This window comes from Paramisgurnus dabryanus, chromosome 13 (assembly GCF_030506205.2).
Source record: "Paramisgurnus dabryanus chromosome 13, PD_genome_1.1, whole genome shotgun sequence".
In the NCBI taxonomy this organism is placed as follows: Eukaryota; Metazoa; Chordata; class Actinopteri; order Cypriniformes; family Cobitidae; genus Paramisgurnus; species Paramisgurnus dabryanus.
The window spans coordinates 27,056,106-27,117,053 of record NC_133349.1 but is presented as its reverse complement, the minus strand read 5'-3'; the positions used below and the strand labels follow the sequence as shown (position 1 = coordinate 27,117,053).

General features: G+C 37.8%; 3 protein-coding genes and 1 pseudogene across 4 annotated transcripts; all 4 read right to left on the bottom strand.

The window, feature by feature from the left end:
- Positions 1–201: 201 nt before the first annotated feature.
- Positions 202–27,187, bottom strand: taf2 (TAF2 RNA polymerase II, TATA box binding protein (TBP)-associated factor). Of its 2 annotated transcripts, XM_073811678.1 has the most exons (27): positions 26,858–27,187; positions 26,705–26,759; positions 26,241–26,401; positions 25,696–25,814; positions 23,791–23,932; positions 23,298–23,529; positions 22,837–23,021; positions 22,575–22,688; positions 18,881–18,980; positions 18,684–18,769; positions 17,399–17,534; positions 17,039–17,193; positions 15,466–15,580; positions 15,240–15,349; positions 14,287–14,352; positions 13,927–13,941; positions 13,586–13,838; positions 11,269–11,409; positions 11,037–11,147; positions 10,711–10,904; positions 9,742–9,881; positions 6,215–6,284; positions 4,981–5,090; positions 3,108–3,316; positions 2,053–2,214; positions 1,512–1,617; positions 202–1,391 (listed from the first exon to the last, which is right to left on the bottom strand). In XM_073811678.1, the coding sequence occupies exons 1-27, from the start codon at positions 26,905–26,907 to the stop codon at positions 1,123–1,125; spliced, it is 3,606 nt and encodes a 1,201-aa protein (XP_073667779.1). In that variant the 5' UTR covers positions 26,908–27,187; the 3' UTR covers positions 202–1,122. The 2 variants fall into 2 exon arrangements, with proteins under 2 accessions (XP_073667779.1, XP_065102346.1); XM_065246274.2 differs by lacking the exon at positions 13,927–13,941.
- A 1,026-nt stretch (positions 27,188–28,213) lies between these two features.
- Positions 28,214–32,606, bottom strand: LOC135728154 (C-C chemokine receptor type 5-like; annotated as a pseudogene).
- A 6,236-nt stretch (positions 32,607–38,842) lies between these two features.
- Positions 38,843–40,699, bottom strand: LOC135728314 (C-C chemokine receptor type 5-like). Its single transcript, XM_065246495.2, has 2 exons — positions 40,559–40,699; positions 38,843–40,450 (listed from the first exon to the last, which is right to left on the bottom strand). Exons 1-2 carry the CDS (start codon positions 40,603–40,605, stop codon positions 39,373–39,375), a joined length of 1,125 nt encoding a protein of 374 aa, XP_065102567.2. The 5' UTR covers positions 40,606–40,699; the 3' UTR covers positions 38,843–39,372.
- Positions 40,700–47,587: 6,888 nt separating this feature from the next.
- LOC135728313 (C-C chemokine receptor type 5-like) lies at positions 47,588–49,606 on the bottom strand. The gene is made up of 2 exons (XM_065246494.2): positions 49,084–49,606; positions 47,588–49,000 (listed from the first exon to the last, which is right to left on the bottom strand). The coding sequence occupies exons 1-2, from the start codon at positions 49,164–49,166 to the stop codon at positions 47,923–47,925; spliced, it is 1,161 nt and encodes a 386-aa protein (XP_065102566.2). The 5' UTR covers positions 49,167–49,606; the 3' UTR covers positions 47,588–47,922.
- Positions 49,607–60,948: the final 11,342 nt, after the last annotated feature.

Here is a 60,948-nt window from a genome sequence, read left to right as displayed (position 1 = left end):
ACGCTTTTTTAAAAAATCACACCATATCTACACACTACACAAGGGTCTTAAGAGGCATAGGAGTGAGATGTTATTTTCACTGACTGGTATCTAAGGTCAATGTTCATATTCATCTAAATTGTGTCTTATTCTTGAGTTCCCTTTAACGGTAAACATCTGCATCCTCGGCAAAAAAACACAATGATACAAATAAGTTTTTTCAAGTCTCTTTATGGGTTTATATAAAAACATGCTAATGAACAAGAAAACTTAGTTTCAACATCTGCATTACTGAATTATAAAATTGCTACAACAACACATAAAAATAGATGATGGGGTAGAGAAGTGAAACTGACAAAAATGAGTTATGGCCCAAAATACAGTATAAATCCAAAGCAACAGTTTAGTGACCAAAAAACTAACTAGATTCACTGTCCCTTCACAGTTTTCAGTGGCTAATGAAGCACCATTGGAAAGGGTAAAAGGGGTTAACAGACCACAGAGCTTACGAAAATGTTCCCTTATAAAAAAGTACTTGCAGAATGTTGACATTTACTTTAAGAGACAGTGGTGGGATTAACCCTGGTGGTGAAAGTGTGTAAATCTTTTTTCACGTGGCTCAGCGGCCACAAAACGGGCAACTTCACATGTGGTCAGATGACCACAAACCGGGTCATTACAGAGATGGGGTACATAGTGGCTCCCAAAAGCTGCAATAAAGAACAGATGAACTGAAAAGCAAGTAATGAAAAAAGCTAACAGCATTTAATAGAATAGTACCTTATAATGAAACTTTGGATGTTTACCCCTGTGTTGTTTTAAGCATGCATGCTTTTTAATTGAATACAAAAGTATAATTTTTTAGAGGAAATTTTAATGCAGCTTTTGCCTAACAATGACACTTCATAGTGACAAAGAGTTGCCAAGCTCCCAAAAAGCAGCGCCACCATTTTTTAGTCTTCTGAAGCACAACAATAGCAGTCAGGGTCCAAACAACTTAAACAGGAGTAAGTCAACACAGGACTGTCATTTTAAGGTAAACCATTTCTTCAACTGCAGTGCATTCTGGGTATCTGGTGTTTATTGGGTAAAACATAATAAACTAAATAAAACTATTAAAAAAACTCCTTAAAATTTGTATTTTTAGTCAGACATTGATGGTGAACGAATGGAGCGACCACTGGCAGGGCTATTACTGAAGGCGTGAGAATCTCGGTCTTTACTTTCGTGCTTGTGTTTGTGTTTATGCTTGTGTTTGTGTTTCTTCTTCTTCTTCTTGTGCTCGTGGTGGTGATGATGATGGTGGTGGTGGTGATCTCCATGTTTGGAGGACAGGCTCTCTTTACTCAGTAGGGGCATGGGTGTTCCTGGCATGGACAATATGGCCTGCTCCACTGACGATGGCTCTTTACCTGTGAAGAGGTAACAGAAGTTGAAGCAGAACATGTTTTTAAAGTGCCTTTCAATCTTTAAGCGAACTCAAGGATTCACTGATGCAACCTAACAAATTTTCAAGTGTTTGTGTGTCTCACCTGGAGTTGAAGGTCTCTCCAGCATGTTCAGATGGTGATAGATGAACGCCTGGCTGTCATGAACTGTGTCCATATCAATATCTTCCTCTTCCTGCGTTCCTGGGAACTGACAGAAGGGAGGAAAACTTCACATTAACACAAAAATACAAAGCATGTCGTATATTAACTAAATCAAAAGAGCAGATAACTTGTTTTATTGAGCTGTCTTGAAACATGTGGCACTAAATGCTGAAATCTCATTGGTTCTTACACATCTTGTGATGAAACTAGAACGAATAAGCTTTGAAGTGATCAACATACAACAATATTTGAATTTAAAGTCAGAGATATTTTATTAAGCTTCAAAAAACTTAATCTCTGATTTTATTCTCTCTCACAAATATATAATTTTGGGTCAAAAGATTATTTGTGTTGAACTGAAGAAAATTATGAGAGAATTTTCATGGTGGGTGAACTATTGGCCTTTAATGGGTTGTTTTGTTATTTTGACAGTATTTTGAATTTATTCATATCAGCAGTATATTCAGGGTTAATTACTTACTCTGCCCTTGACAGATAGTTTAACAATAGGCTCCTCCTGCATAATCTGTCCCGGTTCAGGTGATGAACCTAACGGAGTCTCCGCCTTTCTCTTTAAACCCTGCGGGGCCATGGCAACACCACTTAAGGCTGGCTCAATGACAACATGCTGCTCCTCCTCCAGCTGAAGATGATATAATGACAATAATACATTGTATTTCAGCATTTCCAATTTTGCATCCTAATTCAATTGCTTAAACATTCTGGTTAATGTCTAATGCTATCATTCAGCCTGAACAGCTGCATGTAAAGATCCCATTTACACTTTGTCATTTTATCCCTAAGGGGCTGTTCACATTTCATGTCTTTTGCGCACACAAGTTTGCTATTTAAAATGTAAACATGCGGCAAGGGAAGCAAGCTTTAATAGGTAGTGACACGTTTGTGACACGGAGCGGTGCCGAAAAAATTGGTCGCACCGTATACGAGTTAAAATTATTTCTACTTTTTAGAATGTCACATCTGCACCGCACACTGTAAAATAATTCCTTGTTGCACTTATGAGCCGTGTAAAAATATGCATTAAAAATGAACAATTTCAACTGCATGCATTGTAATTAATAAAAAATCTTTGTATCTAAAGACGACGCAGCACTCAGTTTAAAAAAATTGCAATGCTGCATGTAAAAATTGAATTTTTTTTTTGATTGGCACGGCATCTTAAATGCAGCGCTCATGTACGAGACACTGCAAAAAATGTGAGCGTATTAGTCATTCATGTCTGTCTAGCACATTTACGTAAAAAAACAATGGAAAAGTAGTGCAGTGTGGGGGAAAAACATGTTCTCTGTGAACTTAACATTAACCAAGAATAAAAAAATGCTGTAAAAATGTATTGCCCATATTTAGTTTATGTTAGTTATCGCATTAAGTTTTTTCTTTTACAATTACATTTGTCAAAATGTACTATTGTTAGATAGATATTATGTAATCAACAACTAATGTAACCTTAAATTGTAAGCCCCAGAAGTACTACTGTTTATAAAAATGTCAAGAGAAGCTGAACTGTCAGTTTACAGTGCTGGTGAAGGTCATGTTAGCGGTCACCTCTGGACCTCCAGAACCCGGCTCAGGTTTGATGGTGGGGTTGAGAACAGCTTTCTTCTCCTTCAGGTTCAAGACGAGACCCAGCTCAGGCAGCGGCAGACAGGAGGGACGAGTCAGACCAAACAGAGCGTAATACAGATTCACCGCATCACAGCGCAGACGCCAGTCATGAGAAGTACCTGAGACAGATGCCAGGATATGCCAGATATCAGATTATTGACCATAGCCGTGCAGTTTGAAAATAACATTAAAAAATATGTCAAACAATCACAATCAAGTATTAAACATCATATAGGGACAGTTTCCTGGACAGGGCTTATCCTAGTCCCAGACTAAAATGCATGTTTGAACTGCCATAATTTAAAAACATCTTGCCATGACTTATCTTAGCATATATCAGTGTTATTGTCATGTTTTGCCATATGCACACCATATTGTTTTTTGTAAAGTATGTTAGTAAAAACTGCTTAAATGACTAATATAACTAACGCTTATTCCTGGATTCATCTAAACCCTGTCTGGGAAACCACCCCATAATATAAAAAACTTGGAAAGTTTAGTCAAATCAAACAATCAGACAGGAACAGGAATGTGATGAAATTGGTTAATTTGATTCTGGAAAAAAAGTAAAGTATAACGCTATATAGTATGAGAAAAGCAGTAGGCGAGGAGAGTAGTATGTCGAATTTATAATAGGCCTATTAAAAAAAAAGTAGGCGAAAAGTACCCAGATGACATACTACTTCCGGCAAGATTTTGGAGTATGCATTCGATGGACACTTTACTATCCCGTGTGTGAGTCCCCAGGAGAGGAGTCACCCATAAAGAAGCAACGGCGTTGTCATATTTAAAAAGTACTTCATCTAATTTATTGCGTAATCTGTTTTGACATTAAAATCTATGAGGTGCTAACATATTGAATGATGCTTCTTACAAACGAAAAGGCCAGATAATTTAAGAAAGAAGAGAAAGACCCTCATATCAACATGGAGTCCAGTCATTTATTCCAAAACAATTTTCATGTTCTCTATTTGAAACTACAGAAGAAACCAAAGAGCTGAGGCCATGCACTTTAGTGGAAAATCTGCCCATTTGGACTTGAATGGTGCTACTTAAAAAAAAATCAGAGAAACAAAGACCACAGGGCACAATATTAAAGTCCTTGAACACTGTCTATAACCTCTTATACTAAATGTACGAGAAATGACTTTCATCACAGCTGGCAATGGCTCAGCACTTGTTCTGCCAAGAGTGGCTGCAAACCCCAACACACAGAAGTGTGTTTTGACACAATAAATCCTTCCACAATGAGAGTGAAACAGGACCTCCCTGTCAGAAAACAAACCAGGAAAACGTTAACTACAATGGTGAGCCTCTTTTAAACACTGCCAGCATTGTAAAAAAACAGATTTACTCCAGTTCCTATGAAGAACCGCAGTAATGGAAAGCAGGTTATAAAGTTCTGCGGCTTCAGTCGTAGTGAATGGCTGCATTCAAAACTTTCTTTTGTGTTTCAGTTCATATGGGGGCCGACTGGTAGAGAACCAGAAGTTAAATGGGTCATGTGCACATAAAGAGTCCTGGGGTTCTGAAGATGAATATATGTTGGCATTCTGGACCACCTTTGTAAAATAAACCATCTTTAGGATTGAATAACAGATTAGTATGTTCAATGCATGTTGGCACGGAGGTTCACAATATGGCAGAACATATTGATGAAAAGTAGCTTGCAAACATGAAGAGAGTTCAGTATTTTGCCATGGGGAAATGGTGAAAATGGCAGATTAAATCCAGATGTGCTCCACAAGAACGTATAAGGATAAGAAATCAATGTGTGTCCTACCTGAGTTCATCAACTTCCACAGTTGGTCCACTAAAGCTTCATTGCACAACGAAGACTCTGCAGCTTTAGTGAAGGGTGGATTTTTGGCCAGCATGCTTAGGATCTTATGCCTAAAGGACACAAATTCAAAATGTATAAACATATAGAAAAGTAATTTCAAGATAATACAAAAAATATCTGTTAATTGGAACAATTACAACATGGTCCAAATAAATAGTTAACTTTTTTATAGTTTTTTTTAAACTATTTTCACATGCATTAGAGTTGTAAGACTCAACAAACAAAAAAGACAGAACCAAAAAGCTAACATACAGTGTTTGTCACTAGGACTACCTAATGATTAGTCATGACTATTAATTTGCAGAATAAAAGTTTTTGTTTACATAATTGTAATACACAATACATCAACAAATATTATAAAACGGCTCGTTCTGGTTCTTCATTCTGATTGGTTGAAACGCGTTCTAAGCCGTGATAAAATACCGCGGTAAACCCACGGTTCAGTCCGCATTACATAATTATCTCTGCGGCACTGTTGCTGCGTACTGAATTATGAAAATAAACACCACAGTCTTTAATCATATTTTTATTTTTCTACATTTGCACAATTATGGCGATATCCAGATAAATGTCATAGATGTTGTTCAGTCATTTCGTCAATAAAGAGAAAACGTTCTCTGAGTTGTTTTTGTCTTCAATTGATATTTCCGCTATTATGTACATTTTTTGTATTATATTCCATTTTGTGATACCAAACAATATAAAATACAATGGATAACAGTTTAAATGTTTATCAACAAGCAAATTGCACAAAATTGTACGGCATATACCGATCAGTGTATGACATCAAGAGCAATCTAAAAGCAGTACTGTTGCGTAACTCTTGTAATACTTTCATGTAATTATTGCCTTTATCGACAATGTGGGATTACATTATAATCTAAAGGTTATAAAAATTTATTTCATTATGTTATCCATGAACATGATTTGTGAGTCGTGTTGTATCGATTCCCATCGAAGGTGAAGACTACAACTCCCATCATTCAATGCTCTTTAAAAGCATCATCAAGCTACGCCATTGTTTAGTTGTTGTTTGGCAACCTCTAGCAGCAAAAAATGACCTATAGTGCCTTTAATCCAGTCACTCTCAAGTTATCAAAATGACCAGTACTAATAACAATCATTATTAGAAGTAATATTGATTTATCAAACATAGAAAGTGATAAACACTGACCTTATGTAATGCACTGGGTCATTCTGCACAAGATCCAGAAGCCACTGCAGTTCATCTGAGCATCTCTCAACTGCCAATATACAGAACATAAAACACACATTTTACAAGATGGCCCACAAAGCTCTCTTTCACCTGCCCTCCAATCGAGCTCAGAGCATGCTGCCATAGCTACAATCATGAGGTTTATGTTCTACAGAGGGACATCCAGAATCAACTTTTGCAGAAGAATGTTGGGCTGGTGTAGTCTTATGATTTGCGCATAACATTTTAACAAACAAAAACTTAGGATGACCATGGCACGGTTAAATTAAAAAGTCTTTATTATCAGATGGCTACATAAAAAAAATTACGAAAAGCTTTCCAATGTGTTTGAAAGAATGCCATCCTAAGTTTTTGTTTGATGAACTATTATAAACACTAGACCATGGATAGTAAACTGGCAGCCTGCGGGCTAAATGCAGCCCTCCAAATCTTTATATGGCCCGCCGGACATTTTTGGCTGATTTAATATCAGCATTGTTCCTTTTAGCTTTCCACTGTACATGACTGCCGATTAACCCGGAAAGAGCCAGAAAGGGGCTGCGTGGGGTGTCAACCATCTGCGGGTGCTTAATTTTCGGAAACAAATTTAAGCTTTGGGTGCATAAAAAATAAACTTGTGCAACTACACAGCAGGTGACACACTGACCGGATTAATTCAAATTAATCATGCACATTAAAAATACCCCATAGCATTATGTTAGACTTAGCTTTAGAAAATAATAATATGTCTTGATAAACATTCACCTTATTACACACCATATAATGTAATGTGTAAACATAATCAACAAATGTATTTTTTGCATATAGCCTAATACAAGTGGTGCAGCGTTTTAGAATGAAAAAGAAAAGATTTTAGGATGTTATTTAATAATTATGACAAGACCATCATGAAATATATTAGACACCAAAAACCAAAGTGGAGAAGATGATCATGAATTATTTGTTGTGTCTGATATGAACGTAATACATTGAAACAGGGCTGGACTGGGACAAAAATTCGGCCCTGGCATTTTGGCCCAAACCGGCCCACACTATATACATTGCAAAAAATTATTTTCAAGAAAAAATGTTTTAAGTATTTTTGTCTTGTTTTCAGTAAAAAATTCTAAAAATTCTTAAATTAAGATGCTTTTTCTTGATGAACAAAATGACTTTTTTTCTTGAGTCATTTTGCTCATCAACAAAAAGCATCTTAATTTAAGAATGTTTAGATATTTTTACTGAAAACAAGACAAAAATACTAAGAATTTTTTTCTTGAAAATCATTTTTTGCAGTGTATAATTAAAAATACCTCCCATCTTTGCACGCCTTTAAATATGTATAGCAATTTAGGAATTCCAATTCCATAAAAGCACTAAACCCAATTAATATCAGGTAGAAAAGAGTGAGAGTTGACACAACAAACACTTCTAGAAAGTGTTATTTATTAATGCAATTAAACTGTATAATCCACACTTATGAATCCTAAAACAAGCTTCATGCAATTGGCAACATTTGCCATTGAATTGTTGACTTTTTACAAAATACACAAGTGCTGCTTACAGTAATATTGAAAACTGATTATTACTTGCAGTACTTACAGAAAAGTATTCACTACATTCACTGAACTAAACTAGTGTGATTACAGTAATAGAGATTTTTAACATTATCTGTCTAGTGTGTTGTTACAATAAATATATATCTTTATCTGTAAGCAGATCTCCTGGATTGTTTGACTTTGCTTGAAGAGAAATGATACGTTTTGAAACAGACAATCAACGAAAAATCTACGAATCAGATACACTCTCGTAGTCACAGAGCAAAGAGTGCAATTATATTATTGCAGCTTTATCACCATAATGTTGTGTTTTTGACTCAGTTTTATCAAGGGGTATCTATCTAAACTTGTGTTTTGAAATGGTCCCAGAGATCAGTTGAATGGATTCCAAAACGGTAAAAATCAATTGTTTAACTCTAGGGGAGCTGGAAAATGAACATATTTTCAAAAAAAGTGTAAAGTCCCTTTAACAGGCAGATATTCGTCTTGCTAAATAAAAATCAAACTTGGTCCCACACAACATGTGGTGCTATTCCATAGAAGTAATTAGTATACAGTAACTGCCTTAAATTATTTTTAAACATGGTAAAATTGCTCTGAAAGCACTTCTTTGATAGCGATGAACTCCTCACAAAGGCACGCAGCTGACAGTCAGCCAGAAAAACCTCACTGCCAATGAAAAACTATTCAATGTCACAAACAGAATACTCAGCTGACTGAAAAATGAAACACTGGCTGCATTAACTGCTAATCATAAACCTTATTCAGATATTTCCCAATCTCCAGAGATCAATATTTTTCTCTGGTAATCTCAAATTGACCTTAACACATAAACTTTGGAGAATAAGGAACAAAGAGGAAGTCTGTGGATAAACCTCATCTTGATTTCCAGAGTCATGACTAGCAATATATTTAACAGGGATCTTTACTGGAAAGCCTTATAGCAGACTTCAGTTCAACAATCACAGTTGCCTTTTCAACAACATTTTCCACATAAAACTTTAACTGGCAATTTGTCACTAACCATAGAAAGTGAGAGATATAAACACGCTCTCAAGGTTTATGGGAAACCTTAATAGTAGCTTCTTGTGTTTGAATTTGAGGCCTGAAATTATGCTCAGTCTATGATATTTACTGCTGTATTGATGAAAATACAGTTCTGCTCATTAATGAGAGCTGTTGTGCAGGAAGGGCATGTCATAAGGCCCATAAATAAATAATAATAAAGAATTATTCAAGGATTTTAAAGCTGAATAAACTATAAAGTAAATGGTCTAACTAAGGGGTCTCCAATCTTTTTGTAAGCAAGGGAAACCACAACGGATAAAACAATCTGGAAAGCAACTTTTTAAAAAAGTCTACTCAAAACTAAATTTATAAAATTAATTTATAACTTAATTTATAAAATGTTAAAGGTCACCTTTTTCATTGCTAAAAAACAACATGATTTTGTGTACTTGGTATAATACAATGTGTTTGCGTTATTTATGGTACACATTATTTTCCACATAGCGTACATTTTTGTAGATCTCTTTGTGAACGCATTGATTTTGTACAAAACTCATCAATTTGAAAAGCGCAGTGTCCCTGATTGGCCAGCTAATCTGTACATTGTGACTGGTCTGAATACCTTTGACATCAGCCGAAAATGTGACGCTCTTTACAATGTTTGAAAGATTGAATCACAATGCAATTCGGTCACAGCCTGTTAACTTACAGGCTATGAGTCAGAAGTGGGAGGAGTTATGATAATGTCGGTCTTGTCTACATAACCAATCCCATGAAGTTAACCGTTGCCTACAATCCATGTGTTTGTTGTAGTCCAAAAAAAGAAGTTTACGTTGGTGACGATAACTTGCGTCATTGTTTACTTTGGGGTTTGTACCTTTGTAACTCTTTTTAACAAAGCAAAAGAGAAAAAGAAAGAGCAGGCCAACAAGTATGTACCTCTGGTGTAGTCCACTACAGCCTCCAGTGCTGCAATCCTTACATCCACGAAGTGGCCGTACTGGGCGTAGGACTTAAACAGACTGGGGTCACTGGGAATATGGCCGTTCCTCTGTAGCATTCGAATGGCCCGTAAGCAGCTGCAGTACAAAAACAATACAAAACTTTATAAGACCATCAAAGCAAATATAAGATAGTTTACCTTTTTGAAGCAATAAAAATCATTCCGTTATTACCAAACATTGCAATATGCATGCTAAAGATAAGCACATTTGAAATGTTTTGATCATTGCAATATATCACGTGATCCTTTTAAAATGGAATTGGGTAGAAGGGAAAGACTAGAGTCAGGCAGTACCCTTACTTTTAAAGTGGACAAAATACTGTAAAACTGCTATTGTCAAAAAACACACATGTTTGACAGCTGTACTTGCCCATGAATACTTCAACCTTTACTGTTTCTGATCTGCGTACATTTGCATTGTATATTTAATTTGCTTATAAGCTGACAAGCAAGCTGGAAAAGTCCCAGCGCTACGTATAATCTGCCTATCCCTGTTAGCGAAAGAGACACAAGCGAGTTGCATGGGGTGATGCAAGATTAACTACAGGTTGTTTTACTGACTAAATTTCTGTGTTTGCTGGAAAATTTCACAATCTAAAGATGTTGACAGGATAGGAGCCCAGAACAGGAAAAAACAAGCTATTGCAGAACGTGAATCAAATTTTCCATGACCACCACTACAGGACAAAGCGCTTTATTTTAACAACCGTCCAGTGTAATGAAGCTTAAACCCTTTAAAAGTTAAACAGTTGATATCACTGTATTTGGAGAAAGTTTCTAAACAAAAGCTGGAAAACGTCTACGCCTTAGCGATTTTGTCATTGATGTTTCCAACACGAAACACACAAAGAAAGAAAGTTAGACACTGTGGGCTCATGTATGGGGGAATACACACACACACACACCTGACAGTAATGGTGTTCCGATAGCTCGGAAGCAGTTTTTCCATGTTTAGGAAGCGTGTGATTTCCTCCAAAATCAGACGAACATCTGCGTTCAAGTTGTCCACTGTGCGCACCTCATTATTAATGCTGATGGCAGGTGTCAGCGAGTTTGTCAAGGCATCAATCAGCTCAGCACGATAATAGTTATCAGAAAACTGCGAGGGAAAAATGCACGGTTAAAACCACCACCCAAACTTATTTGTCTCTGAAAGCCTGTGTTGCTTCATCAAAAAAGCTGAAGTGAATTTAACCTTACACCTCGTTTTTAAGTTTACATACTGCATTACCTTGTTTTTTCGGTTGTCATTGTATTTAATGAGGTCCAATATGAAGTTCAGGACATCTTTGGGACAAAGGTTTTGGACATCTCTGAGCAGGGCCATGGCCACTGGCATGGTCTATATAATGAGAATAGAAAAGGTCAACATAGCATACAGAAAATTACCATGCTAAAATGTTACTATATTTTAGCATCCTATGTGCCCAACCAATCATGATGAAGGTGAAATAGGATGGTACCTTTTGCAGAAAGTAGCTTTGAAAGTTGATGAAGTTGTTGGTCTTGACAATATTCGGGCAGCTTTTGCAGCAGAACATGCGCGTGAAGAGAGATTTCATGGCTGGTGGACCCATCCAAGTGCTCGCCATAGAATTAGCAATCTAACAAGCAGACCAACACACAGGTTTATCTTAACCCTTTCAACAAAGGCTGTGCTAAAACTAACAGACGTGCACTTGGTATTTATAATGTGAAATTTATATAACAAAAGCTCTTTTAGTTTCTCTAAAATGTATTAAAGCCACAATATGTAGGATTTTCACCACTAGAGATCACAATAACACAATATCAATAACAAAGTTGAAGCTTGATGACGTTACCTTCCAGAGAATTTCAGGAATCATGTTCACGGATGAGGTAAATAATAAATAAAAAATGTTTTACCTGTACGTTTGATCGCATTATTTTATATCATCTTATGTGTTATAAGATGATATAAAATAATGTGATCAAACAAACAGATAAAAAACATTTAATTCATTACCCCTAAAATGCTTGATTCTGGCCATCTGCATTTGTTAAAAATGATAATCAAATCAAAATGACGAGCACATAAAATATTTTAAATCTACATTTAATGCTCCTTACCTTTACTAGTAATGTAAATAGCCTTGTAATAAGTGGGCCGGGATAATGTACAGGCAGCAGGTTGCTATCACAAAATAAGCAAGATCTCACTGATAACACTGTCGGGGCTTATATCTGCAAAACAACCTGCTGCATGTAAATTATTCCTTACATAAAGGGGACATATCATGAAAATCTGACTTTTCCCATGTTTAAGTGCTATAACTGGGTCCCCAGTGCTTCTACCAACCTAGAAAATGTGAAAAAGATCAACCCAGGAACTTAGTTTTGGTAAACCATTCTCTGCAAGCATGTGAAAAAATAGGTCATTGACATTTGGCTCCCCTTGTGATGTCAGAAGGGGATAATAATTAGGGCTGTGTTTCGATTAGGATGTTCCAGATCGATTCGAATTTCGATTCACAAGCTATCAAATATCAAATCGATTCCGGTTCTCGGGTCACTTTTTATACTCGATTCTCGATTCAACTCATTGAACATAGGTTTTAATACAAATACTATATTAATAAAAAAGAACAGTGAACAGCTGTTTACAAGTGGGTTATTAATAAAAAAATTAAAAGCCACAACAATATCGTCGTCGTCTTGTTTGAAAAATCTAAAATGCTTTCATACCACTGACTTTTTATGTGAAGGTGGCATCAACGTCGATGAAGCACCTAAAACCACCATTTTAAGCACTGAATGAATGAATGACAGGCTCACCCTTCGCTCCTTGGTAACATCGTGCAAGGCAAAAAAAAGGGTGACATCTAGTGAAGAAGACTAGTAGCTTGATTAACGTTTATCTTACGTTTAATGTTTGCAGAAATAAATATGAAAGAAAAAATCCATTCGGCTCTTTAAGAATCGATTTTGAATCGACCACGTTTTAAAAAACGATTAATCGAAAAGTCTATTTTTTTGCCCAGCCCTAATAATAATACCACCCTTTAATCTGCACTATCCAACCACAGTACTGCAATTTAGTGCAGAGATCAGCTCATTTGCATTTAAAAGGACACACCCAAAATGGCACATTTTTGCTCACACCTAAAAAGTGGCAATTTTTACATGTTATAATACATTAACTATATTGAGCTAAAACTTCACATGCGTACTCTGGGGACACCAAGGATTTATTTGAAATCTTAAAAAAAGACTTGTGAAATGTCCCCTTTAAAGGTGACATAGAATGATTGAACGGGGTATTTATCCTTGTTCTATGATGTGACATGTAGACAAAACATTTTTTGTTTGGGTCTGTAATGCCTTAGAAGCTTCCTTAAAACCTCTCTCAGATAGCTCTTTTAGGGTGGGGGATTTTAAACAAGTGGTTTTGCAACTATTTGGCTCCCCCTACTGGCTTAACTTGCAATCTCATTACTGATTGGCTCACTTTGCTGCCACTAAAAAAATGTAGCCAATTATTTTAAAGTGGAGGGGCAGTTAGATGCCTGTGATGTCATGCATCAGTTTTTCAGATTGGGCCGTTTTCTGGCTAACATTTCTAAAAGAGGAATTTCTATGAGACTGAGATGTTAATCATGTCTAGCACTTTTTGTATGTTCGTGAATGTGGGTAGACTACCATTATTCAACAAAGACAAGGTAAAAATGGTTTTTCATTCTCTGTCCCCTTTAAAGAAATCTCACTGTATTTTGGTTAACAAAGCACTGCTTTCATTCTGACACATAAAACATGTTTTACCTTGGCCAGACAGAAGCACCCCTGCATGCGGACTTTATAGAAGCACTGGTCCTGCTCCAGTATGTCAGTGAGAGCGCGTCGTGAATCAGGTGTGGGAAACTTCTCCAGTGCTAAAATAGACTCTTCCTGGGCCACCACGTCCCTCTCATAGCGCAGCTGATACTGCCACATGAAATCCGCCTGCTCGAACTCCACCTTCCGCAGGATCGACATGTCCGGATCGATCCGTATCCACAGCAGAGGAGAGTCAGCACTGTGATTTCACAACAGCAGAGAAGAGCTCATTGAAGATGTGCTGCTTTAATTCAATGTAGATTCTCATTTCATTGTTATGAACTTACTTTGTAAGAGTTGGCCTATTTGGATGTAAGAAAATTACATTACTATAGTAGTTTGAATGTAACATCACACGCTGAATAATTAAAAATGGATCTGTCCATTATAGTGAACACCTCAAAAGAATAAATTAAATACAGATTAGATAAGACTTTGCAAAATTCATGAATGTAATCAAACAAAACTATGTGGTTATTACCAACAAGCAATGCAGAAGGTTACTATACAACAAAATGTTCAGAAATTAGCTTATAATTTTACTTATGTAACTACAATTTCCAAGTGTTGTACATGTAAATTCTGGAATATATATTGATCTGCATGTTGTACATAAGGAGATGGATGAAACTTTTTGAACAGCTTACTCCATGGCTGATAAGTCCATATCTACTTCTTCTCCATTCATCAGAGGGATTTTCTTCTTCTTGTTCCTGAAAGAGACAGGGAATGTACAAGAGGTGCAAAACTCAAAATTATATTCACAGAGATATCAAATCAAAATATGCTTGGAAATGAATCAAGTATAATACTGAAAGTTTAGATGCAAAGGGGGCACCAAAGATTTTAAACATGGCTGAAAACGCCATGCGGATGCAGACTGCCAGCTTTTTTTCAGCCGACTGTAGGCCTTCTTCAACCAAACCTTCAGGGGGGCATGCACACCAGTGTTTTCGCTATATACATTCATTCGTGGCGGCCCGCCACGCCTAAAACATTCCCGCCACGCTTTCAGTTGTGTATAGAAGGGATACAGCAAACAAAATCTTGCCGGATGAGTACTGTTTTTATCCTAATCCTTCATCCAAACCCAACTCTAAACACAGCATTTCACAGGATTTAGGATGTATTTGTATCTCATTTAGCCAGAGCCGCTGTTTTCATCCTAACCCTACCTCCACAACCCTGAAAGCCGACGCTCTGCGTTTTCTCCGCTCTCAGCTCAGGACTCTTTTATTGGTCCTAGAAACTTTTTATCCTATGTCATTGCTCCATAAAGCAATAAATGCTTCGTCTTTGTTTGTTTGCCGGCTAACTTCCGGGTGACATGCTTACATTTGGGAGGAGTTATGGGCTGACATATTTGACTTCTTCAACCAGATGTGTTTTCACTTGTCCAGTTTTGTCTGAAATGTGTCTCAGACCACCTCGAGAAGTGGTTTGAGCGATCAGATTAAAATCAGTCTTCGTAGGGTATTTACACCTGGTCTTTTTACAATCACATAGCTATCCAATCAGAGAAAACGCATGAAGTGACCAGGTGTAAAAAGCCAATACGATTTTTTAATCCGGCCTGTTCTGGAATGGACGAAGGTCCTACCTTCTGCTTTTGGAGTGACAGGGAATGTCATGTTTCAAACTGTTCTCCTCTATCTGTAGGGTGTGGTTAAATGAACCATCCAGCTCCTGCACGGTCACTTTAATTGGGCCCTGTTAAAAAACAAAGAAAATGCATGGATGTTTTTTTTAAAAAGTCCATCGTCTCCATCTGGTTGGCCCTGAAGACATGTTGACCACCATCATATCATTAATTTCTCATTACCCACCACGTATTTCTGAGTGCCAGAAGATGTGTAGTCCTGACGGATCTCCAGCTCCAGTACGTTTCTTTTCCTATTGAAGGCAAAGCTGCCGAAAAATTTGACCACCCCACTCTGGTCTCTGAAGTTGATGAGTCAAAGATCCTCTATACAAGAACTGCATATGCTAGAAAATTATTAGCACAACTATTGTAATGTTTTAAACGTCTTCCAGAAACAACATCAGCTTTTATTTTGCAATAATGCATTAACTCTTTCACCGCCAGCGTTTTTAAAAAAAGTTGCCAGCCAGCGCCAGCGTTTTTCATGATTTTCACCAAAGTTTAATGCCTTCCAGAAAATGTTCTTCTTTAAATATATAAACATACAATATACCAAATGAAAGAGCAGACCCTCTGCTTTCAAACAAAAAAAACCGTTTCATCCTACCTTTAGTGGTTCTTTTGCAATCAGCTTTTGAATATGGGTAGGTTTTTGCAAAAACACCATATTTTGAGCAAAAAGCAGAAATAACTCAATTTTTATGACGGACTTTTCATAGACATCCATTCAGAGCGATCTTTAAAACAGACACGGACATGCAGCAGCTTGGCATAGGGAAATACTTCCGGTTTTAAAAAGTTGCGGAAGGGCGCCACCTGGTGGATAATAGCGGTATTGCGGAAAGACGGAATCTCGTCATTGGCGGGGAAGCGTTTTCTCTTAATTGACGAGAAATCTCGTCAATGGCGGGGAAAGAGTTAATAGTTACGATCTGCTTGTTTTTATTGTATGAATACAGTCACTCAATTATTACAGCAAAATACACTTCACAAAAAGGGCCACAAAGACTAAGGCTGCGTCCGAAATCGCATACTGTGACAGTAGGTACAAATGAGATGAACTTATCGACCGTTAAAAAAGTAATGTACTGCATTACAATGAATTCAGACGAACTACATCCGCCATGTTGATACATCACGTGGCATATACGTTGTCAGAACAACAAGTTGTTAACTGGAATGACATTAAACAAGCACAATTTAAACACAAGGGACACCTATATGTATTTGCATTTGAATAGAGCCGAGTTACCGCTTTCAGGCATTTTTGTATTAAATAACGCCCCTCTGTCATCGTCTTCGTGGACCACTCTTCTTCTGGGATCACGGGAATGCAAAGTGTCCATCGAATTAACACTTCGGAAGTAGTATGTCATCCAGGTATTTTTCGCCTACTGTTTTTCATATACTATGAATGCAGACATACCACTCGCCTCGCTTACTGCTTTTTGCCTACTATAGAACGGAAGTAGGCGGTTTCGGACACATCCTTAGATTTGTTTATTTTGTTAGAAAGCCCAGATAAATTAACATTATTTCACTCATTACAGGGTTACTTACCAAATATACTAAAATGAAATATGAAATACCGGGTTTGTGACTAAGACCAAAGAGCAATGAAAAAAACTGCATCAGCACAGTGAGCCACGTAGAACATCGGATGTCAGAAAACTCCTGGTAATTTTTGACTGATCAAGAAGCATTTGAAAATCAAAATCCTGAACTTCACAAAGAGGCTCTATACGTTTTAAGGATACACCCACTGCTTGATGAGGGGTCCGATGTCCTTTCCCGACACGTTGGAGATAGACTTAAGGAATCCAGAGGTGGACACCAGCATCTGACTCCACATGTGAGACTGATATTTTTGGGACGATGCCGTGCTGGCCAGACTTAGGAGCTTGTTAAACACCTGATGAGAGATTGGAGGGCCTCACTTAACCACAGGAACAATGAATGCTTAATATAAAAGACTGGTTGCACGTCAATAAATGTGGGTGGTCTGAAACTATACTTTTGGGTTGTGTAACATGTTCAAGCTTCAAGTAACCACCACACAGAGGAACTGCAAAATTCACTTTCTTTGGCTTGAATGATGGAAATTGTGGTTTGTTCACCTGAAGCATGAACTCCATGCTGATTCTGTTCTCAATGAGCCTCATCACCAGGTGAGCTTTGCACTGGAACATCTTATAATATTCCCAGGATAACGTGTGGGGGTGTTTGATAGAAAAGTGAAGGTGGGGTGTCGGACTGAAACAAAAAGATACAGATTACGATAAACAGGCATAATTTATTTTATGTCTTTACATAATCCAAACCCTTGACAGAACCTTAAGTTGGATTCCTCATGCTAAATATAAGCAAAGTGTCAGAAAAGGAGTTGGACATAATTGGATGATTGATTTCTGTGCCGAAAGCACTTTGGCAGGGTTCGTAGTTTCTGAACGTTTTTTTTGAAACATGAAAGATTCATACGTAACAATCTCGCTATATTTCTTTTTTGGGCAATTTCAGTGCAGGATGTACAGTGGAAGTCCTTAAATGGGCAATTGGAATAGCACACGCACACACCAACCAAAAGCTGACACAAAATAAACGTCACCAAAGAAGTGTGGTGTTGTTTGTAAGGGGACATTTAACCTCGTTCCGCTTGCTAAAGAACCCAGAATTATGTAAACAATGGATATAGTTTGTTTATACGGGGAAGTAGCGCAGTTGTGCGTGTATGTTTGTTTAACAATGGATTTTGTTGAAATGGTGCGGTCCTAACCGGGTCATGATTCACAGGCGGTAAGTAAATCTGCATCAAATGTCTGTGTTTTGTTGGCAATCTGCCATGAGTGCAAATAATGTAAACGACATGAAAATGTAGTGAATCATAAGTTATCTAGGGATAGTGGGATGTTTTGTGTGTTGCTTGCTCCACCATGTCTTCAGGAGCATGTTTTTTTCCAGAAAGTAATGGTACAGCTGATCTGTCTTTTATAAATCTGATAAACCTAAAGACTCTTTGGAAATATAAAGGATGTAATACTACTCTATAGGACTCAAGGTCAACATGAGATAAGCAGAAACAGTGGTGTTAAGTGACCTTTAACAAATGACTAAAGAGTAAACAATAACTGGAACTCCATCAACACAGCAAGTAGACGATTTATGGCTATTTTGCTTAAAGGTGTTGACAGTTTATGGGGTAAAAATAATGAAGACATCTGCATCTGTTTATGTAATAAGTCGTCTGTTCAGCCAAAGTATGTAGCCACTTGTACACCGTATAATACACCTACTGTTCCTATAATATACTTTGGCATTGAGTAAAGGGCAGAATACTTAATTTAGGTGTTTTTAAACTAAGCAATGTGATTGTGAATGCTCTGTTGATGTGTATTTTGAAGTTACTTGTCTTTTTCTTTTCCACCAGAGAAAGTGGGATGCAGCAAGACTCCTCCCATCTTCAGCTCATATTCCACAATCCTGTCCAGTTCCTGTTAGTCGAATAACAAAACACAGCTTGTGTTTACACAGCATAAAATAGTTTAAAACTAAATAAAGTACATCATAACGTTTGCTTAATATTTGAGCATTTCTCACTATACCTCCCTGATCCAGTGACGGTATTCATTGACTCCAAAGGTTTTCTTCAGGTAGAGACCATAAATGTATCCTGATATTCCTTTCAAAACCCACTCGTCCGCCCTGCAATTCAAATACAAAGCATTTACAACATCATGCCCCCAAAATGAATCCAATATTCTAAGTAAAATCACTCTAAATTAACATTTTTGGTTTTCAATGCTATACTAGTGCTGAGCATTCCAAATGGCAGCAAAGCCAAACCATTCAGCAAAGACATAACTTAAATTACGACATCACGTAGCAGCACAAATGTAACGTATACACTGAACATTTTTGTAAGGGGGTTTTAATGTTGTCTGAACATACAATCTGGTCTTGGAAAGACACAAAGTCTGTTTGAATGGATTGAACTGGCAGTGCTGGAGACCGCCTGCTCGAACCCACTGTCTTCAATTACAGGCTTGAACTGCATTAAACAACACCATTAATTGCAGGCAGGCGACTGTTCTCCATTTCAAAGCTGGTGCGGTTCTCCAGTTGGGGCCTGTAGAAGCCCAAATAAATAAATAAAGTCTACTATAGACGCCCAAACATCTGATTTGGATTTCAGATGTTTAGCACACAAGGGGGTCTATTGTAAGACGTAATCAAAGCTTTGGACAATGCAATACTGAACTCACACGCGTGCACACACCAAGAGGCAGAAAAATTTTGTTAGAAAGCCACAAAAAAACTGAAGAACCAATCTAATGAGACAGAACAGAAAAAGAGTGACAAAGAAAAACTTTATTAAAAACACATTGATCAGCACCTCTTAGTGAAACCATGGTTATTGCCAATGCCAAAATCACCCCACCCCCATGTGTTTCACTGTGTCACAATGCGTGCCATGTTCCAAAAAAATTTAAATAAAACCTCTGAGATCATACTGTCTTATATGCTTTCACTTGCTTCTATTTTCAATAAGTATGGAGTGTCTTTTTATTTATATGCTGATGACACACAGCTCTATTTCCCATTAAAACATAATGACGAAGTAGCCTACAACCGCTTTTGGCTTGCATTAAGAAACTTAAGCTCTGGCTCGCCAATGATTTAACTTAAAGGGACACTCCACTGGGTGGGAGGGGCTTATAAATGCGCATGCAGACGTGCACATTTTACTTTCACTTTTGAATTACGCAACTGTTTAAATGCAGTGGTTGTGTAAGCTGCGTTAAATCACGTATGAATTTGCGTGCAATGCGAGTGCAACAGCTTGTTTAATTAAGTGCTTGAGTCAATGTGCGCAGGTAATTCTCACAGAACCCGCCAGTCCCAAGCAGAGCAACCGGCTACTCCTCCATAAAGTGCTGCTTGAATGATGGGTTTATTATTTTTCTTGATGAAAAACACAACAACAAAACGATCTTGCTTGTATTAAACATCATATATGTATATTATAACAAAAACGAGCAAGCACGTGGCTTCTGCTATCGTCTGGTCAGTCAGCTTGTCTCGCACACTCTGATAAGAATAAATTAAATCTGACACCTGCTGCTCTGTGACGTGACGCGCGTTCAGCTCCGCTGAATTCAGGCAGCAGACACATTCAGTTGTTACTGTGTTTGCTCTCTCTAACGAAACTAAATGATTAAATTACACGAAAATATCAAAACGAAAGACGGTGTCGCGGTGGGCAAGTGATCTAACCGGTGAGAGGCTGAAGCACCGGTTATCACCGTTTCACCGACTATCGCGGCAAGCCTAGTGTAATGTTGCTATAATACCATAAATAATACCTGTTAGGGTTGTTGCGGTGACAGAATTTTCCCACCGGTTAATCAGTGCGTGACAAACCCGGTTATACCGGTTTCACCGGGTGGGAGGGGCTTATAAATGCACAGAAGTGCGCATTTTACTTTCACTTTTGAATTAGATGCAACTGTTGTTTAAATCCAGCGCTTGCGTACACTGCGTTAAATCGCGTATGAATTTGCGTGCAAATGTGAGTGCAACAGCTGGTTTAAGTGCTTGAGTCAATGTGCGCAGGTACTTCTGACAGAAACCCGCCAGTCCCAAGCAGAGCAACCGGCTATTCCTCCATAAAGCGCTGCTTGAATGATGGGTTTATTATTATTCTTAATGAAAAACACAACAACAAAACAATCTCGCCTATATTAAACATCATATATGTATCTTATAACAAAAACGAGTAAGCACGCGGCTTCTGCCATCGTCTGCTCGCCGCAGTCTGACAGGAATGAAATCTGACACCCGCAGCCGCTGCTCTGTGATGACGCGCGTTCAGCTCCGCTGGATTCAGCCAGCAGACACATACAGTTGTAAGTGTTTGCTCTCTCTAACCAAACTAAATGATTTAATTACAAGAAAATATCAAAACGACGGTGAAAGACGGTGTCGCGGTGGGCAAGTGATCTAACCGGTGAGAGGCTGAAGCACCGGTAATCACCGTTTCACCGACTATCGCAACAAGCCTAATACCCGTAAAATGAAAAAGCTCCAAGTTCACTGTCAGGCGATATATTTTCTTTAACAGAAGTCCCTTGTCTTTCAAAGCCTACAGCGAACGGCCGGTTTGGACTACAGCCCTCTACTTCCTGCTTTAATGACATCACTAGAGCAGTTTTATGACTAAACTCTGCCTACAGGAATACGTCAGTCACCAGCTAAACTAACCGCAAGCTAAGCTGCTATCAAATCACAACACACTAAACAAACTACACAATCAGAACTCATTACGTATTTCTGAAGGAGGGACTTCATAGAACAAGGAAGACATCAGCCTGCTTTTAGGACAGTGAAAACAGTAATATAGAGATAAGTTTGTTTGAAAAATTCTGCGATTTTCTACACACGAAACATGAACACATTTTACATTGCGCACTTTAAACACAACCAAAGCTTCAAAAATACAGGAAGAACAGGACCTTTATAAAAACAAGGTGACCCAAACTATGAAATAGCCTTATCTTTATATATCGGGCTAGCCACATCTATTTCCACATTCAAGTCTTCATTGAAAACTTGTTTCTTTTCCTTGGCCTTTAACACTCCCTGATTTTTAAGAAAGTTGTTGCATGTAGTCTTTTATGTTTTTATGATTTTTTATAGATACTGAACTGTGTGTTTTGTCTTTTTTACTGATGTACAGCACATTGGTCAGCCTCAGCTGTTTTTAACGGACTTTATAAATAAAATTGATTGAATCAGAAGTGGGCGGAATTATGATAATCTGCATCGAGTCCACGTCAACTCAGTGCGGAAGTTGTTTCTAAAAGAATTGGAAAGCGGCCGGCAAGTGCCCTTTCTATCAAACAATCCTAATGTTTAACCACCAGACTGCCTCAAGGTACGATCACATTATAAGCAACTTTGTCGCTGTGTGTCGTTCGTCTCTTTCAAAAGAGGCGTTTCTATATCTGGTTGTCATAAACAAATAAGTAAAATCCACTCCAGTAACTGACGAGAGACGGACGTGAACTTCACTGCTTCGTTCTCATTGGTAGTCGCTCCTGAAAGTTGCGCATAATTTGCATAAAGTAAAAAATTTCTGAACTTTGTTGCACGACTGGACACACCCCATCCAGTCCCCAACGGTTAATTTCGCTCGTGTCGCTGAAAGTCCCCAAGCTTCCATTGAAATCAATGAGATTGCGTTGCTTTACTACTGCTAGCGCTGTTAGTCTGAATGCAGCTTCATCTCTCACTTACCAGGACATTCTAGAGATGAAGCATCCAAAGAACTGCTGGGCCAAAGCCTGGGCCAGGAAACGTCTACTGAGAGGAGTCTGATCTATGATCATACCGCTGTGCAGGAGGTTGGTACTGAGAAGAGAATCGGTATGATTTATGTGACATAACATTATTATTTTATTATTTGTAAAAACTGATATTTAATTTATAATTTTAATTATCATCAGAACATCAAAATAAAATATCCAGAAGGAAATGTAAACATCGATTATAAAATTACCTGAAAATACTCATGGATGCATAAGATGAGAGCTGCACATAGGACTCGTCCACAAAGACGGTCTTGAAGCAAGAGTAGGGGTAGCGGCAGGTGAGGATTTCCTCATAAAACTCAAAGATCTCATGCAGGAAGGACATGGTGTGTTTCAGCAGGGGAAGAAGCTGAGGCAGGCAAAAATGAGTCACCTGTGGAAACATATATTCTTTAAAATAGCATATCTTTATCAAAGTAATGCAATTCATAAAAATGATTAAAAAAAACTAAGAAAGAATCAGAGATTTATGTTTAATCAGATTCCGAGTGTATAAAGGGTAATCTATTTACTTCACAAGAAAACTGCACACCACCATCTGGTGGCTGACTGTGAAAGTGAAATTTGGTCCAGCTAATCTTTCCTTTCAGTGAACTCTCCAAACTGTTTGACTACGATTTCATAAAGTCAGATTTCCTCTCTCACACACCTCATGCATGTAGGGATCAACAAGAATTTCGAAAGGTCCCACAGCCAAAGAGATGTTCGGGGCCGCAGTGGGGATGGGAAGCATGTAGTGATAGGTTTTCTTGCGCATGTCATGGGTGTAGACAGTCTCCACTAGATCCCCACAAGACACAGCAACCATAGAGGCATCTACAGTAAACTCCAGCTTCCACGTGCACAGCTCTGAGTAGGAGTCTACACATGGAAACCAAAACCTAGGAGACAAAATTTAAATATTTTCATGATCAATGAATGCATACATTAATACAAGCATATTGTAATTATTATTATTCTGTTTTTTATTTAAAGTTATTTTACTAAGTATACATAGTGAACCCAACCATAAGTACACTTAAGATTATATTCTCATGGATCAAATTATTTTGGGACCGAGCTGATGATAGTTGTGTTAAAATCTTAAATTTGCAAATAAATCTTTTAAACCTTACAAGTCTTCTGCTTTGCTTACAGCTTACCGTGTGGAATTCTGGTTGCCGAAGGAAAAGACGTGGGCCGCTCTTTCTGCCATACTTCCTTCCACGTCAGGTACTACGAAGTGCAGTCCTCCCTTTGGCTGGTCCAGTGAGAACTCAATGTACACTTTTAAAACTTTCATCTCTGGACAAAAGCACAGCATCGATCACAATGGGAGACTGATGTTTGCTAAGAACACTTGCAAAAATAATGCATTGTTGGATAATGCCTTAATAGCTCCCACAAGTTTGAAATACTACAGACTCCAGTAAACAGGTTATTGCAAGTGATAGTGAATAAAGTTTATATTAAATATAGCTGAGAATAGTAAGTTCTAGAGTAAGGCCGGTGACACACTGGATGCGTGGCGTAAGCGTCTCAGCTGCGTGGCGTGTCCGTTTTTCATTCGGCTTCCATGTTAACAGGTTAGAGCTTGCAGACTGCCTGCATGAGACGCGCGGAAAACGCGTGCTTGCTAGAAATAGAACCGACGCCTATTTTTCACGCCACACGCAAGCGTCTTGGAAGCGTTTCCAGCCAAAATATATGTCACCTATAGCAACAGCAGCGTTTTTCAGCGGTCCACAAGGTTTACATATGGAGGAAACAATTGTGTTGAAGACTCACGATATGTCATTACTAAGGGGTGGCACGGTTCACAAAACCCTCGGTTCGGTTCGTATCATGGTTCTATGGTCACGGTTCACGGTTCAGTACGGTTCTTGTTGTTATTTTTTCTTTACATTTTTTACACTCCAGAAATGTATTATCTTATTAATGTATTAATTATCCATAATTTAGGATACAGTATTGAAAAAAAAAGTTATATCATGTAATCATGCACAAACTGAATTTGACTTTAAGCACATTATTGGGACCATCTCTGAGGAAAGCCAGATGAGATTTTGATAGAGCAAGAGGGAAGACATTGATGATTTCAACATGCTTTTCATTTATTTGGCAAAAAAGAGAATGTGTATTGCCATCTACATGAACTTTATGTGCATTTTTAGCACACAAAGATAACTTGCATTTATTAAAATGCCAACTTCAGTGTAGCTCTTAGGTTTATCACTGAGAGGCTGCTTAAATACTGCAGAGAGAATATGTGGACAAGAGAGAAACACAACCTTTACACCTGTAATATTTAAATCAGTCTCTTTTGTCCACTTTTTACTACTTCTGTCCTGATTACTTTGAGGGGCAATTTCTGAAATAAGATCGCGCAACTTTCACACGCAAGCAAAATGAAGCGGAAATCAGCCGCTTTAATTTTATCAATGAAAGGCTAAAAATAGCGCTAAAGACGTAAAACAGTGTTCAGTACCTCAGATTAGATAAATGGTCGGAGAGAAGGCGATCTCCTGTGGCTGTTCGAGCACATTCAACCCATAGACTGCAGTTCAATCTATTGTTTATTTCCGCTGTCATCATAAGTAACATGAAATAAAAATATGTTTCCACACACCAAACTTATACGACGCTGGCGCATCCTCCAACTGCGGGCAGACTTCCTTTTTCTCTCCCACTTGCCATTTCTATACGTAACATAACCTGCAGTACTTATACTCCAAACCAATCACCTCTTCTTTCGCGCGAAAGGGAAACACGCTATCTGAGGTCACATACAGGGCATGAGACTACATTGCGCATGCCATGAACCGTTGAACCGTGCGGCACACACACGCTCCGAACCGAGACAAGCGAACCGAACGGTTCTGATTTTTTTCATGGACCGTGCCACCCCTAGTCATTACCATGTACGGAACTCTTATTATTCATCTGCCAAGCTAAATACAGTTTTAGATTCTACGGCACCTTTAAACCAAAGGGATATGCAAATCAGTAGGCCATATACTCCACGCAGAACTATAATTTTAACTCCATGCTATGCTGGACCTACTCACCATCTCCCTGCTTCCAGAGCTCTGATGGCACCTTAATGGAAAGCTCGCCATTCCCAGCGTCTGGGTCCACAGCACTAACAGCTGCTGTGTAAGCACTGGAGAAGTAATTTAGGTTCCTCCTGTCAATCACACAGTAAAACAAAACAAAATGTTGAATAGACGAATACAATAAAATAAAAAGAAGTGAACACTCTAACTATGAGAAAATCATGCTACAACTAAAGTGTAATCTTAACTGATATTGATTGAATCTCAAAGAAATAAATTAACAAAATAAATTAGATTTGGCATTTGTTACCAAATTTTCTGCCCGTTTTATCTTGTTTGAAACAGGATAGTTGTGTGATCTACTGAATATGTTACAGGTAATAAATAAATAAAAAAAAATGGGGTAATTTTTTGGTTAACAATCCATTTACATCTAAGATCCTTACAGGCTGATTGTATTCTGCGTGTCACTTTGAGCCAAGACCAATCCCAAAATCATATTGCGCAAGTCTTTGTGCATAAACAAATTATGCTGATAAAAACAAAGTTGATCTTACTGTTTGGACTCATGATGGCAGACCTCCAGCGTAGGGTCATTGTAGATGAAAGGAGCTTCGAGATCATTCACTCTCACCCTGTAGATTCGGCACTGTTTGCTGTTTAATTTGATCCGATTCAGGTTAACCACTGTAGGAAAGATGGTAAGCTCCACATAACCCTATTCAAAGTAAAAAAAAGTGCATTTAATCGAAGCATTTAGGAGTCTTTATTAACCAATGGTACACTTACAAATATTATTACAGTAATATTTATTTAACATTATCTCTAAAAGCTGTTGCACATGTGCATTCATGTATATAGACATATATAGATATGTGTGAGAAAACTTTAACATTTTTGTAATATTACATTAAATAATGATTTGATTATTTCATACTATACATTGTTGACATAGGACAGTATTAAACAATGTGTTTCATACACACATAAAGATCAGAATCAAACAGAAACAATAACTTACAATGACAGACTTCCTCTGAAAGTTAATGTTGTTGATGCAGACAACCTGATGGGTCGTAAAGAAATAAACAAACGGTCATGCATTACAGCGGCAGATGACAATCTTTATCATTCACATACTAAAAGTTTGCATGCAGTCAGATTTGATACTTATAATTTATACGGTCGTGGGCTCTCAAAGCCCTTGTCTTTCTTGCGATTCATCACTCCACGGTTTATTCACTCAAACCCTGTGAAACACAGTTGATAGGCGGTATTTCATATGAGCTTCATGAAATCCTTAATGCACAGTAGTTTAGAGAAAATACAACCTCTTTCTTGCCTGAGCATCAATCTAATCCATTTTCTCATGTTTTAATTTGTGGAATGATTCTGAAATGTTGAAATTTCAGTAACGTCATTTAATGTTTTGCAGAGAAGTAACTCTAAACACCGCTCTTCCTCTCTGTGCGTTCCGCCATGTTGTTTGCGACCTTTGGGCTCCCGCGCTCAGAGTTCCCGGATGTTCGATTCACATTCAGTGTGGCTCAAGAGGGCGCACGAGAGCTTGAAAAGCAAGTACAGAAAATTTTGACTCATCATATAAAAAATCATATTTTTTTATAAATAAATGATCTATTAACGATAAAGACTAGTACATGATATAATTTTTTTCTATGTTTTTTATCGATATTTTTTTGAATAATTTTGCTGTAAACACAAACGACTGTGATTGGTCCATCCTCAGCAGCGCGGAAAAAAGTAGCAAGCCCAAGATGGCTGTGTGATACCTTTTAAAGAGATAGTTCACCCGAATTCTCTCATCATTTACGCATTCTTTTGTTGAAACCTGTATAAATTTCTAATGAACACGAAGGAAGATATTTTGAGGAATGTTTTCATAACCAAACCGTTCATGAGCCCCATTCATGTCCTTTTTTCTACTATGGAAATGAATGGGTCCTCTGATCGGTTTGGTTACAAACATTCCTCAAAACATAGTCGTGTTTATCAGAGCAAAGCAATGTATACAGGTTTGTAACAACATGGGAGTGACAAAATGATGATTTTAATATTTTGGGTAAAACATCCTTTTAAAATATGTTATAAAAAGCCTAAAGCAAAATTGTTTAAACCTTTGGATAATCCATTAATCCCAGTTACTGTGAAAATTAAACGGAGACAATGTTTTTAAATAAATGGGTATTGACATGAACATTCAAAAAATAAAAGCATCTACTTTATTTTCAAGAAAACATTTATTCTAACATTTTAATGTTTATTGGTGTTAATTTTAACATTAATTCTAATTTTAATTGTTTAATAAATCAATATAATATAATATAAAATAATATTTTTGTGTAGTGGAGTGTATTGTATTGGGTTAGGTTGACAAAAATACCAGAGACATATGTTGCAATAGCCATTTTACTGCAAAAAACTTTGACGACAAGATTAGATTAAATGAGATTAAAAACACAAAAGGCAAACAGAATTTAAGCAATGACAAAAACATAATAGAAACACACACAAAAAAAGAAAGATTTATTTTGCTTAAAAGTTAGATCTAAAAACCTTTTAATCAATTGAACTTTTATATGTTTGTAACATCTACTTAGCACTCTGATTGAAGCTTCATTAAGTTTTATCATACCACAGGTCAGTCAGATCATTCCAGTATACACTCATAACAGTTTTTCTATTTATTGTATTTATCAGTCATCTTTACTGATGATCTGACGAATATAAGCATTCACTATTGTCAATTCAATCAAATGTGAAATATATTTTGAATAAATTTACAAGTCAAATTCCCACAAAACTAGCAGACTGGGTGCAGAGTTACTTTAGAACGATAATTGCACTTTTTCACCTTTTTGATGGTATTTTAGGATTTAATCAAACTGATGCAGCAGGTTTCTCATCCACACTGGGAGTCTGTGAATAAACATATCATGTAGCCTGTGTCAGGCAACTTTTCATGAGTCTGAAAAGGTGCCGCCTAAATTTCTGTTCTACAAACACATAGAGAATGGGATTTAAGCAGCTGTGTGAGTAAGCCAGAGCTTCTGTGATCTGAAGACTAAGCGTGATTGCTTTGCTTTTATCACAGGATGGCTCTATGAGTTTATTTAGCTCCAATGCCTTCACAAAAGCTGCAATATTATATGGAGCCCAACAGCAGAAGAAGGCAACCATCACTACAATGACAAGTCTCACGGCCTGTTTCCTGGAAAAGCGAACTGTTAAGAGTCTGTGAAGAATCATTGAGTAACAAAATCCAATTACACACAGTGGAATAATTAATCCTAAAACATTCATCTTAATGATACCAACAGTGTTTGCATAATGGTGAGAGTTGTGATCATCTGTTGGATAAGACTGACAGTATGTTTTATTATTGTGTTCATTGGTTTTCAGGTACATAAGCTCAGGAAACGATGCTGCAACGGCAATGATCCAGATGACCACACTGGCTAAGATCCCATATGTCTTTGTATTGTCTTTCAAAGCAAACACAGAATGAACCACAGTTAAATATTTGTCAATACTCATCAGTACAACAAAGAAAATCCCACTGTAGAATCCAATGTGATAGACGCCTAAAACCATGGTGCACATGGGGCCTCCAAAGACCCACTGATCTCTGGCATAGTGAGCCAGGAACGGGAGAGAGGAGACCAGCAGGAGATCAGCTAAAGCCAGGTTCAGGAGACAGATGTCAGTCATGCTTCTCAGCTTTACACCCATCAACATCACCCATAACACCAGCAGGTTACCCAGCAGACCCATCACGAAGAACAGAGAGTATAACACAGGCAGGATGTTGGACGCATGAACTCCATAATCACAGGATAACACAGATGGATCAAGATCTTTACTGTAGTAGTCACCATAGTCGTATAAGGGAGTGGTGTTTGGTTTATCAAAAACTGGTCCATGCAAACTTGAGCAGAAAAAGAAAAAACATATTATAAGTGAAGCAGAAAAACACTGACAACAGTGAGTAATATAAGATAAGGCCGTAGTAGTCATCAATTGTATAAGGGAGAGGTGTTTAGTTCATCAGTACACCCTTAAACCAGATATGTGTCTTAAACAATGAAGTACACATCACTTAATATTTTGTTTTGAACCTATACATTTTAGTTCATTAAACTTTTAAGCATACAAAATTAATTAAACTAAAACATTCAAGTAAAACAAACTTGGTAACACTTTGGACAATGCATGTCAAAAACAGAGTTTTGTGTGTTTCTGTGGAGAATCAAGTTTATTCAATGATTGACTTATAGCCAGTCATGAATTTTGTGTTATAATAGCCTACCATTTATAACACCATAAGTAATATAATTAAATTAGAAATAGTAAATGTTTGAACTCAATATACTAAGTAGAGAACACTGTAAAAAATCCAATTAATGAAATGTTGGACGGGCAAAAATATATAAGTTAAACCAATTTTTTTGTTTGAGCTAGTTGAGAAGACATATTATTTTAAGTCTAGATAAATCTGTGTTTAAAACATTAAATGAATGGTTATTTTCAAATCCAGTCAACATTCAGAATGGCTAGTGTTGACTGAACTAATTAAGACAAATCAGGTCAATATGTGGACTTATGACAGCTTTGTTTCCTGAGAGCAAAATGCTCAAAATATTACTGTTATTTGGTCACAAAATGTAATTGTAAGAGTTGTTCAGGCGTGAATGTATGTGCTTAAAGTTTAAATATGCGGTCAGTTAATAAAGATAGCGTCTATTTAAAAGTGTGCTCGGACACTTTCGGACGGAGATAAGCTCCATATGAGCTCCAGAAAATCACCGGCGCTTAAGCGCTCACACCCCGCCCAGCGCAGCCTCGCCTCGGCAAGCGCATCAGAAATCGACTGCTGGCTCTGATATCTCTGTGGCGTTTAAACGTGATTTAATTCATTTTAATTTCTCATACTTAACAATGAAAGGGTTATGTTTTAAATCATATTTTAGGATTGCACTTAATTGATATCGCTGTTGAGTGATGTTTCATATCTTTTACATTTGTTATAACCGGACTGCATGCGAATTTGAACTTCAGAGCTGAAGGAGCGGGTGGAGAAATAGTCCCAATATCATTACAATCTTAAATAAAACTTCCAAATATACCCGTGTGTGTACCCGTGTGCGCGCGACCCGCTCGCGCGCGTGTGTGTATGTACAGTATGTGCGTGAGTTTTTAATTTAAATGTCTTAACTTGGAAGGATCTGTATCACAGGTCATTTCATCTGAGATTAATCCTCACCTAACAGCAGGAATCACTCACTGTTTTACACAAGGACACAAGTCATCAGCCGTTTCCTCAAGTTCACGTCAGCTAAGTGTTTGTAAATAAATGTTAATTTTAGACTATATTAAATTGGCAAAGACGCAAATACGCGACGTTTTTGTAAAGATATAAGTTAGATAGAGGTGTGCTATGTTATGTGTCCGAGTTTAAGTGGAGCTATTTTAGTTAAGATTACCGGACAGGGTTTATTACTCCGTCTTAATTATAATTGAGACATTTTTACAAACAAACCTTATAAAATACAATACTGGCGTGCATTTTGAGACAAAACAATAGCACTCATATGTTAAGAGATGTCAGTATTTTAGTCAGTGATAAGCCCTGTCCGAGAAAACCGCCCACTAGTGTTTAATTCAATTACGTGTGATGTCTGAGGGAAATTTGGCAATTTTAGGGTATAAAGTCTTTCACCGTCAAGCTTTATTATATTAAACATCTATGTATGTGTGTGTGTATTTATATTCCTCTGTTTATCAAACCAGAGCGGTGATGATGTGGAGAAAGGCAGACCAGAGGGATGCATGGCGAAAGAGAATTCTCCTAAATGGCCCTACAGATGTTCTGACTGACGTTGGAGTGCTTTTTGGACTGTTTTATGCCTTCTATTTAGAGAAGACTTAATTCTGTATGTATACAGTCTGTATGATAAGTGAATAAAGCTTTTGTTTTTATGTGACTGAAGTTAATTATTTGTTAACAACTCCAGCATAAATTATTTGATAAATAATTTTTAAAAGTTTATTAAAAATTTCCAAATAATAAATATTAATTGAAGTAACACATAAAACATTGAGTAAATACTTAAATTTTAATTGACAGAGTCTTTACTGTAAGTTTTTAAAGATTCAACTGATTAAAACATTTTAGTTGAATGAACTATAAAGCTAGTTGAGCTAACATACTTTTTTATATTTGAGTCAAGTTTGGGCCAACTAAAAAACATCAATCCAGGTAACACTTTGGAGTCAGAAATTGAGTGAACGTAAACTTTCTGTGGAACTAGTTACTAAAAAATAATTCATTGAGCCAACAATTTATTTTTTACAGTGAAGTTGGACAGAGCAATTGATATTACAAATTAAATCAACATAACACTTTTTCAGTTCAGTAAACTTAATTTTAAGTTAAATAAAAAATTTTGTTCATCTCAATAGTTATTTTATAAAACATATCCTCAAAAAAATGTATCATGTGAACTAATGCTTTTTAGTAAAGACTACTACTTATGTCAACCTGATTTGTCTGCTACATCCTCTAGGTTCTATGTAAATACAACTTAACCTGTTTAGTTTCACACTTGTGTAAAAACTAAAATGATTTAGTGCAACGGGTTTCCACACTATTTTTTAGTTAAGTCAGCTAATTCAGGTTAAGAATGTAACTGGTCCTCGCAAACATGAACAGAAAAAAAGTATTATAAGCAAAGCAGAAAAAACACAACAGTGAATAATAAACATCAATAACTGTAACGTTCCAAGTGTATCTAAGATAAGTTCTCACCTGTACAATGCATATTCATACAAATAAAGAGGATTGGTGGTAGCCATATCTGACCATAGAGGTTGTGATGCAGTCTTGTTTACAAACCACTTTGAGTTAGGAACAGAAAGTGCATAAAAGGGAAAAGCTTTTGCAGTAAACACTGAAAATCAAAGCATTTCAGTTTATGAAATTTTCACTGGTCAAAATTAGGAAGAGGCTTTACACTGTTAAACCTTACCAGGCTTTTTAGAAGTAAATTCCTGGCAACACTGTTGCCAGCTAGTTACTGTACAGCATCTGTAACAGTGACTTACTGGCAACAGTGTTGCCAGTATAGTACTGTGTCTATGACAATACAGTGAATAACTGGCAACAGTGTTGCCAGTAATTTACTGTCTCTGTACCATTATGATGTCTTACTGGCAACAGTGTTGCCAGTTTTATACTGTAGGTTAGGAATCACAGTTAATAACTGGCAGCAGTGATTTCAGTTAATTACTGTACAGTACCACATGCTTCAGATATAATACTGTATATACAGTATATAAAATGCCGTACTCATTGTGGTACTCTAAAAGTTTTGAAATATTTTTTTATGTTACTTTATTTAAAAGGAAGAAAGAACCCCAAAATATTTAGACAAAAACACATTATAAATGGGGCAATAGATGTCAGGATCAGAGGACAGATGAACCCAATCGCAGACGAAGTCCGGGAAAACAGAAAACACTTTATTTACTAAAATATAACAAAACCCACGAGGGGGTACACGACATGAAACACCGTAAGCAGATAGATAATACTAAACTTGACGAGATGACTCGGCTAGAGAACCACTTGAACACGAGAACAAAACAAAACGAACCTGCACAGAACTAAGGACATAAGGACATTATATAGAAAAAACAAACAAGATAACGAGGGGGAACAGGTGACGGGAGAAAACCAATGATTACTAATAAGCAGGAGAACGAGGGGGCGGGGACAAGAGACAAGACACCAAAGGCACATGACCCAATAAACAATGAACCTCCACATAGAGCATGGGACTGCCAGAACTCTGCCATCATAACTAGATATAAATACAAAACAAGACTCCTTGGCAGGATCCTGACAATAGATAAATACATATACAAATAGACAAATTCTTTTAAGACACTTAACAAAATCATGTCAAAACCCACCCTCAAAAAAAAAAAAAAAGATTTCAGTCACCGTTGACCCTCAGGTTATTTCAAACTTGCAGTAATTCGACATAATTTAAATGACCTTCTTATACCCTTACAATTCAAGCATTAACAAATATGCTCCATATAACTCAAACCGGAAATTAAGCTCTGTTTTTTGCACAGGCCTACTAAAGGGTTAATGGTGCCACATGGTGATCAACAGTAAAAATTAAAATTTTTACCTCTTTGCAAAAGGAAAAACTACCAATAATCAAAAATGCATGATAACAAGGTATCATGGCTTTGCGATCAAAAAATGTTGCTATAATGCAGTGGTTCTCAATGTTATTCCTGGAGCCCCACTGCTCTGCACATTTTGTATGTCTCCCTTATTAACACACCTGATTCAAATCATCAGCTCAGTAGTAGAGATCTCCATGAACTGAATTGAGTCTGTCAGATGAGAGAGACATAAAACAATGTGCAGATCAGTGGGCCTCCAGGAACGGAGTTGAGAACCACTGCTATAATGGAAGTCAATGGGGCAAAAACAGCCAATAAAATCTGATGCTGCATAAAAACTAAAAATTAATCAAAGCCAATGTTTTTTCTTATCTTTGAAATGCCCAAGACTGTGAAAAGGGTTTTAAAAAATCCAAAATCACTTTTTATATTGAAAATAAGTCATTTTGTGTTTTTTCCCAAATAAGTAACATCACTTATGAACTTGGCAATTAAAGCGTTACAATCATGGAATTTTTGTAAATATTTGGTAATTTTGATCAGTACTGAGGTTGATTAACAGATTTATTTAATTAAAAAAATAAATAATAATCTGATACATTTTTACAACAGTTTCATTTAGTGGCATTCTTTGGCCACAAACGACATGAAAGGGCAGTGAATTTGAACAATACACAAGGGTTAACGTTGATAGGAGATGCTAAAAACTTGCTAATCAGGAAGCTATTTGGAATCTTACCTTTATGTGTTTTAAAGACACTCACAAATATTTTAACAGTTTACTTACTCATAGTTGTGTGATCCATTTTTAGCTTTTAAACATACAAATCCACTATTATATTGTTAAACACAGCACGCTCCAGAGTAAACAAACAAACAAACAAGTTTATCAAGGCAAATTGGTGACACCTACACCTCTGTGGATGAATTGTTTGAATGCAATATGCATGCACATGTATGTGTGTGTTAATGCATTAATCCTTGTTTTCTGACTAAATATGTTAACAGTGTTCAATAAATTGCGACGTAGTGCATCATGGGGAATGTAGAGGACAGTAATTTACCAGATAATATTACAGTTATTTCCTTTAATTGGTGCAAAGAGTAATTTACTGTAGTTTATTATTAGTGCAGCATAACGGCACCTCATATCACAGTAAAATACCTTTCACCGATGTTAAAGCTAAATACTACCAATTTTACAGTTATTTACCCAGAAATCTACAGCAAGGTTTAACAGTGTACATTGTGAAAAATAACTTTACCGGTTTCACAAAGTGCATAAAGCTGTTTAAAGGGACGTAAAATGCATTGCAATCACTCACACACACACACACACACACACACACACACACACACACACGCACGCACGCACACGCACACACACAAACTTTATGATATACTCAGTTTTTTGTAAAACATTTTTAACTTAAAAATATAAAGTAAAGTTTAAAACTGTGAACTTTTGAAATATACCTTATGATTTGAGTTAATATCATTAAAATAGATCTGAATCACTAATTCACTCTGACAAATAAAAATGTGTTAATTCTTTGATTAATTATCTGTTGTGTGCTGTTAAAATTATATAAGGTTTGTATGATGTATAAGTTCTGAAATGTGATAAATGGAGCTCCAAACCAAGAAGGGATACTGAGGTCAGAGACTGTCATGTGAGATTATTTCCCTAAAACATTGGTTTAAGTCATTTGAATTAAATATGGAAGGCAAAGGGGAACAGAATTAGTTTCACATCTGCATAAACACATGTGATTCATTGCTTTTTAAACCTTTTCTTTCATTTAATTTTCTATAGCTATCTCATTCTTTGTGATTTGTTCATTTGTAGGTACAAAAATATTTTCTATATGAAATAGTTTTATGTTTAACCAAAAGAAGAAGCTGAAATATGATTGTGTATTTTAACCATGTGTAATTAAAAATAACAAAAAAAAAACAATAATAGAATCTCAGAAAAATTAAACAGGTATCTTAGGAAAACATTTGTTTTCTGTTTTCAAGATTTTCATTGTATAATGTATGTTGGTATTTTTTCCACAAAATTATGGTACAACAGCCATAGCACCCAGTAGCCCAAGACTGGTTGCCCACTGAAGCTAAGTAGGGTTGAGGCTTGAAAGCTGGCAGTAATCTGCTCACGAAAAGCTCTCTATCTAAAGGAGTAGAACTCTGTTTGTTTATACTTTATAAACTTTGTGAAACTGGTTAAGTTCTTTTTCACAAGACAAAGCCTCTTCCTAATTTTGACCAGTGAAAGTTTCATAAACTGAAATGCTTTAATTTTCCATGTTTACTGCAAAAGCCTTTTCCTTTTATGCACATTTCTGTTGTTATAAGACAAAACATGGCCAGGGGCGAAAATCTCATCTAAATGTTGGGGGGGACAATAAACATAAAATTTTTCAAGAACAATTTTTGAAGGGGACACCAATAATACAGGCAAAATTGTACTTGCAAGGAAATGGGTACAGATAGAAAACGTTTCTCTTTCTCTATGAACAGACGCAAATTTAATTTTAATACATATGAATGCAGAGGTGAAAAGAGTAATACAATTTTCTACTTAAGTAATAGTAAAGTTACTTTAATAATATTTTACTTAAGTAAAAGTAAAGTTACTGGTCTAAAAATCTACTCAAGTAAAAAGTCATTTTAATTTTAAGAGTTACTTTTTTACAGCGGGGAGAGGTTTCTAGTATAGTTCACAAAGGAAGGATATATACATCTCAAACTATGTTTTTAATTGTAAACATCTCTACAATTAAAGTGCAATAACAAATGTTAATAAAATAAAAAGCTTTTTATAACTAAGAAACATTTATGGAATTATTTAATGATTTTTACAGGTGAGTTATGCACTTTTGAAGCAAAAATAATATGAGGTCAGCAGCTAGTAAATACAATCATTATATGAAGGTTGTAATTGATGTATTGCTGGTAACATACATTGTTATTAAACTATATACATAAATGAACATATAATGAGATGAGTGCCATGGCTATACACTATACATCCTTTACACGTTTATTAGCTCCCAGACCTGTGTACCTGATGTCTTTCAATCTATCTCTCTCGCGCTCTCTCTCTCTCTGCAATGTCTAATGATCTGCGCATTCTCGAGGACGTTCTCAAGTTGTTTGACTTGACGCGAAGCTGCTAGACCTCGGAAGATAATGCGCATGTATTAAAAATGCATCGTGCAAATTAGCGGTTAAACACGGTCGGCAATTCTCAAACTCCGTACTCAAGAGCATGAACCCTACCTGAATGAAACAATCGCTTTGCGTCAATGGCCAGGGGTTTCTTTCGTAAGAATTGAATTGAGGGTCTGCATTAGCCTGCGCCTGTCTCGTCCCTCTCCATGGTTCTTTTTGCGCGTTCCCCCGCCCATCAATCAATCATCCGACCGTGGCGCGTCTTTATCACCTTACTTTTTTATTTATTTTTACTCAGTAACGGATATGATTTAACATGTAGCGAAGTAACCAACAATACTTTAAACATACTTAAGTAAAAGTAAAGTACAGATTTTAAAAACTACTCAAAGTAAAAGTACACAAAAAACTCAGTTACAGCAAGGTGAGTAAATGTAATTTGTTACTTTCAGCTCTGCCTCACCTCTGCATGAATGCATAAAAATGTTTTCTTGATCGTTTATCTGCTTCTGTTCTCAGAAAACGAAATATGTTCATGTTTATATGTCAAAATAGTCCAGTTTTAAAACATATGAGGATAAACTGATAAGTGATGGGAAACGTTGTATTGTATATAGCTTATTAACGCGTCGGCTCCGTACACTTCTCTACCACCGGAATGTGTGGTGGTGAGGTAAAAGGGGCGTGGGCAGTGGACCAAACCACTGTGAGGCAAGGGAGGGGGAATCCAAATATTTAAAACGTTTTTTTGTTGTTGCTCCGTTTGCATTTGTATTGTTTCACTTCTTACACAACTAGTTTAAGTATTATAAATCATTAAATTATTTTCAATACACATATTCTAATGATAATTTAGGGGGGACAACCCTCAGATAGGGGGGGTCCTGTCCCCCCCGACCCCCCCGGGATTTCCGCCCATGAACATGGCTACTGGTATATGTGAAAATATGTCAGTGCAAGTTGTTTATAAATTATGTCATTTTAAACATGCATTTTAGTCTGGGACTAGGATAAGCCCTGTTTTTGAAAGCGCACCATAATCATTTTTTCACAGTATGGAAGAACTAGCTCTGCATTATATCCCCATTTGGTCAGCAAGCTGGCCACATAAACCATATTGTTCACATTTTTCACATGCCTATGCCCTCCTTGTTTTACACTTTATGCATGTATAATAAAAGTTAAACAAATTGGAAATAAAAACAAGTGTTACGAGAGAAATTTATTATTCGTAAATCATTCGAAAATAGAAATATTTTTAGTACTTAGCTAAATAATGCAATGACAGGTCTTGAGCACCCAAACTTTTTTCCTCACACATAAGAGATAGGATATAATGTAAGCTTCTTGAGGATTTAATTTGTTTTATAAGCTTGTTTAGAAATGGAAATAAATAAAAAAGCTTTCTCAAACTTAATTTGAATAAATGATCATTTCATGAGCTTACACTTTAAAAAACTTCAAGTGGTAATGCCTAAAAATGTAGAAATTTTTTCTACTTAAATTTTCTGTAGAAGAATGATTTCCTTTGCCTTAATTTGCAGTTCCTTTCGTATTGCATTAGTTTTTCACAATGCAGCAAAAACACTTTTTTTGTGATTGTTTTACAGTGAGACCCAGGAGACCCAATCACAATCACCACAATTTCATATTTGATATAAGTATATAATGCATTCCCTTCAAAATTTACTAAAATAGATGAAAGACTGTGAGACACACGTGAACATTATCACGGATTAAAAACCTTGCACGTGGCTGATAACATTTTTTATTTTGATTTCTATAATTTTTATATTAAACCAATAAAAACAAAAAGAACCACATAAATAAATTTACATACAAAACCATTACATTGTTGTTATTGCACAGGAATAATAATGTAGGTGTTATTTGACGATTGTCTTGCAGGTGACTTTGTAACTCCGTCTTATGACGCACTTAGGGATTTCGATTACTCCAGAGCACTTGTAGATCTACGTCAATTTTCAAGTGCTACTTAAGTTACAATGCTTTTGGGAAGAGGCCTGTTAGTCTAAGATGATTCGTATGATCGTTTTTACGATCTACTTAACCATACGATGCTTTTGGATGCGTTTCCCGAAAGCAACTACAGTCACAAGTTCTGTTGTTACCAATAGAGTAAGAACCACCATAATTAGCTAACAATGCTTTTGGGAAACACACCCCTGGATGCTAAGGTAAAATAACTCACAACAGAAATGCTAAATATCCTTCAAACACCCCCCAACTGTCAAACAGGTGCTTTAAAATAGGTATTTGGGGATCTCTATTTCAATCCCACGGATGTCTCTCATCCACACTGGGAGTCTGTGAATAAACAGATCCTGTAGCATGTGTAAGGCAACTCTTCATGAACTGTAATCTGATGACGGGTGTTTTGTTCAGGAGTCTAAAAAGGTTTCTCCTAAATTTCTCTCCTACAAACACATAGAGAATGGGATTCAAGCAGCTGTGTGAGTAAGCCAGAGCTTCTGTGATCTGAAGACTAAGAGTGAGTGCTTTGCTTTTTTCACAGGATGTCTCTATGAGTTCATTAAATTCCAATACTTTCACAAAAGCTGCAATATTATATGGAGCCCAACAGCAGAAGAAGACAACCATCACTACAATGACAAGTCTCATGGCCTGTTTCCTGGAAAACCGAACTGTTAAGAGTCTGTGAAGAATTCTTGAGTAACAAAATCCAATTACACACAGTGGAATAATTAATCCTAAAACATTCATTTTAATAATACCAACCGTCTTTGCATAAAGATGAGATTTCTGATCATCTGTTGGATAAGACTGACAGTATGTTTTATTATTGTGTTCATTGGTTTTCAGGTACATAAGCTCAGGAAACGATGCTGCAACAGCAATGATCCAGATGAGCACATTGGCTATTATCCCAAATGTCTTTGTTCTGACTCTTAAAGAGGATACAGTGTGAACCACAGCTAAATATCTGTCAACACTCATCAGTACAACAAAGAAAATCCCACTGTAGAATCCAATGTGATAGACGCCTAAAACCATGGTGCACATGGGGCCTCCAAAGACCCACTGATCTCTGGCATAGTGAGCCAGGAACGGGAGAGAGGAGATCAGCAGCAGATCAGCTAAAGCCAGGTTCAGGAGACAGATGTCAGTCATGCTTCTCAGCTTTACACCCATCAACATCACCCATAACACCAGCAGGTTACCCAGCAGGCCAAACACGAAGAACAGAGAGTATAACACAGGTTGGATGTTGGATGCATGACCTCGGTAATCACAGGATAACACAGATGGATCAAGACCTCTACTGTAGTAGTCACCATAGCTTTCTAAGGGAGTGGTGTTTGGTTCATCAGTAACTGGTCCATGCAAACTTGAGCAGAAGGAAAAAATGTATTATAAGCGAAGCAGAAAAACACAACAGTGAGTAATAAACATCAATAACTGTAACGTTTCAAGTTTATCTAAGATATGGCCTCACCTGGACAATGCATATTCATACAGGTAAAGAAGACTGGTGGTAGCCATCTCTGTCCATATAGATTGTGAGGCAGTCCTGTTAAGTACAAGCCACTGTGAGTTAGGAACAGAAATGTGCACAAAAAGAAAAAGCTTTTGCAGTAAACATGGAAAATCAAAGCATTTCAGTTTATGAAACTTCCACTGGTCAAAATTAGGAAGAGGCTTTGCCTTGTGAAAAAAAACTTAACCAGTTTCACAAAGTGCATTAAGCTGTTTGAAGGGATGGCAATGCATTAATAATAATTGTTTCTATGTGTCACATAAAGTCACATTGTGATAGTTAAGATGTTAAAAGTGTGTAATTTCTATTCAACTATCGTGTCACCAAAAATATTCCCAACACAACATAAATAATCATCAATTAATTTACTAATTCATTTATACTACATACAAGTTAAACTGACAGTTAAAGTAGCACAAAGCTTATGGAACTTATACACTACTGTCAGGAACAAGAGAGAGACTTAATTGTAGGTAAAACACAATTTTAGTTATAGAGTGGCAAAACTGAAAAGGCTCAGCCAAACGACCAGGATCAGATGGACAGGCAGAAAAATCAGGAAGATGACCAGCGGATAACCCAGATCCTAAGAGCTGACTACAAGGCCAACAGCAAAACCAGCATACGGCAGTGTCGGCAGAAAAACATCTATAAGACCCGGGTGGCGAGAGCTCAGCTGAAGAGGCAGAGAGACTATGCTGGTGAGTAGAGGTAGAGATGCCCAAATGGACTGAAGAGGACTGGAGGCTCAACTGGACTGATGAACAGAAGAGATTAAGACTGGTGGCCAGACTAAAGCAAAAAGAAAAAGCACAGCAAAAACCCAAAAGGCAAGGAGTCTAAACAAAGGACAAAACTAAACTTTAACCAAACAAAGTAACAAGAAAAAGATTAAACTTGAAAAACAACAGGACTGAAGAAACTTAAATTCAAGATCAGCAATGCTGGTATGTAACAACATGGTCAAAGGGAAACATGAGGAGTATATAAATGGTGTTTAATCATTGGGAACAGGTGTGGTGAATGAATTGAGGATAACAAGGGGGCCGGGTAACAAACGAGACACCAAGCACATGCCAAACAAAGACCATGTGCTCAACAAACAACAAACACACAGCCATGGTTCATTACTGAGCTGACCTGACCGAATTCCTAACAGAACCCCTCCCCCACGGACGCCACAAGACGTCCCAGGGAGATTAGTCCCAGAGCAAGACTGGTCCAAGATGTTATGGCCAGGAACCCACAACCTCTCCTCAGGACCGTAACACTTCCAGTCCACCAGGTACTGAAAACCCCTGCCATGGCATCCAGGATTCCCTGTACAGTATAGGCAGGAGTGCCATCCACCATGAGTGGGGGAGGGGGCAGGGGCAGAAACAGTAGTATTGTGGGCTAAACACAGGTTTAATCCTGGACACATAAAAAACAGGGTGAACCCGACCAAGAACAGGTGAAAGCTTGAGCTTGACAGTCACCGGACTGAGCACCTTAAGCCGCCTTTCCACTGCACACGACATACGGAAACGACAGTCGGAGTTCTCCCCCTAGTGGCAGTCGTAATGAAGTTTCAGTTTAGACAAGATTAAAATAATTACATACACAAATTAAATTAATAATGTATTTATTATCAGTAATCAATAGTGTTTTTTAAGGATTCAAGTGTAACTAATAAAGTTAAACCAAAAGGATTAATTATTTTCACCTCACACACAGTTTGTGATTGGAATACAATGAAAAACATAACTTCCGGTCGGCATATCGCATGCGGTTTAGTCGCACAAGTTCAAATTTTTTAACTCATCCAACCGTCAAAACGGATCCGATATTTACGCATCCGCAGATAGGAAATGAATGACTTCCGGCTTATCGGCCGTCGTTTGTCGTGTGCAGTGGAAAGGCGGCTTTAGTGATTGGGTATGGCTCAATGAACTTAGGAGCTAGCTTACGAGATGAGCCCCTAAGAGGCAAGTCCTTGGTGGAAAGCCATACTCGTTGACCACAGATATAGGTGGGTTGCTGGGTCCGATGTCTATCAGCAGTTGCTTTGTTCTGTCTTGAGGTCTGGGCCTGGACCTTCTCCGCCTTCCTCCAGGTGCGACGACACCTCTGAACAAAGGCAAAAGCAGATGGAACAGCAGTGGAGGTTCCTGTGAAGGAAACAGAGGGGGTTGATAACCTAAATACATCTGAAATATAGACATATCTGTCAATGCCACAGATAAGGAGTTGAGGGCATACTCAATCCAAGGTAGTTGTTGACAATAGGAGTTTGAACTTTGAGAAGACAGGCAGTGGCGGGCTCGCTCAAGATCCTGGTTGGCTCGTTCACATTGCCCATTGGTCTGAGAGTGAAAACTGGATGACAGACTCACAGAGGCCCCGATCTGTCAACAGAACTCCTTCCAAAACCGTGAGACAAACTGGGGACTCCAATTTGAAACCAGGTCAACAGGAAGACCATGAATACAGAAGACCTGTTCAACCATGATTTCAGTGGTCTCTTTAGCAGTGGGGAGTTTGGGAAGTGCAATGAAATTAACTGCTTTGGAGAAGCGGTCCAACACTGTCAGTATAACTGTTACCTCTCGACGAGGGAAGCCCTGTGACAAAGTCTAGAGCAATATGTGACAAAGGACGAGAGGGAATAGGAAGGGGCTGGAGCAGACCAACAGAAGGCTGATAAGAGCTCTTGTTCTAGGAGCATACTGAACAAGTCAACACAAAATGCCGGACTTTGACCTGCATAGAAGGCCAACAGTAACGTTGACGGATGACAGCCATCATTCTACGAACACCTGGGTGACAGATCAGCTTGGACTTATGACCTCATCAGAGGACATCGGGGCGCAGCACCTCCGCTTTTCAACCCCCCGAGAGAGACCCCACCACCACACCCTTTGAGAAAATGGTCTCAATCGGACTATCCCCCTCTGGAGGCTCGAAAAGACAAGAGAGGGCATCAGGTTTTCATTCTTGGGGCCGCAAACTAACCCTCCTGGCTGAATGGATGTATTCCAAATTCTTATGATCCGTCCAAACCAGAAAGGGTTGTACTGCTCCCTTCAACCAGTGGCACAACTCATCCAATGCCAACCTGTCTGCCAACAACTCCCAATTACCTATGTCATAGTTGCGTTCGGCTGGGCTGAGCTGGTGGGAGAAAAAGGCACATGGAGGCACCTTCCCATCCTGGACAGAAAGCACAGGAGCAGTGACAAAACGGGACTTAAACTTATCAAAGGCCTCCTGAGCTCTATCATTCCATTTAAACTGAACCTTAGAGGAAGTGAGTGCTGTAAGGGGGGCAGCTACCTGACCAAAGTTCCCGATAAATTGCCTGTGGAAGTTGGTGAAGCCCAGGAATCGCTGCAGAGCCTTTCTGGAGTCAGGGACTGGCCACTCGGCAACTGCCCTTGCCCTAGCAGGTTCAGGTCTGATCTCTCCCACCGCAATGATATGGCCCAGAAACGAAACTCTTTGTGGAATTCACACTTCTCTGCCTTGACAAAGAGCTGGTTCTCCAGCAGCTGTTGAAGAACTCTGCGGACCTGCTTAGATGGAAAAAATCTAAATATCATCCAGGTACACAAAGACAAACTAATTGATGTTGTCTCTCAACACATCGTTCATCAGAGCCTGGAAGACAGCAGGGGCATTAGTAAGCCCAAAGGGAAGGACCAGGTATTCAAAATGTCCCATAGGGGTGTTAAAAGCAGTCTTTTACTCATTTCTCTCCAGGATACGAACAAGATGATTTGGTGAAGACCTGTGCTCCCTGCAAGAGTTCAAAGGCAGATGACATAAGAGGTAGGAGGTACCTGTTCTTAACTGTGATGTCATTCAAACCTTGATAATTAATACAAGGCTGTAGGGAGCCATCCTTCTTCTTCACAAGGAAGTAACCCGCACCCACTGGAGATGAGAAGGGACGGATGGGACCAGCTTTGAGAGATTCTTAAATGTATCTCTCTATAGCCTCTCTTTCAGGACCAGACAGGGAAAATAAACAACCCTTTGGTGGAGAAGCGCCTGAGAGGAGATCGATGGCACAGTCATACAGCCAATGAGGTGGAAGAGATGTGGCTCGAGACTTGGAGAAAATCAGATGGAAATCCAAATACTTCTCCGGCACTCCGGACAGGTCAGCCGCCTCCACCTGAAACACAGAAGAACAAGACATAGGAGAAGAAGCAGGACCCAGACATGAACCATGGCAAGATGGACTCCAAGCCAAAATAGAATTGTTGGATCAATTGCAGCAGCCAGGGATGCCCCAAAATAATGGGAGAATGAGGTGATTTCATCACTAGCATCTCAATCTCTTGAGATGCCTGACACAACTAGACCTTCCCGGGGAGTGCAGTGAGTGATAATCGATGAATCAATGAAGTTGCCCTCCGCCCCGGGATCCAGCAGAGCCAGAACCTGATTGTTGGGCTCCTTAAAGGAGAGAGAAATATATATATATAATTGTGCTAATATATTAATTACTTTAATTACAAAAGAGATTTATAAAAAAAGCTTTAATATGAATTACTTGGACCAAATAATAAGAGAAAACCAGTAGCTATAAAAGTCCTGAACAGATGTGAAAGCCATCAATGCGGTTTAAGTCAGTGACACACACTTTAGAAAATGTTTCTCGACTGGAGCATATTTAAATATTGACAGTCAGAAAGAAACACATACATAACAACTTTGAGTCATTGCACAACACAACACATGTAATGATTGATTTATCATGACAGGATATTCTTCAGAGCCATCACATCTCTGTATGTAAAATTTTCATTTAGCTAGTTTTTGCATGAATAAAGTAAATTTCACACATATGGAAATTAAGTTAATCTACCAAACTAAGTTAAGTAAAATTGTAAAAAGTAAAATTGTACACTGTAAAAAGAGATATCTTACAAAGAGATAACTTAAAAAAATATTAACAATATTAGACATTACATTCTTAAGTATTTTTAAGGTTTATTTTTTTAATGGAATCTTAAATTAGTTAAACCTACACCATAAAAATATTATGCTATATCTACTCAATTCAATTATGGGAACTTATCACAAGCTGTTAATGTACAGTTTACTGCTTTTCTTTAGCATTTTTTAACATATTTATTTTATATACTATGATAAGCAAGTAGGAAGAGACTGGTCTCAGTACTGCCATTAGCACAGTTGTTGCTTATTGAGTGAATTAAAGGGCAACTATGGTCTTATTCATGATTTTATATTTCCATTGGTGTGTAAGTGTGTATTAGTACATGCTAAGGATATGCAAAAGGTACAAACCCCAAAGTGAACGATGACGCAAGTTATCATTTCCAACGTAAATCTCTTTTCTTGGACTACAACAAACACACGGATTGTAGGCAACAGTTTACTTCTTGGGCCTGTTGACGTGGACAAAACCGACATTATCACAATTCCTCCCACTTGGACTCAGAGCCTGTAAGTTAAATCCTGCTTGCATTGCATTGTGACAGAATCTTTCAAACATGGTAAGGAGCGTCACATTTCTGGCTGACGTCAGTGAAAATCAGGCCAATCACAACGTAAAGAATAGCTGGCCAATCAGGGAGATAAAGCTTTTCTAATCGATTGGCTTTGTATAAAATCAGAGCGTTTTAAAGAAATGTCGGATATCTGGTGCTACAAAAATATATGGAATGTGAAAAATTATGTGTTTTTTAACCATAAACCACGCAAACACATTGTATTATACCAAATACACAAAATAAAGTTTTTTAGCAAATTAAATAGATGCACTTTAACACACATCATGATTATCATCATGCCACAGCACCACTATTCTGAACAATGTTAACTACATAACTCCAAGAAGAAGCACAAACTCTTGAAATATAGTTTAATTTCAAAATGTACTCTCTCTCCAAATGCAGTCCCATGCAACGCATGCTGGTAACTACAAGTTCACTGCATATAGTTATGTCTACTAAAATGTCTACTAAACACAACATTATTAATTTAATCTTACAAATGTAATTAGATTTAACATGATCATTTAAGTTGAATTTACTCAATAATGTGTTCATTTAGAATTACTCACATTTTTTGTTATTTTAACTCAAATTTTGGATTTGAAAAAACAAAAATTCATAGTTATATGAATATATAATATATAGTTTCATCATTTTATTTCTTTAAATATACAAAGGCACATATAGAGTTTCCCAGACATGGTTTAGATTAATCCAGGACTAAACCTTAGTTATATAAGGACATTTAAGTTGTTTTTACAAACATACTTTACATAAAACTTTACTGGTGTGCACCTTCAGACAAAACATTGCAACTAGTATATGTAACAATAGTCAGTGCAAGTTGTTTATATATTATATCAGCTCAAAAATGCATTTTAGTCCGAGACTAGGATAAGCCCTGTCTGAGAAAGCGCACCATAATAATTTTTTCACAGTATAGAAGAACTAGCTCTGCGTTATATCCTCGTTTTGTCAAAACAAGCTGGCAAGCCAACCACATAAACCATATTGGTCACATTTTTTACATGGCTATGCCCTCCTTGTTTTACACTTTATGCATGCATAAAAACAAGTGTTAAGAAATGTATTATTCATATATCACATGAAAAATAAAAAATAATTTTAGTACTTAAATAATGGAGGAATGCGTGACAGGTCTTGAGCACCCAAACTTTTTTCCTCACACATAAGAGACAGGATATAACGTAAGCTTCTTGTGGATTTAATTTGTTTTATAAGCTTGTTTAGAAATGGAAATAGTTAAAAAAAACTTTATCAAACTTAATTTAAATAAATGATTGTTTCATGAGTTGACACTGTAAAAAGGAAAAGTTGGATCATTTAAAAAAAATGACTTATCATCATGCCTCAGTTTTTTTAACTTTAATTTTCTCACTTAAGTTGAAAATGTTTAAATATTTTAGGTGTTACCAATTGAAGTAAGATTTTTAAATAGAGTATATTTCACTTTTACATCACAGTGTAGAATAAGGATTTCCTCTGCCTTTATATGCAGTTCCTTTAATATTGCATTAGTTTTGCACAATGCAGTATAAACACTTTTTAGTGATTTTTTTTACAGTGAGACCCAATCACAATCGCTGCTATTTTACCTCTGATCTAAGTTAAAGTGTTATTGATCATTGATCTTGACTGCCCATGTTACTCCATGGTGACCAGAACTACCATAAACATTCACTTACTAGATGCCACAGTAAAATAACTCACAAAAGGAAAGGAAAATATCCGTCAAACACCCCCCAACTGTCAAACAGGTGCCCTTGTAATGGTATTTTGGGATCTCGATTTCAATCACACTGCTGTATGTCTCACATCCACACTGGAAGTCTGTGAATAAACAGATCCTGAAACCTGTGTAAGGCAACTCTTGATGAACTGTAATCTGCTGATGGGTGTTTTGTTTAGGAGTCTTAAAAGGTAACTCCTATATTTCTCTCCTACAAACACATAGAGAATGGGATTCAAGCCGCTGTGTGAGTAAGCCAGAGCTTCTGTGATCTGAAGACTAAGAGTGATTGCTTTGCTTTTTTCACAGGATGTCTTTATGAGTTCATTCATCTCCAATGCTTTCACAAAAGCTGCAATATTGTATGGAGCCCAACAGCAGAAGAAGACAACCATCACTACAATGACAAGTCTTACGGCCTGTTTCCTGGAAGAACTAACTGTTAAGAGTCTGTGAAGAATCATTGAGTAACAAAATCCAATTACACACAGTGGAATAATTAATCCTAAAACATTCATTTTAATAATACCAACCGTCTTTGCATAATGGTGAGATTTCTGATCATCTGTTGGATAAGACTGACAGTATATTTTATTATTGTGTTCATTGGTTTTCAGGTACATAAGCTCTGGAAACGATGCTGCAACAGCAATGATCCAGATGATCACACTGGCTATAATCCCAAGTGTCTTTGTATTGTCTTTCAAAGCAAACACAGAATGAACCACAGCTAAATATCTGTCAACACTCATCAGTACAATGAAGAAAATCCCACTGTAGAATCCAATGTGATAGACGCCTAAAACCATGGTGCACATGGGGCCTCCAAAGATCCACTGATCTCTGGCATAGTGAGCCAGGAATGGGAGAGAGGAGATCAGCAGCAGATCAGCTAAAGCCAGGTTCAGGAGACAGATGTCAGTCATGCTTTTCAGCTTCACACCCTTCAACATCACCCATAACATCAGCATGTTACCCAGCAGGCCCAACACGAAGAACAGAGAGTATAACACAGGTAGGATGTTGGATGCATGACCTCCATAATCACAGGCAATTACAGATGGATCAAGAACGTCACTGTAGTAGTCATCATAGTTGTATAAGGGAGTGGTGTTTGCTTCATCAGTAACTGGTCCATGCAAACTTGAGCAGAAAAAAGAAAAAAATATTATAAGGGAAGCAGAAAAACACAGACAACAGTGATTAATACTAAGATAAGGCCTTACGTGGAGAATGCACGTCCATTCAGGTAAAGATGACTAGTGGTAGCCATCTCTGTCCAAAGAGGTTGTGAAGTGGTCCTGTTCATTACAAACCACTGTTCCCAAAACAATTAAGCACAGAAGTGTGCACACAAAAGACGCTTTTGCAGTGAACATGGAAAATCAGAGTAGTGGATTATGAAACTTCCTCTGGTTTAAATTTAGGAGGCCTTGACTTGCAAAAACACTTCTGTACACTTGTTCTCTGTTTTCTAGATATTCATAGCTTACTGTAGGTTGTTATCATTTCACAATCAGATTTTACAACAGTGAGAATAGGTTGAAATTAAAGAAGGCCTACATTCTGGCAACCAATGTGTGCATTTCCACTTCGTTCAACCAGAAAATGTAATTATCTGTTTGACCAACTGTTACTGCAACATCAGACAAATATATTAAAATATTTAGTGACATTTTGCCCTGGAGAGATTTTGCATTGTCGATTTGCTTTCTAATATAGCAGCTGATTGTACACACTAAGGGTTCCTTATCTCTGTAACCACTGGAAACTCAAAGTTAAAAGGGAGGCTTTCCAGGACCACTGAAGTACAACTACTGTTCTTTCAAGGAAATTCTTGGTTATAAGGTGGTCAAGTATAAAATGCAAACAGAAAACATAACTTTTTTACATTTTGTGCAATGTTTGCAAAGTTTTGTAACAAACGTACTAATTTTCTGAAACAAAGGAATGAAACACCATCCCTAACGGCCACCTCTTATACCAACGTCACTGGGTCCGAAATCAGATTGTACAAAAATGTACGAATGAGATCATAAATAGAAATCAGCCCATTCACAAAACGTATATTCACAAAGACTACACCAATGATTATAGATTTGTATTAATAATTTGTTCAATCCTTGCTTCATCCTTGTATTATTTAAAACATTTTTGGTGTCATTTTATTGATCCTCAAAGCATGTAGTCAACAACATTAAATGGGTTCGGTCTAAAAAAATTACATGCAGCACAAGTCATAGTCTTGCATAACTCAAAAGAACTGCCTGGAAACATGTCTGCTTATTGGCATAACTTCCTCAAATGGACTTTGACTTTACTTAAGCCAAATAAAATTGCTTACATTTTTAAGACATTTTGTTTACATAGGATAAACCAATTACATTTACAACATATTGGAAATCTGCTATGAAAGGGCTTTTTACATTAGTGTTAGTGAACATGACAGCCTATGTCTCTAAACTCCTTCCAGTTTATACAGTTTAATAATCTATGAAATTTGTTAATCGGTTATCATTGGTTGGTTATAAAGATGACCTTAAGTACATTTGTGTTATTTTATAGTTTATGATTATTTTATAATGTAAAAACATTTGAATATAAAATGAGCAAGTGAACCTAAACTTTTGAAGGGTAGTGCAAATAATAGCAGCCGTGGGCTGAGGTGAATGAAAAAAGTGAGACAACATACAGTGGCAGGAAAAAGTATGTGAACCCCTAGGAATGGACTAGTTTCTCTGTTGCAGGTGAAAATGCAGATCGGAACTGAAGGAGAAGATGAAGAGTATAGGGAGATTCAAGTAAGTGGAGCTGGTGAGTCTAGTGTTCTTGTGATGAGACCAGACGGGGACTGAGAGTGAGTGTTTTAAAGAGATATGCTGACGGGACACAGGTGGGGGCGATTAGTACTCAGGGGAATGTGAACGTGTTGGAGAAGTGAATGATGATGTGGAAGGTTCTGGTGATGGGATCCTGACAGTACCCACCTTCTCCCGAGGTGGCTCATGACGCCAATTGAGAAGGATGTACACAGCAGCGAGGTCTCCCTCTGGGTCTGGGAGCAGGATGGTCAGGGTGGTCGGAGTGGAACTGAGTAAGGAGAGCGGGATCTAAGATGTCCTCGCGGGGAACCCACGAGGCTTCCAAACCTTTGAGATGAACTGTGGCCCTCGGTCTGAGACAATATCTTAGGGGATGCCAAAGTTTCGGAAGACGTGATGGGTTAGACCCTCTGCAGTCTCGAAGGCAATGGGAAGTTTGGGTAGAGGTATCAACACAGTTGTTGTTCTGGGATCTGGGTAAGTCTGTCATGAAGTTGAACTCCCAGGTGATACCATTGGCGTTGTGGAATAGGTAAGGTTACAAGTTTACCTTCGGAAAGTTTTCTGGGTGTGTTGGTGATGGCACAGACTGAGTAACCTCTCACGTACCTAGAGATGTCTTGGGAGATGTTAGGCCACCAGTACCGTTGACTGAGGAGCGAGAGGGTCCGCCTGCTACCTGGATGTCCAGAGCCTGGAGTGGAGTGAACGGCATCTAACAGCTCCTTACAGAGATGGACTGGTACAAAGCAGGGTTGTTGAGGTTCTCCTGGTTGATGAGCTTATTGATACCCCAGATGATTGGACTGACGAACATGGCTGGAGGGAGTATGGGTTCAGTAGGAAGATCTTCAGAGGTTGAGCCATGAAGTTGAGATAGGATGTCTGCTTTGAGATTCTTACTCCCGGCTCTATAAGTTACAGTGAAATTGAATCGAATGAAGAACAGGGACCAACGAGCTTTGCGAGGATTTAACCTTTTGGCTTCACAAAGATATTCCAGGTTACGGTGATCGGTGATCACTTCAAGGGTGGTTAGCCCCCTCCAGCCAATGTCTCCATTCTTCAAGGGCTAACTTGATGGCGAGCTTCTCACAATTACCTATATTGTGGTTCCGCTCCGCCGGAGAGAGTTTTTTGAAAAAGGCACATGGATGGAGTCTGCCACTGTTAGAGGATGGCTCCTACTCCAGAGGATGAGGCATCTACCTTGACGAGAAAGGGAAAACCTGCATGAACAAGGATGGGGGCAGACAGAAAGGCTTCTTTGAGGAGGCGAAAGGAGTTCTTGGCTTTGGGAGACAGGATGAGATTTTTGGGAGCATCGTTTAAGGATGAGGTAAGTAGGGCACTGATGTGACTGTAGTTCATGATACATTTTCGGTAGAAGTTTGTGAATCCGAGGAATCATTGGAGATCCTTCACAGTAATGGGTAAGGGCCAGTTGTCCTCTGGTTCTTTTGTACTCCTTGTTGGTTTACGATGTATCCTACCAGGTCAACATGTGAGATCACACAAGTTTACAGTGACTTTACACCATTCTCATACCGTGATAATTCACAGTGTAAGCTAAATGTGAGCTCATTGTGGTTTCAAAATGTTGAGCAGGTTGAAAGGTGGCAATACAACACAAGGGGGCATTTTACTTCCTATATCTCAATAGGAAAAGGTGGATACTGGAGGATCACAGTGACGTCACACCATTCTCATACTGTGATAATCACAGTGTGAGCTATATTTGAGCTCATTGTGAATTCATAATGTTGAGTTTATGGTGTGAGTGCACAATGAGTGTGCCATGACTTCACATAGTGACCATGATGAGCACACTTTGAGTGTACCGTAACCTCACATCGTGACCATAGTATGAGCACACAGTGAGTGTGGCATGACCTCACATTGTGACCATGATATGAGCTCAGAGTGAGTGGCGTGACCTCACATTGTGACCATGATATGAGCGCACAGTAAGTGTATAATGACCTCACATTGTGAACATAGTTTGAGTGCACAGTGAATGTGCTGTGACCTCACACTCACTGTGTGCTAATATGATAGTCACTATGTGAAGTCATGGTACACTCACAGTGAGCTCATACTATAGTCATGATGTAAAGTCATTCTACACTCACAGTGAGCTCATAATATGGTAATAATTTTAGGGGAACATCACACTCATTCTGTTATAGCAGGACAGCACACATGTGTAGAAAATGTTGGCCCAAGAGTAAAATGTCCCCCTTCTTACCTTCTAAGAAATATTATAGGAATGATCATAGGATCAAATTAAGGACACTTTCTACTAGGAATGTTAACAATTAATCGATCTTCGATTAATTGTCGATAAGAATTAAATCGATAAAACGTAACAATTGTCGAAAAAGCAAGTGTGTGCGGCGCCTTAGCAAAGCACATACACAGCATGTGAAAAAATAAACAAGCATGCAGAAGTTAAACTAGCCTTCATCACAAACGATGCTTGTTGACAAACACACACCTGTGCTTTTAACCTCATTCGAGACCAGGCTGGATGCTAACGCAACGAAATGGCATTCGCAGTGATCTGAGGGGGTCCGATGCCGAAAATGCAAATACGGTTAGAATACTGAAAGCAAAGACCCTCTCTACAGGGAAGCCTGCAAGATTAGCATAGCAACGCTGCTAACGGTGCTTTACACACAGAAGCCGTTTTTAATGAACAGATTAAAATGAAATCTTTTATTCTGGCAAGAAACTAAAATGTAAACTGTAACTGATTGTCATTACACTCTGAACGCCCGCAACATATATCATTGATCATCATTATTGACTGACTGAGGTGCTACACGCTAGACGGGTTTTCTAATAGAAGGTTGAAATCTTCATAATATAAGCATCTTTGCTGAAAGTACGACGCAGCTGAGGTGACAACGGGAAAAGTGTGCTTCTTGGATATAATTGCAACAAGCGGTGTATCAATGACTCGGAAAGAGTGGTGAACAACTAGAAAAATAACACTTAAAGTTAATGAAACTTTTATTTTGTCATGGACGCACAGACTTTCATCCAACTGTGCAGAGTGCACTTTATGAGGCGGAGTTATACTTTATTTATTAGTCATTATATTTCATTACAAGATTAAATTGATGATTTTTATCAAAACATCAACTACAATGATTCAATTTACAATCCCAATAGCATGTTATTTAGACAAAATAAAATATTTTAATTCGCGTGAGAAAGCTGGCATTTTTACACACACTTTTATGTCTTTGGCTAAATGCCACTGCTGTAAAGGTTTATTGCACTATTACTGTTAGCGATTATTTGATTGATTGATCGTTAATTTAAACGATCATCGAATATGGGAAATTGCATAAATTGACATCCCTACTTTCTACACACCATTTAATACAGCCATATACAGTACATGGTATGTAATGTATATACCATATAAAATGTCAACAACAACGTTATGGCATCAAGAAGGCTAACTAAAGGATTTAGTAAGCTCATACAGAATGGAGATTAAAGTGACAGATTTTATGTCCAAGAATTGTGGCCTAGTGGTTAGAGAGTCAGACTTGTGTGTAACCCAGAGGTTGGTAGTTCGATTCCCACAGCTGGCAAGAAGTGATTGATTGTTGGGGTGTTGCAGTGGTAGTTGCCATGTGCATGTATGTGTGTTTGTGTGTGTTCATGACTTGCAGGGGATGGCTTCACTACTCAGTGGAGGGGTTGAATGCAGAGATAATCATGTCTCTTTCCTTTTTTTATTGTCCATATACTATTTGCAATTAAATGCTGATGTCTCTGCGACATGTTTCCGATTAGCAAACGCTAGAATATTAGTTCTCTGAGTGACATCTGGTACTTTTCATACCATGTGCTTTATGGGTAGTATGAGCTCACAGTGAGTGTGCAGTGACCTCATATTGTGACCTTAATATATGCGCACACTGTTGGGTGTGCTGTGTGGTTACAATTTTAGTTCAATGTGACACACATTGTGACAACATTATGAGGATCTTGTAAGCTCATGGTGACTTCCCTATGAGATCAAAGTGTTGACTGGGTAAGAACTGTACAGAAGGGGTATAAAACTCACACTTTTCCAGTTTTAGATACAATTGGTGCTCACGTAATTTTTTCCGTACTTGGTTACATGGTGCTGATGTTGAGAGAGAGAGTGTTGGAGTAAATCAGGATGTTGTCGATGTAGACGATGACAATCTTGTTGAGGATATGGACGGTGAGTTGGATAATCCAAAGGGCATGACTTGGTATTCATAGTGGCCTGAGGGGGTCTTCCATTCATCACCTTGACTGAGGCAAATTAGGTTGTAGGCACTTCTTAAATCCAGTTTAGAGAAGATACAAGATTCTCGTAGTTGTTCCAAAACAGCAGGGACTAGAGGAAGGGGGTACCAGAACTTAACTGTCTGTGAGTTGAGGTGTCGATAATCGATGCAGGGTCTCAAACCTCTGTTCTTCTTGGCCACAAAGAAAAAGCTTGAAGCGGCAGGGGATGTAGGTGGTCGGATGACCTGTTGTTTGAAAGCTTCCTTCACATACTCTTCCATGGCCTTCTGTTCGGGGATAGACACTGTAGATGTGACCCTAAGGTTACAAGGCTCCAGATAGCAGGTCGATAGCACAGTCCCATGGCCGGTGTGGGGTAAGTTGAGTTGCCAGTTGTTTACTAAAACATCCTGGAATGGCCGGTATTCTTTGGCCGTTTGAACGACGTGGATCCAACAGGAAGATTAAATTCAGATTCGACCAGATAGGGACTGAGAGTGAGGGTGAGAGTTTTAAAGGGATGTGGAATGATGATGTGGAAGGTTCTTGTGATGGGATCCTGACAGTGCATAAGCTGACAACACAGCCATTAATAAACATTCACAGTGCTGGAGTAAAATGTAAGTGAACCCTTGGATTTAATAGCATGTTAAACCTCCTTTGGCAGCAATTACTTCAAACAAGCGCTTTCAGTAATTATGAATCAAATCTGGCACATTTTGTTTTTCTTAAGCCAGTCTGTAGTGGATTTACTTTGATTCTTTTTCCTGCTGCATCAACCAACTTCTACTGAGCCTCAACTGGCGGACAGCCACCTTGACATTATCCTGTAGGATATTTTGTTAAACTTGGGAATTCATTTCCCCCTCAATGATGGCAAGTGGTCCAGGCCCTGAGGCAGCAAAGTATGCCCAAATCATAATGTTCTCTCCATTATAGTTCACTGCTGAGATGATGTTTTGATGTTGGTAAGCTGTGCCCTTATTGCGCCATAATATTTTTCTTGAACAGTTCATTTTTGTTTCATCAGTCCATAAAATATTTTCCCAGTAGCACTGGGGTTTGCCAAGGTGCTCTTTTGCAAACTTCAGGCTCACAGCAATGTTTTTTGGGAGAGCAGAGACTTTCTTCGTGCCTGTTCAAAGACTTACGTATGGTAGACTCATGAACAGAAATGTGTGCCAGTTCCAATGATGTCTTAAAAATTTTTGCTGATACTCGTGGGTGGTTCTCTTGAGTAATCTGCTTTGGCCCTTAGGAGTCATCTTGGCTGTGCGGCCACTTCTAAGAAGGGTAGCTACAGTATTAAACTGTCTTTATTTATAGACAGTTTGTCTAACTGTAGACTGATGGATGTTTAAACATTTTGAGATTGTTTTGTATCCCTTTCAGCCTTTTGAAGTGCAACAACCCTTGATCAGATATTTTAAGAGAGGCATGGTTCATAAGAGCTGATGTTTTTTGTAAGAATTTTATATCAATAAATCATAAAATGGCTCTGATATGTCACTAGACATTAAGAAATCATTTTCATTTCAAATACATATCACTAACAACAGTGGTCTGGCCAGAATATTGTCATTTAAAAAGTGGAGTTTCAGCCCTCAACTGATGTTTATGGTGTCATGTTGTGTATTGGCCACCAGTTGTGTGATTGCAGTACCAGTTTTAGCCACAAGTTTTGTGATTGAAGTACCAGATTTGGCCACAATCCTACACACTTTTCCTTTAAAATGTTTGAGTGTCTTCAATGAATGTTGCACTAAACCACACCTTTAAACTCATTTTATTAACTGGAATCCAGCTTCTGACACAAATTAGCTTTCATTAAAGTAATTAGTCTATGGGTTCAAATTTTCCTCCATTATTGTGAATTTTTAATGGGTGTTTTCAAAAAAGACTATGCACATGTCAGATTGTCAGATTATGCACATTGTGTTTGTCTATTGTTGTGACCTAGATGAGGATCACATCACATTTTATGGCAAATTACAGTAGATTCTAGGGATTCACATATTTTTCTTGCCACTGTACTGTATACACAAGACCCCTCTGCAAACACAGAGATAGAGATAGAGAGAGAGAGAGAGAGAGAGAGAGAGAGAGAGAGAGAGAGAGAGAGAGAGAGAGAGAGAGCAATAACCACATGAATGTAAACATGAGAAAAATATACAACAAGGAAGCCTGGTATAAAGAAGAATAACCATTTCGAGATAGAGGATAAAGATAGCTGGGGGGCTGAGGAAAGTGTCTGTTTCTTACTGCACATTCACCAGACAATAAGATCAAGTTGCATATCAGATTTTTGGGTCGAGACTCTGTCTGAGGAGCAGCGTCCTCTAGTTTTTCCAAGTCAGAGGTAGTCTCGACCAACTGAGAGAGCATTATTCTTGCCTTTTTTCATTGTAATTTACCTCTTAAAACAGTTGGTGGCAGTGTTGGATCAAAGTTCATGGAAATTGCACAACATACAAATTGCATTCATTTAAGGACATTTTCATTTTAGTCTCTAAGACAAACAACCACTGGTGTAAAGTATTTCAAGACTACATTATTATTTTCTGTTCTGGTAGTGTGAAGTTATGTATGTATGAGTTAAGATTACATGCATTAACAGGCAAGCACATAAAAAAGCAGGGTTGTTGTTACCCAGTTGTTTTTACCCAGCATTTGAATTTTTTTTGTTCAAAACCATGTGAGCCACAGAAAAAAAATTGTTAACCTAAAACGTGAGAAGATGTTGTGTTGTGCATTTGTCCCTAGATGGCGCTGTAGGCTCTGTGTTATCTATAAAAGCTGCAGAGGAAGAATTGGGGTTGTTGTTACACCCATAGATATGTATATAAAGGCTAGATGGCTCAAGGCTTGCTGAATTCTTGACGGATTTACAAACGGTTTGGTTTTTTACAAACGTTATTAACGTGGCTATAATTCTGGATGCTTTAACATGTTTCATGAATTTTTTATTTATTTTTAGTATACGTATTCAGTGTCATAAGTACATCTTTGACGTTTATAACAAACCAATCCGTTTGAAAATCGGTAAAAAATTAAGCAAGTTATGGTCATTTAAAAGTACCTGCATCATTAAAACTCAATGCTACGAGTGAGCGAGCGCCCTGTCCTAAGATGGCCGCCAAAATGCGGACGTTCCACTCAATTGGCCATCAGCGCGGACGAGCCATCTAGCCTTTATATACATATCTATGGTTACACCTGCTGACAATTATGTGCTGTATGGCGTGTTTGCCTTGAGAATAAAACTTTGAGATTGGAGAACTTTCTGGTCCTTATGTTTCGCATTATCTGAATTGAAACATAACAAATTAGTGACGAGGATTTGCTACATAAAGATGTCTGCTGTTGCTTCTTTTCCTACGCCATTCTTACCAAGTCCTGGTGAGCTGTTAATTCCTTTAATTCCTTATGTCTGGCTAAAGATATTTGAAAACTACAGTATTTGCTTGTTGTAAATGCATCAGGAGATGACTGGTCAGTTGCAAGAAAGCGAGCTTTGTTTCTTCACTTCTTGGGAACAGAGGGTCAAAGACTATTTTATACGCTACCAAATCAAGGAGAGACATTGTAGGATGCTATTGAGACTTTGAGACTGCACTTTGAGACTGCACTTTGTTCCTCAACGTAATGTTGTGGCTGAGCGTCATGCATTTAGAAGACGGAGTTAAGTATTGGGGAAACCATCTTACAGTATGTCACTTCTCTTCGGGAACTAGCAGCCAAATGTGAGTTTGCTTCTAATAATGATGAAATGTTGCGTGATCAGTTAGTGGAGCATATAAACAGTCATCGTATTAGAGAACTTCTGTTATTGGAGACTGATTTGACTCTCAATAAGGCTATTACTATTGCTACACAAATGGAGACTGCTGAAGAACCGGCGAAAATTATTTCAGATCAAACTTCAGTAAATGTACCTGTTCAAGCAATACAAGCTACGACTGTGCCTGCTGTTAGACGTTACACAAGGAAATCTGTGAACCCTATGTCTTTGCCATCTTCGTCTGCTACTTTCTTGATTCGTGCATGTTATCGCTGTGGCTCTAAAAACCATCTTGCAAATGATGTCAGATGTCCTGCAGTTTCTGTACATTGCAATAATTGTCAAACGTTGGGACATTTTTCAAAAGTGTGTCATTCACAGCCAACACGTACTGTACATGCAATTGAAATGCCTGAACTTCAGATTCTTTACTTGCATGATTCTGAGTTGAATAAGATCAAGTGTACTGCTACCATAATGACTGCATTAGCCTCTGTTCCCCTAGAATTGATTGTGGATTCTGGATCTTCTGTGTCCATTTTGCCAAAGTCTGTGTATGAAAAACACTTTAAACAAGATGACTTGCTGCCCCCTTCTGTGAAGTTAGTGACTTATTCACGTACCAGTACTTGGCTGTCTACCTGTTACTGTTACCAAGGATGATATGTACTGTAATACATTAATTTTTATAGTTGAGTGTGGCTCTTCTTTTTTTCTTCAAATTTGAAGAATCTTCTATACTTCCAGTACCTACTACCTGCTCAGTCATCAGTTCCTGTAATGCGCCTTTTTGCTTCTGTACCTGTTGCTAAACTAGGATGTGCAAAAGACAAAAAAAATTTCTCCAGATGTAAACCCTGCACGTCAGAAACTTAGACGATTGCCATTGTCTGTTAGAAATGCTGTTAGTAATGCACTTCAACGCCTTCTTGACTTGGGTGTCATTGAACGAGTGGATGCATCTCCTTGGATATCTCCAATTGTAGTTGTTCAGAAGAAGTCGGCTGTTAATTCGCATGTGTGTAGACCTGCGAGAAACACATAAAGCTGTTGTTGCAGACAGTTATCGTTTGCCTCATATTGATGAGTTAATGTCTATGATGCATGGAGCAACTGTCTTTTCCACAATTGATTTGGAGAATGCTTATTTTCAGCTTTTGTTACTTGAAGAAAGCCGTGACTTGACTGCATTTATTACCCATGAAGGGTTATTTAGATTCTGTTGTGTACCATATGGCCTAGCTTCAGCCCCCTCTGCATTTCAGAAAATGTTAGCAACTGTACTGCAAGGACTGCCAAATGTAGCAAATTATCTGGATGACGTTATTGTTTAGGGCCGCACAAAAGCTGAACATGATCACATGCTCAAAGTGGTTATCCAACGTATACATGATGCAAGTTTACAATTAAGTGATTCAAAGTGTCACTTTAATAAAAGCACTCTGACTGTTTCTGAAAAGGGTATTTACCCAGATGAAGATCATCTCAATGCAATGCTTCATGCTCCTGTTCCTAATGATGCACATCAGCTCCGTTCTCTTCTTGGATTATTGTCATGGTGCAATAAATTTATCCCAAATTTTGCCACAGTAGTAGAACCTTTGCGTGCTTGCATCAGACAAGGTTCTGAGTTGAGCATAACAAAGACCTACTTAGATGATAAGTTGAAGACACAAGTAGTACTACTGAAAAAAATTAAAAGTTTTTATTTTCTTTATATTGGTATACTTAACCAAAGATATTGAATATAACCAGATTTAGCACTGCTATTACTGTTAATAGGAGAAAATGCAATGCTCTGGCCACTCTGCTGATGGAAGTCCCACCTTCCAGTTAAAATAACCAATCATCAATTGATAAAAACTGACAATTCTCTGGGGAGGGGCTCTGTATCGATTTGCATGAGGTGCTTGCCAACCTGTGCACATGCTCATTAGATGAAACAACCTAAAAATGTAATGTTTTTAACACAATTTGAGCTTTAAAAAGAAAAGTTATGGTACATGTAATGTCAGATTTAATCAGAAATATTTTGATTTTAGAAATATCTGTCTTTCCCTATTAATGTAGATTGGATCTGGCTGGAGGCATTGCAAATATGGGGTGCTTCTCAACATGATTCATCACCTCCTCACTCCAACAGGTTCTACTGTTAAATGGCCGTATTTTAACATCGTCATTTTAACATTCGCACAAGGATTTATACA

What these genes read in the sequence shown, in the direction of transcription:
- taf2 (XM_073811678.1), bottom strand. Translation starts at nt 26,907, where the DNA reads ATGAATCGCAAGAAAGACAAGGGCTTTGAGAGCCCACGACCGTATAAA. An exon ending in GCATCCATGAGTATTTTCAG is followed by an intron (nt 22,689 to 22,836) that starts GTAATTTTATAA and finishes TTCTCTTCTCAG; the next exon opens with TACCAACCTCCTGCACAGCG. An exon ending in GACCCAGTGCATTACATAAG is followed by an intron (nt 5,091 to 6,214) that starts GTCAGTGTTTAT and finishes TGTGTCCTTTAG; the next exon opens with GCATAAGATCCTAAGCATGC.
- LOC135728314 (XM_065246495.2), bottom strand. Translation starts at nt 40,605, where the DNA reads ATGGCTACCACCAGTCTTCTTTACCTGTATGAATATGCATTGTCCAG. An exon ending in TATGAATATGCATTGTCCAG is followed by an intron (nt 40,451 to 40,558) that starts GTGAGGCCATAT and finishes CTTCTGCTCAAG; the next exon opens with TTTGCATGGACCAGTTACTG.
- LOC135728313 (XM_065246494.2), bottom strand. Translation starts at nt 49,166, where the DNA reads ATGAACAGGACCACTTCACAACCTCTTTGGACAGAGATGGCTACCACT. An exon ending in AATGGACGTGCATTCTCCAC is followed by an intron (nt 49,001 to 49,083) that starts GTAAGGCCTTAT and finishes TTTCTGCTCAAG; the next exon opens with TTTGCATGGACCAGTTACTG.